Source organism: Mytilus edulis, chromosome 12 (genome assembly GCF_963676685.1).
Source record: "Mytilus edulis chromosome 12, xbMytEdul2.2, whole genome shotgun sequence".
NCBI classification, from domain to species: Eukaryota; Metazoa; Mollusca; class Bivalvia; order Mytilida; family Mytilidae; genus Mytilus; species Mytilus edulis.
The window spans coordinates 14,013,722-14,070,894 of record NC_092355.1 but is presented as its reverse complement, the minus strand read 5'-3'; the positions used below and the strand labels follow the sequence as shown (position 1 = coordinate 14,070,894).

General features: G+C 31.9%; 4 protein-coding genes across 4 annotated transcripts; 3 read left to right on the top strand and 1 right to left on the bottom strand.

Moving 5' to 3' along the window:
* Window positions 1–269: 269 nt before the first annotated feature.
* Window positions 270–7,046, bottom strand: LOC139497196 (DNA-directed RNA polymerase III subunit RPC10-like). Its single transcript, XM_071285290.1, has 3 exons — window positions 6,870–7,046; window positions 2,947–3,034; window positions 270–674 (listed from the first exon to the last, which is right to left on the bottom strand). The coding sequence occupies exons 1-3, from the start codon at window positions 7,029–7,031 to the stop codon at window positions 547–549; spliced, it is 378 nt and encodes a 125-aa protein (XP_071141391.1). The 5' UTR covers window positions 7,032–7,046; the 3' UTR covers window positions 270–546.
* Window positions 7,047–7,121: 75 nt separating this feature from the next.
* LOC139497195 (U11/U12 small nuclear ribonucleoprotein 25 kDa protein-like) lies at window positions 7,122–20,928 on the top strand. The gene is made up of 6 exons (XM_071285289.1): window positions 7,122–7,223; window positions 11,213–11,461; window positions 15,321–15,444; window positions 17,215–17,320; window positions 18,101–18,175; window positions 20,502–20,928. Exons 1-6 carry the CDS (start codon window positions 7,173–7,175, stop codon window positions 20,572–20,574), a joined length of 678 nt encoding a protein of 225 aa, XP_071141390.1. The 5' UTR covers window positions 7,122–7,172; the 3' UTR covers window positions 20,575–20,928.
* A 5,670-nt stretch (window positions 20,929–26,598) lies between these two features.
* Window positions 26,599–35,826, top strand: LOC139497194 (tropomyosin-like). Its single transcript, XM_071285288.1, has 6 exons — window positions 26,599–26,723; window positions 28,377–28,604; window positions 29,558–29,791; window positions 30,401–30,672; window positions 33,697–33,801; window positions 35,010–35,826. The coding sequence occupies exons 1-4, from the start codon at window positions 26,684–26,686 to the stop codon at window positions 30,625–30,627; spliced, it is 729 nt and encodes a 242-aa protein (XP_071141389.1). The 5' UTR covers window positions 26,599–26,683; the 3' UTR covers window positions 30,628–30,672; window positions 33,697–33,801; window positions 35,010–35,826.
* A 9,114-nt stretch (window positions 35,827–44,940) lies between these two features.
* On the top strand, window positions 44,941–49,896 carry LOC139499200 (C1q-related factor-like). The gene is made up of 4 exons (XM_071287877.1): window positions 44,941–45,060; window positions 45,885–46,178; window positions 48,920–49,024; window positions 49,568–49,896. Exons 1-4 carry the CDS (start codon window positions 44,949–44,951, stop codon window positions 49,864–49,866), a joined length of 810 nt encoding a protein of 269 aa, XP_071143978.1. The 5' UTR covers window positions 44,941–44,948; the 3' UTR covers window positions 49,867–49,896.
* Window positions 49,897–57,173: the final 7,277 nt, after the last annotated feature.

Below are 57,173 nucleotides of genomic sequence, written 5' to 3'. Positions count from 1 at the left end.
AGTACTGTAAATTCAGAAATTATTATGATGTTTTTATTATTGTGAAAAATGTGACAGGGTTATAATTGTAATAATTCAAACTCGCATTTTGAATTTTTTTTGTAAGAATTAAACAGGATTTTTCTCAATATCGCAAAAGTGAAAATATCATTTTTGTCTAAAATGACAAAATCGCAATAATAAATGCATGCAATAGTTTTTGAATTTACAGTACATGTAGTAGTTTAATTACAATTCAGATAATCAGCAATGAATTGACTAACTTGATAAATAGTCAGTATAATTTTAATAAATGTTCATGGAGATTGTCTTTATTAAAAAAACAATCATCTCATCACAACATAACATATACAATAGAATTAACAGTCAGAATCTATAACATCTCGTTATACATATTCATCAAGTCAGATGTCTCATTTTATATATGTCACTTTGAAAATACTGTGCTTTCACATGTGCATCTACAGCTACATGTAAATGGGCCATTTTGTTAAGTTGTCAATTTTTCAAACATCCTGAATTTGATCTTCAAAAATAAACAGAAGTTCAGTCTCTCCATTGATGTGAACAGGCCATACTACAACACTTATAGAATGTAGTCATTGGTTCATCAGCTGATCTTGTCTGTATCTGCATGAAAAAGGCTCTCTTGTTTTCACATTTTGGACATGTTACTGAAAATAAAATTTGAGTTTAACATGTTTAATATTGTATAGATAATAATAATAATAATAATAATAATATCTTTATTTAGAGAGAGTAACTCATTTGGATTACACCAATTTTCAATAAGGCTCTCTTAATACAATAATAATTACATTACAAATAAACAATGCATCAATAATAATAAATTAAATAAAGATTATGTACAATTTAAAATACAATAAACAATTATGATATGGCATTACAGTAAAAATATGATGGTAATGTTAAAAGTACATAGATTTGTATTTATGTTTAAATTCGGATACTGTATTTGATTTTTTTATTGAATTAGGAAGAGCATTCCACACTTTTGGTCCATTGTACGAGAAACTAGACTTATACAACTCTGTATTTGGTTTTGGAATAATAAAATTATCTGAGGATGAAAATCTCGTATTATATTTTTGGTTTGCAGAAGCTGATACAATAAGACTGGACATATATTCTGGAGCTAAGCCATGTTTTGCCTTATACATTAGTAATGATTTGTGATAAAGTATTCTTTGTGTGATTGGCACAATGTTACATTCGTGAAATAATTCTCTTGAAGGTTTGGTGTAATCATGTTCGTCTAAAATTATTCTTGCTGCCCTTTTTTGCAGTTTTAGTAAACTATCTAATAGAAAGTTATTAGATGGATTGATCATGTTAATCGGTCCACAAAAAAAATCATAAGGACCTAAGAGCTACGGTTCGGCAGCTAAGTATCAAATGGGTAGCTTCTTTGACAGCAATTTATGAATAATTTGTTGGGCCGTTCAAGGCCCCCTGCAGGTCCAGGGCAGAGCCATGGTAGTGGGTTCAGGAGGTCTTCGCCACCTACGGAAAACGGTTTTCAGCATTTTAGTTGCATAATTTTGTGTACAAAAATATCATATTTACTGGTTTTTATCATGATAATATTCATGAAGAAAAGTTCGAAGAATTATGAATAATGAATAATAACATTAACACCTGAATTAACGTAGTACAAACAAAAATCTGAAAAAATATTTACCATATGCCCATGGTAGATCAGATCAGTTTTAGATTAAGGCCCACCATGCCCACAGAGGGTCAAAGGAAAAGATTTTCAACTTTTTTGAACGAATATTTTAACTCAAATTTGGGCAAAAATTGGTTAAACAAATGTTATATTTCTGAACTTTTATGAATAACTTTCAGATACAGTTTCATACAAAAAGACAATGATATATTTACTCAAAGTCAAGTCAACGTTTTTTTTTCTGCCGATAAAATCAGTTATACTCGCATCAACATCAACATTGAGGTGTCGGTGGATATGAAGAAGAGATAGATTTGAAAGTCGCTCGTCTCCCATTGTCGATCTCAGGTAGGATTTGACGCGTCTCATCGCGGTGAAGGATCTTTCACTAGTTGCCGATGAAACAGGCATTGTCAATAAAATCCAAATAATCCTATACACTGAAGGGTACAGATCGGCGTTTGTTACGTTAAGGACACCAAAAAGTCTATCTGTTCTGTTGTCTTCAATACGGCAACGGGCTTTCTATCATGCTATCTCATCTTCAAATTGTTTTTTCACCTAAATCCGAATGGTACAAGTTGTAAATTTTGTCTGCTATTTTTGGAGTCAATTTTCCTAATTTGGCAATAATACGGGTTAGAATTAAAATGTTTATTTTTTTTTTTTCCAAAAGGGGTATAATCGGCAAATTTATGTATAGGCACTTGCCTAGTCGAGCCTTAGGTAGCTACGCCCCTGGTTTATAATATAAATACTTTTTTATCCATATATTTTGTTTATCATCAGCAACAATGCCCAAAAATACTGCTAAGAAAGTGTTTTGTAGATTACAAGAATAAAGTCAAAAGTCACATTCGTCAAATTTCATATAAATATAAAAAAACATATTGTGACACATAGTCAGTAGCAATTTGCTTTAAAATTTTATAAACTAGGTTGAAAAATTTTGTCCTGCATTTTTTTAAGTGGTTATATAATCTCTGTGCTGCCTTTATATTTTTCACTATATTCGTTCTTGCTTTTTTTCTTATTGTATCCCAACTTTTTTTTTACATTCATGGTCATCATCATGATAATGGTTATCCTGTGTTTTTTTTGTAATTTGCTTATCGATCATCCTGCCTTTATTTAACTGAAAACTCCTATCCTGCCTTTTTTTCAAATTTTATCCTAGTCCACCCCCCCTTTTTCCCCCATAAAATCAAATGGTTGCTCCCTAATTCAATCACATGGATCAACAGTATAGAACTCACCGTCTGTAGAATCCACATTCTCCCAGGCTGATGATCCACCTAATACATCATCCACTTCTTTTAATTTGGGATATTTTCTATTACCTATCTAAAATGTATAGAGGTAAAACATTGTAAAATTTAATGCAGACTGTCAAAAAGTTTAAATACAGTGCAACCTGTGTAAACCAACACTCTGGGGGGCCAGGAAAAAATAATGGATTAAGCAGGGTGTCAGAATATTCAGGTTTTTTCTGCAAGGATATGCATATTTTGAGACCATTAAAGTCATATGAAACCTCAAATTAAAAAAAAAGATGCATATGTTTTTTTATAACAAAATGGATAGTTTTCATTATTAAACTTATGTACACATACTTTTTTCTGAAGAAAATTCTTTAATTTGTCCACATTTAGAAGTATTTTTTTTTTTAATTTCTTGCTTCCAGGAAGCATTTCGCCAACACATTTTCCATATGCAAAGTGACCTTAGCGTGAACCTTCTCATAAAAATCTGGTGATCGCAATACGCATGGATCAGTCACTGAAATAAACTATTATCTGATTGTACATGTTAAACACGTGCTCAATATCCATGCTTTTTTGTTGATTGTTTACTATAAGATGACATTTGGTAAACTTGGGACTAAAAACACTGCATTTGATGAGCTGCCATATTTGTTAAATCATAACAGACAGAGAGAAAAAAATTGACTATTATACAATATATTTGCCTTAAAAATGATAAAATTGTGCACAGAAGACTTAAAGTTTGTGATATATTTTCAATGGTTCAAGAATTGGATAAACATTATTTTTCACCAGTCACTCATTTCATCATGTTCATATGACTTTAATGATTTGGCAATTTTACATTTGTGTTTCCATCGTCTCTTGTTCCAAAATTGGATTCAGAATTGTCGAATCGGGATGTTTGATTCTTTTGTCTTGTAGAATTGAGAATGGAAATGAGGACTATGTCAATCATATATCAGCCTGACCATTGCAAGGACCAGATAACTGCCGAAGGCCACCAATTGGTCTTCAACGTAGAGTAAAAATCCGGCATCTGGGGGTGGGCCTCAACTGGCCCTAAAAAAATGTGTACTAGTTCAGTGAAAATAAACGTCATACAAAACCGTAAAACAGATAAATGAAATAAAATTAAAAAAGAAACAAACGAGACTCACTGAAAGGCCAGAGGTTTCTGGCTTGGGACATGTGTCTGTTAAAGCACTAAAAGCAGGATGTTGGAATACTAAGGTGTCAGATTAGACAGGTATCAGGTTACACTGTTAAACTAGTACAAAAATGTAGTAATATGTCATGTCTGTAAGTGTCTGTCCAAAACAAAGAGCCTGTAATTCGATGGTTGTTGTTTGTTACTCTATTATCATAAATCAGTTTTCTTATTTAAATTGTTTTACATCATGTCATCATCATGGCATTTTAGAGCCTACTATCAGTAGGTTTTAAAGGAATTGGTGTTACTCATTGTTGAAGGACTGTACAGTAACCTATGGCCCACATGTAAATAGATGTTTCATGAGCAAATTTTATATCACATCTTCCAATTTTATTATCAAGAGGAGTGCAACCTAATAGCACTTATTGATTGGTCACTGCTAGTAGAGCAATAAATAAGACAAAACCTAATAGAAAATTAATCTTTCAGTTATTAAACATGCTAAAAGAAAAATACAAAAACATTTGGCACGATCAAGTATTTAAAGATTATCCTAACCTAAATCATGGAAATAAATTAAGGACATACATTGACATACAGAAAGTTTAAATCTAACTTTAGTTTTGAAAATTATTTATCTTGGGCATTGTTGGGGGGACTACAGAAAAAGAAAATTTTAACCAAATTTTGAATAAGTGCTCATGATCTGGAAATTGAAAAGGTAGACATTCTGGAATTAAATTAAATCAATGATTATGTAAATCATGCTCATTTTCTCCTTGTATGTCCTAAACTAGATATAATAAGAACTTCCCATTAATTTACAATTAATGTAAACTAAATAAGCTTAAAATTAAAAAAATTTGATCAACTAAAATGTGATGAAAAATTTATATGGTTTATTATTAAATGTCCTCTGAAGATCATTATATATATACATTAATATGCAACTTATTTAAGAATGAAAAGTTCAAATTGTTGAATACTTAGATTGAATCACTTTCATTTGTTCATGACTTTACTTGTCAATACAATGTAATATATATATTTCATTGTTACATGTACATGCATCTGTTTTTATGTTCCCTTCCATTTGCTATTTTATATCAATATTAATAACTTATATTGTACCATTCCTTATAGAATTTTGTGTTTTGTATAATTTGTGCTTGTATTGGAATATAAATTTCTGCTCCTTTGGGGCGCTCATTGCAAAATAAAATTATTTGTATTTGTATTTGTATTTGTATTTGTCATGTTTGTATTTAACTCAATCTAATGATATCAATGAATATCAAATGAAAATAAATGGGGAATGTGTCCATAGGACACCGATGATACCTGTAAAATGCTGCATTTTGTTTTTTTCAATACGATTGCAATATATGATAGTCCAAAGGCAGCGGCAACAAAATTGCGGTACTGAATAGACATATATGTCTTAGTGTATTAGCACACCATAAAAAAACAGACTGCAAATGTAGTCTTATATGAAAAAAGGGTAAATGCAATCCATACGCAAAAGTTCTCGATCTTGAATAACCATTTATTAAATATGCCCAAGAAACCCCCGCTTATATATCAAAACTGTTTAAGCCATAAGGGTTGATCTGATCAAAAAAGAAATGTGACACTTTTCCTCTATATACAATGATATATTCAACTAAAAAATGTAACATTTTATGTCTGACCATACATGCCATAAGAATTTTTGTCTGACATTTTGTCAGTCAGACACAGTTTGGGATACACTGCAGTTATAATTTAAGGGACATAACTGAAGAACAAAAGAAGTAATAAATTATGAGTGCCAATGACACAACTCTCCATCCTATAGATATAGGAAGATGTGGTATGAGTGCTAATGACACTTAAGCTACCCAAATTTATACTTGATTTGAGTTTTTGGTAAAAAGGCATTTGTATATAAGTTTTATAACATTTTGTTGAGACAAACTTAAATAAGAGACAAGAAACCAAAAATTCATCAATTTTTCCTTTTGTAAAGGGGCATAACTCTAAATTGGTTTAAATGACACCACCAAAAAAGCAATCGCAAAAAAAAAGATTTTTTTTTTCAAGAAATCATAGTGGGTTGTATTTGGGTCTAATTGTGATGTGGGATAGGCCGATTTAAAAAAAAAAAAGGTGAAAAAGTGACACGTATGTAGCCAATTTTTTTTTTTTAAGGTGGCAAGTGAAAGTCAAATAAATAAGGGTGAAACAGGAAACAAAGTCTGGAGGAGCATGGGACATTACATGCGCTATTATTGCAACAAGAAGGGAGATACCAGAGGCGGATTTAGGGGGGGGGGGGGCAGGCTCCCCCTTTTTGGGAACAAATTTGGTTGCTTATATAGGAAATCATTGGTGCGTGACTGTAGTGGGCCCCCTTTTAGGTCAGTCAGTGGGCCCCCACTTATGTAAATTTCTGGATCCATCACTGGATACGTTATTCTCTCTAAACAATAAGCGCAATCCAGGATCAGAACACCCCCCCCCCCCCCCCCCCCCCCCCCTCATAAGACCCCAATCAAATGACGACTATATGCTACATACCTCACACGATGTCATGACAATTTTCAGATGACAGTTATGTCCTCGACCAATACCTTATTTTTGACAAAGAGAAAATCATAGACAGACAAATTTTTTGTTCTACAGTATATTTTTATACATATCCAAGATTTTTTAACTTTACTAAAAATTTATATCATGAATCAGCCGAGATATATTTCTTATAACTTTATATGGTTACCTTTCTGTTGATATTTTGTATATAAGGGCATGTGTTACATGCGAATCTGTAGCAGTTCTGGCCTTCCTCAACCACCAGAATATTCGCACACGTTGGACAAAACAGCAACATAGTTGTGAAAGAACAAAGTGAAACCGGAAATGACCTCATTTCTACTTTCATTTTGTTCGGAGCACTATAATCAAATTTAATTTAATTTTCTTAGAAGTTACCATTATTCTTTTTATTTATTATTTGCTGCGTATGATTAGAATGTTTGAAATAAACACAAAAATTAGCAATCATATCACATGACTTTACAAAATGGCTGCGCCCATGGACCAGTCTGATTTACTTGATAGGTGCTTTGTTAAGGTAAATGTCTACCTTTAATATGCAATTTGAGAACAATTGCTTGGCTTTACTGTATAGTGTAGCAGCTTTCTTTCTTTTCTTCGTATAAGCTTCCTATTATAAGGAACACCCCTTAACGGGTAATAGCTCCAAGTGTATGTATGTATGTTCAAGTAATTAAAGTATCAATTAATTTCAGCAATTTATAGAAAACTTGTACCATGGAGTAATACCTATAATCAGACAGTCCTATAATCCAAAGAGATGGGAGAGGGATAATGAAATTCATCCTTCTGATGAATGAAATGTCTCGCACCCAGAGTCAGAATTGAACCTGTAACCTTCAGCACTGCAGCCATCAGTCTTATATCCACTATCTCATGATCAAATGTATCTGCTTTGTCTGCTGTGTATGAATAAGTACTGTCTTCACGTCATTGCCCATCTTCATTCCGTTCTTTTTTACGCGATTCTATGACTTGGAAGGCTAAGTACATGTAGATATAGGAAGATGTGTTATGAGTGCCAATGAGACAACTTTCCATCCAAGTCACAATTTATAAAAGTAAACCATTATAGGTCAAGGTATGGTCTTCAATACGAAGTCTTGGCTCACACCCAACAGCAAGCTATAAAGGGCCCAAAAAAATTACTAGTGTAAAACTATTCAAACAGGAAAACCAACGGTATAATCTACATGTATATGAAGAACGAGAAAGTCTATAATTATAATTTACATATAAGTGTTATCATTTATCAGCAAAAAGTTCAGGTTTTTGCAATTAAACCAGAAAAAGAATAGATAGTACAGCGATTTATAATATTGCAATACAAGAGCAGTGATAAAGCGGTCCAACGATTTACAGAAAAGAGCGACGATTTACAGAAAAGAACCGAAAAGGACCAAAAAGAACCGAAAAGGACCGAAAAGAGGATGCATATATATTTATTAAATAAAGTTAAAACCATGTATATATACACGGATTTTTTTTTATATTGTTAACAATTCTTCGTAATAATAAAATGGAATGCATAATTCAAAATTTAGATTGTGCATTTATAGGGGTATGTGAATTTACAAAAGAGAAACAATATAACTTGTTTTTTTTTAGTAATATTTTTTTAATATATGTATTTAATTATCATTTATTTTTCATCAAGGATTTTAATCTTATTATTTAAATATTTGTTTTTATAGATATAAGAAGGTGTGACAACTCACAATCAAAGTCATAATTTGTACAAGTAAACAATTATAGGTCAAAATAAAAATGAAAACGAGAAACAAGAAACACAAACCACATCAACAAACGACAACCATGCACTAAACATCAGGTTCCTAAATTAGGACAGGTGCAAATATAAATGCAGCAGGTTTAAACGTTTTACTGAATTAGCATACTACATGTTTTTAATAATACGCAGTAAAAAAAAATTGAAAAGCAAATATTATCGTACTACAAAAGTTTTTCCTTACATTTAAAAAAAATATATTTCGTTTGTTTATATTTAAGATGTCAGCATATTGCCCGGTGGCATTGGGTATGGTAATATAAAAAATATACATGTCAGCATCACCATTTCCTCTCGGATGTTAAATGTCAAATATACATTTGTTGCACGTGATTTAATCACGATAATCGTCACTTTGTCACTTCTTGTTCCCATGTATTTACATCTGGCAGATCTGGGGAATAAACTTCAACTGTCTTAAGGTCTTTAATGTATTTATTAGCTGCATCGTCATATGCAAGAACCATATCACAATCTTTATTTTGAAGATATTTCGTTAAACAATTCAAGTAGGACAGAACAAATTGCGTTACAAACAAAGCCACAATAAACTCTGGATTATCTAGGGGTCGCTTTATTACCTTCGATTACAAAAAAAAATCGATATCCTTTTCGGTTCTTTTTGGTCCTTTTCGGTTCTTTTTGGTCCTTTTCGGTCCTTTTCGGTTCTTTTCTGTAAATCGTCACTCTTTTCTGTAAGTCGTCGAACCCGTGATAAAGTATTATTTTGATGACAGAAAAAAAGATGTGACGCAATTTATTGAGATTACATTCCATGAACTATGAAACATCATCTGAAAGTGTTACTGCATGTGGAAAATTTGAGATACATGTAATGACACTTTTCCTATTTCATTAAAAGTTATTGATCTTTAAAGAACAAAAGAAATTACAGATACAAATTTTTTTATTTACTTCTTCATGTCATGCATGTGTATGTAATCCAATCCGATGTAGTCGTTTCGGGGCGAACGCCCTTCAGATATGAGAAGATTCCAATATTGCCACACATCTAATACATGTGACATACATGTATCACTTTCAACCACATTATATTTTACATGCAGGCACATGCACATGTACATGTATGTCAACAGATTTCTCGTTAACAACATCAACATGTTGAACAGGAATTGAATAGTATATTATATGTGTGTCGGACCATTAGACTGTTGGATTTACGGACTGTCAGATTGTCGAACTATTGGACTGTCAGACTACTGGACTGTTGGAATTTGAGGTTGTCTGATTGTAGCTATGCTGCCTGCACCATTGCAAACTCTTACCAATGTCAATTTTAACTCTTACCACTAATTATATAAACACAGACTTGTACTACAAACTCAGACAACTTCTTATTAGTACAAATGTATCATGTCCTGGGGAGAACACTGTCGTACCAATTAACTCATTTGAATGCCTCATTCTAAGTACATGTACGACCTACAACAGCTTTATTTATATTCAGTATTACACGTATATAAGTTACAAAGAAACAAAGAAAAAAAAAGCTCTATAGAGCTTTTAAAATACATACACACATACATTGTACAGTACAAGACATATGAAAATGATCATGATGATATGCACATGATACAAGGGCAATATAAAAAGTTTAGAAAAAGAAAGCATTTATAGTTCAAATAATCATGATGTCTTTAAAGACTATTTTTGTTGTTGCTTTGACACCTTACTGTGTTTTGGTAAGGCGTCAAATCCCAAAAATAAAATAGCTTTTAAACATGTTTTAAAAAACAGTCAAGGGTCTAACTTAAATAAGTTATTAGAGAAAAATAACATGCATGTTGTTATTGTGGGCTAAAATATCAAAAAACTGTGATAACATACATGTATGTATGTTACATGTTTCAAAGGGAAAATATACAACCTTTATTTTGTTAAATTTTTTTCCAATTCTATTGATAGTATAATTTACTTTATGTATACTAATCTTTGCAAAGATATAACAGCTCATAGTTTACAAATCATGCATAGTACACCTATTTTATAACAGAAAATATATGCCTGCAATAACAAAAGGGTGTTATTACAGATTCTCTATATATATATCTCTTTGAATGCTTTGCCCTGACATGCATAACAATTACTTTCAATTCATGGTAAGAAATGATGATCAGAGCTTGTAATGAGGCACTGCGCAAGATTTCAAGTGTCTCATTTACTCTCATACAGTTATTTACATGCTTGTAATAACTTAAGCCTTGTTATTACAGCTTACATGTAGTTTGCCCTTAAAGGCCTTGTCTCATTGATTTACCGTGGTTGATCAAAATGGTATTAATAGAATTAGAAAATTAGTTATCAAGGTAATATATTAAACTACTGCGCAAAGTTTTAAGAATTCCCTAGTGCCCATAAAGATAAAACATTTATGATATATTTAACCGATAACAAACATATATGTTATTACAGATTAAGGAAAAAAGAGTAGACAACTCATGAAAGTGTCTGTAATAACACATGCATGTTATTTTTCTCTGATAACTTATTTAAGTTAGACCCTTGACTGTTAAAGACGTCATAACTATTTGGACAAAGATCATAAAGAAAGCATTGTTTTATCATGAAAAGTTACAAATCTATAATTTTGTTTCAGACTGATGATTTTGTGCAGAGTTTCATAAATAGTCCTTGTGACTTAGAAAATTCACTCAAATAATCAATGCAATACTCACAAAATACTTGTTTAATTGTAGGTTGTCAAATCCCTGAGTGCTGATCAAAGTACACCAAAATCTTCTGACACGAATGTACACACACAAAATGTAAACAAAGACAGTACCCATAGTGATGACCTTGACAGCCGACCTGTTGATCAGATCACAGATAAGGTTGAATGTAAAGAAGGTGAAGAAGATGAAGAAGAGAACTGTAATGAGGATTTGGTTCTTAGTCATCAGGAAGTTATGATCAAGGTCCAGAGTACATTGTCGGATATAATAACTGTAAGTAGGAACCTGGGGGACACTTAAAGAGCCAAAAGGTACATATACAGTGTAACCTGTGTTATCTGACTCACTGGGGGATCAGAAAAAAATATCTGATTAAGCAGGGTGTCTGAATACTCAGATTATTTCTGTAATGATAGGCATGTTTTGAGACCATAAAAATATGTTGGTTAAACATGTTAAAGCAGGATGTTGGAATACTCAAGTATCAGATAAAGCAGATTACACTGTATATATGTAACACTCAGAAACGTGTCCTTCCCCCCAAACGTGTCCGATTCCCCCAAACATGTCTAGTTGAAACTGCGCCAAAGCGTGTCATTTGTATAAACGCCCAAACGTGTCCATTTCTCAATTAACCCCCAAACGTGTCCAATCCCCAAAATGTGTCCATATCAAGCGTTATTTGGTTATTGCTATTTCATTAACGTATACTAATGTTACCATTTCATTAAAAATATACATAAGCACGTTAGTACTTTTTCAAAACGGAAGAACTAAACTGGCTTAAAGTGGGGGCGTCATTTCGGCTATTTTGTTTGTAAATTGTAAGCAAACATGTTGAGTTAAACAGTACAGTTAACGGGTCAAAGTGTCTCTTTCTCTGCGCGTTAAAACTTTAATGTTCTCTCTAATTATGCATGAAATACTGACAACTGGACAATTCGCAATCAACAGTCTAAAGTTAATTTATTCAGTAGAACTGAAAAAAACATTAAAACTTGTATGTTTTCTCTAATCTGCATGAAATACTTGCAACTGGACAATATGCAACCAGCAGTCTAGAGTTTATCTTAACAAAAGAACAGTAAAAACATTAAAACATGTATGTTAAAATGGAAAAAAAACAAAAAAAAACAACAGGTAGCCTATGTTCTCTCTAAATAGAACTGCAAAAACATTAAAACTTGTATGTTCTCTCTAAATATGCATGACATACTTGCAACTGGACAAGACACGATCATCAGTTTAAAGTTTAGTTTAAAGTTAATGTGTACAGTACAACTGTAAAAACATTAAAACTTGCAAAACTATTGTGCGCTCTAAATATGAATAAAGTACTTGCAACTGGACAATACGTAATCAACATTTTAAAGTTTATTTATACACTACAAAATAAATTTGCATTTAAAACCGGCGTTGATCACATAACAGTAATATTCATAAAAAAAAGAATCTATAAAACTTATGCATGAAATATTTGGCACTGAACGTTATGTTTCTTATCGTGTGTCTTTAGTGATGGTGGAAACCTAAAATTTATTAAAAACCCGGATAACAAGTTTATAATTTGATGGGCTTTTGAAAAACCCACAAACTATTGATAAAAGTTAAAAAAAAAAATACTGTTAAAACCCCGGGCCCGCCATGCAATTTGGATAAATATAAAAGGCATCATCGGAGTTTATAAGTACAAAATAATTAACAAAGTTAACGATTAATTCAACTCCAGAACTATGTGTATGTTCGCTCTAAACGAATATGAAATACTTGCAACTGGACAATAAACAACTGCAGTCAAAGTTACTTAATAATAACAGATTAATTTTGCAATTATTATAATCATTAAAAACCTACATCGAACTAACTTAATCTGATAAATGACATCTTCATCACGTGTGTCTCCTATCATAGAATTGCCGTAAACGTTATCAGCGATTTTATTTTTAAAAGAGATACATGTAAAAGCGCTAAAAGACGTGTAACGTTTTGGCGTTAAATATTGGACACGTTTTGGCGAATAACAATTATCGGACACGTTTGGGGGTTATGAAATCGGACACGTTTGGGAAATATTGTACATTTCGGACACATTTAGGGAGAAAAGACACGTTTGGGAGAATCGGACACGTTTGGGGGGAAGGACACGTTTGGGAGTGTTACATATACATTTACAAATGTAGGTTAGTGTACAGTATAGTCGATAAAGTCTTCATTGATTGTACAAAAAAATATCTTTTACTGTAAAATAAGAGAGACAAAAGATACCAAAGGGATACTCAAACTGTCAATGCCATGGCGACATACCAAAGGGATACTCAAACTGTCAATGCCATGGCGACATACCAAAGGGATACTCAAACTGTCAATGCCATGGCGACATACCAAAGGGATACTCAAACTGTCAATGCCATGGCGACATACCAAAGGGATACTCAAACTGTCAATGCCATGGCGAAAAAAGGAAAGGCGAAGAAAAGACAAACAACAGTACACAAAATAAAACACAACATAAAAAACTAAAGATTGAACACGAACCACACTAAAAACTAGGAATGATCTCAGCTGCACATGAAGGGTGTAACGATATATATATATGTTTATGATGCGCCCCATAGATAAGCACTGATGCTGATGACGTGTACACTAAGATGATGTGACTGTTTACAATTATACTTGTGTGCTTATAAAACTAGTGTTGCTTCTTATTGCCCTCATATCCTAGAGGAATAACAATACAAAGGGTGAGCAGATTCTATGTAACTTTTAACTTTGTTTTTTAAAGAGGTCAAAATATAATTTTACAGATTCACAGCTTTAACTTTTTGTGGACTTGTACAGAAACAATGGGATTGATTGATTTTTCGGTTTTTGTTGTTTTAGGCCACTTTCAACCATTTTGACTATATCATGGAGTCTAGGTTCATTCATTAAACACTGTCAGTCAGGGGTACTACTTGTACAAGTTATTTTTAATTACTTTAAGAATTAATATTAAAATACTTATATAAGTAAATTAGTAGGATACTTTTACAAGTGAATTTTATTTACTTGTATGTAAAAAAAAAATTGGCTGAGTTATGTCCCTTAGACATTCAGATTTTTTTATTTATAGAAGTAAAAAAGTCATCCTATCTTCTTTTATTGAATTCTTATGATTTCTTTGCTCTAATAGAATTTTAAATTATCTGCCCTTTGCAGATGTCTTTACTAATCATTTAAGTGTAATTTCATGGACAATGAAAATCCCATTTGTCTGTTATCTTCAGAACACTGCTCATTTACAAGCCCCCAGTGAGCAATTTTTAAAGGCCTTGCGGAAATACTTAAGATCTTTGCCCAATCAGTTTCTTTATTGAATTAATGAGATGAAACGTTGAACTCTAATAAAAAAAAAGAAAGCAAACCTGGGAAAAATCATTAAAGGCATGAATTTACATCTCAAAACTTGAGGACTTTTGTGGGATTGTGAGAAAAATTTACTTATACAAGTAAATTTTTGAGAAAATTAAGGGAAGATTATTCAAACATTAATTAATTACTTAAATGTGTATATTCTCCATTTACTTCAAGTAAATAAAAATAACTTGTACAATTAGTACCCCTGACTGACTGTTAAAAGACAATTATTTCTGCAAAACATTATTCTCTGCTGTTTAAACTTTTAACAGTTTAAAAACTTAAATGAAGTAACCATGTAGCCTTGCATTAAATATTAGATTAAACAGCAGTATTTAAAGTTCATTGTTTAAATGAATTATATGAAAATGAAATAATTGTTTAGTCATTAGTGTAGTTCCAATATCTCCCACCTTACAACCCCTCCCCCCTAAAAAAACAGAAACAAAAACATTATTGCATTTTATAGGGGGTCTCATTGAGGGGTTCCGATCCCGGATCCCGCTTACTGTTTTGTCAGATTCCTGTATCCCGCTAACAATATGTACGTTAGCAATTCTCATTTTTTTTGTCATTTCCCGGGTCCCGCTAGACTTCATTTCCCGTTTTCACGACACAATAATTTGACTTTCACGTGTCCCGCTTACAAAAAATCGGCAATCCCGCGTCACGCTTAGACCCAAATGAGACCCACTTTATACAAATATGTATATATATAAACTTTGTTGGTATTCAGGCAGATCCACTGTTGTACGACCTGCCACCACAGGTGACGTTAGAAGAAATTAATTCCTACATTGCCTTAGAATATGGACAAGCAATGATCGTCAATGTCAGAAGAGCTGATGATGAAGTTTTACGTGAGTTGATAAATATTACAGTAACCAGCAGTTTTGTTGCAAATTAATTTTGAAAGCTTATTCCTAAATTCATCATACATAGATTATTTTCCCTATAACAAAAACATGGTTGAAATTTTGTGTATAACAAATCTATGCTTTATCTAGTGGTTATTATACCCCACGCAACGAAGTTGCGGAGGGTATAATGTTTTTGACCCGTTCGTCCGTCCGTCCGTCAGTCCGTCCGTCCGTCAGTCCGTCAGTCCGTCAGTCCTGTTTCTTGTCATCGCAAATCCTCTCAAACCACACAACAGAATTTCACGAAACCTTTTCAGATGAAAAGAACATACTATGTAGTTGTGCATATCGACAGGAAATTGCGATTCAATTTTTTTTACAAGAGTTACGCCCCCTTGAACTTATTTGCTTAATGTACTACTGCAACAGTTTGTCATCGCAACTCCTCTGAAACTACACAACAGAATTTCATGAAACCTTTTAAGATAATAAGGACATACTATGTAGATGTGCATATCGACAGGAAATTACGATTCAATTTTTTTTCTAGGAGTTACATCTCTTTGAACTTATTTGCTTTAAGGTACTACTTCAACAGTTTGTCATCTCAACTCCTCTGAAACCACACAACAGAATTTCATGAACATTTGTAGATAATAAGGACATACTATGTAGATGTGCATATCAACAGGAAATTACGATTCAATTTTATTTTCTAGGAGTTACCCCCCTTTGAACTTATTTGCTTCAATATACTTCTGCAACAGTTTGTCATCTCAACTCCTCTGAAACCACACATTCAACAGAATTTCATGAAATTTTGTAGATAATAAGGACATACTATGTTGATGTGCATATTGACAGGAAATTATTATTCAATATTTTTTCTTATACAATTTTTTTTTCTTAAACTTATTTAATTTCTCCAATGACAATGTGGGGACGTGGGGTATGTGAGCGTGCTCACTAAGGTTCTTTAATTATTATTATTTTTAGTACTTGATGAATTTTAATTAATTTTTGTACCAAACATTTAAATAGTTCCCCAAAATAAACATTTCTTACGGACTTGTCTCCCGAATTTGTCAAAACCACTAAATATATAGTCCTGATATTACATTCCTATAATTTAATTTTGGATGTAACAGGTCTTCTGATTGGCTGACGTTATTTCATAAAGAATCATGTTATCAGACCATAGACATAATTTAGTCATGTGACCATGACGTCATCAACGTTTTTTCAAGGTTTCTACGGTTTAAAATGGAATTTAGAATTAAATTATAAGAAATGACTATAATATTTTTTCTGTCTTTTCGAAATAACATAAAAAATGTGGTGCACACTGTTAAATAACCCGCTACACGCGTTATTCAGTGTGCACCACATTTTTTATGTTATTTCTTCATAGACAGAAAAAATATTACAGTCATTCCTTAAAAAAGATTTTTTTCTCATCTATATAAAATATGATGGATAAAAAATGATGGATTAAAAGCATGATGGATAAAAAAATTAGACAACTTTGACAATATCAGGCAATTTATTTTTACCAAAAATTTAGATTATTCCGTTAATAAAATTATGTGTACTTGAAATACTATCCTTGTCAGTTTAAAATAAAAAATGTAGAAAGAGTGAGATACATGTTTTACATAAATAGGTTGTTTGCTTAATAATGTATGCAATGTTATGTTTTAAGTTTACAAAGCACGATGAAAGCATTTTTCACTCTTCAGTGCTTACAATAATTTGAATTTTCTATTTCAGCGATTGTTGTTACCCAGAATGCAACTGTGTTAGATTTGAAGCATGCCATCAAGCGATATGTCAACCTAAAACAAGAACGAGCCAATGGAAAATTACATTTGAGCTGGTACAGTTAATTATGAGTTTACAATATAAAATTTAAATTAGGAGTAGGTTTAGAATGTGCAAACAAAACAAACTGTTTATAATGCTTAAGATTTCTATATACCCGGTATTGTGTCTAGCCATGTGCAAACAAGAACACTTGACTATTACTCTTAAGATTTCTATATATATTTGAAAAAAAGAAGATGTGATATGATTACCAATAAGACAACTCTCCACAAGAGACCAAATGACACAGGAACTATTAACTTTACTAAAGGTCATCATACCGCCTTCAACAATGAACAAAGCCCATACCGCATAATCATCTATAAAAGGACCTAATATGATAATGTAAAATCATTCAAACATGAAAACTAAAGGCCTAAATTATGTATATAATAATGCATGAAAAACAAATATGTTGCACAGCAACAATTAACAACCATTGATTCACAAACTCCAGTCATGGGACAGGCACATATAGAATATATTTTGATGTTCATATATATATGCTATGCTAGCTTTTCCCTGTTTTCCATACATAGTTGAATTATTTAAAAAAAATATATATATATTAAGTTGACATGTCAGATATTTAAGTTCACATGTTAGATATTTAAGTTTACATGTCAGACAATTATATACATGTACATGGTATCTGAAGAGTTGGAGCAGAAATATGCCACTCTAGATTACTATTCAGGTTTTCACTGAACATTATAACAGGAAAGTAATAAATAATCATTCATTTGGTTTTTAAAACTATTTTGTGACTGAGTATTGAAATTTATTATTTTAGGAGATATATATGGAAGCGGTTTTGGCTATACTTTGATGGAGAGAAACTAACAGATGACAAAAAATTACTTAAAGAGTAAGTAATGTTGTTTTGTAAAGATTACCTCTGATGGTCAATTAACTATAACGAAAGGTAATGATATTTTATTTTTTAAAATTGAGATGATTATAAATACTTGATGGATAAATACCCTGAAACGTTTGTCCGGTATCTATGTATGAAGTTTTTTCTGCTTTGTATCAATCTGATTACTTGTTTCAGCTGAAAGCTTGACACAGAGATAGTGACTCCTTAAAAAAGCTTTATATTTTAGAAGGTAGAAGACCTGGATGCTTCATACTTTGTATATAGATGTCTCATGTTACAAAGTTTCTGTCAGTCACATGTCCAATGTTCTTGACCTCATTTTCATGGGTCAGTGACTACTTGTAAAAAAGTTTAAGATTTTTTGTAATGTTAAATTCTCTCTTATTATAAGTAAAAGGATAACTATATTTGGTATGTGCGTACTTTGCAAGGTCCTAATCCCCATCAGACAGTTTTCACTTGACCTCAACCTCATTTCATGGATCAGTGTACACTGCAAGGTCAAGTTTTGGTGGTCAAGTCCATATCTCAGATACTATAAGCAATAGGTCTAGTATATATGTTCTGTGTATGGAAGGACTGTAAGGTGTACATGTCCAACTGGCAGGTGTCATATGACCTTCACCTCATTTTTATGGTTCAGTGGTTATAGTTAAGTTTTTGTGTTTCGGTCTGTTTTTCTTATACAGTATGCAATAGGTCTTCTATATTTGGGTATGGAATGATTGTAAGGTGTTCATGTCTAGCTGGCAGGTGTCATCTGACCTTGACCTCATTTTCATGGTTCAGTGGTCAAAGTTAAGTTTTTGAGTTTTGGTCTATTTTCTAATACTTTATGCAATAGGTCAACTATATTTGGTGTATTGAAATATTTTATGATCTATATGTCAGTCGCACCTGTTTTATTTGACCTTGATCTCATTTTCATGGTTCATTGCTCAGTGTTAAGATTTGTGTTTTGGTCTGTTTTTCTTTAACTATAAGCAAAAGGTTAAGTACTTTTGTTGAATGGAAGAATTGTTAGCTGTACATGTCTGCCTGGCATGGTTCATCTGTCCATGACCTCATTTTCATGGTTCATTGGTCAATGTTTAGTTTTCTTGGTTAATGTTAAGTTTATGTGACAGCTGTAATAAAGCATTATATTTAGGACAATCAACATAATATCAATGATTAGTAAAGAAGGCGACATTTCAGTGTGTGCACTCTTGTTATAGTTTGTTCTTGTTTTGTACTGTTACACCACTGTCCCAGGTTAGGAGAGGGTTGAGCTTTGACAAACATGTTAAACCCAGCCACATTCTTCATGTTGCCTGTCCAAGTCAGGAGCCTTTAGTTCATTGGTTGTCATTGGTTTATGTCTGACATATTTGTTTTTCATAGATTGTTTTGTTATAAATAAGACGTCAATTTTCTCAATTGAATTTTTTCCATATTTTTCATGTCTGAGCTTTTTATAGCTGACTATACAGTATGGTTTTTTTTTTTCATCAAGTTTTTATAATATGGAGTTTTCATCACTATGACAGTAATCAAACAATCCAAAAGTAAAGAGGTTCATAAACAATCTTGAACAATATATTGCAGTCAATAAACAACTATTGCTGTCATACAACTTTAATTTTACTAGAAAGCAGCTATATTGGAATAATTTGATTAAGCTGTGGGGGCCTTGATGGTCCAGTGGTCTAAGTAGTAACTGCTGTAATTACTAGCCAGTCAACACTGAGGTTGTGAGTTGGAACCCACTTGTGCGGGTGCACTCGACTCCAAATCTTAATTGACTAGGATTGTCAGTTTTTCTATCAAAGGTCAGTGGTTTTCTCCGGGCACTCCGGCTTTCTCCACCAATAAAAACTGAATGCCACGAAAGATGCCACTGCTGGTGGACGTTTCGTCCCCGAGGATATCACCAGCCCAGTAGTCAAGACTTCGGTGTTGACATGAATATCAATAATGTGGTCATTTTTATAAATTTCCTGTTTCCAAAACTTTGATTTTTTTCGAAAAACTAAGGATTTTCTTATCCCAGGCATAGATTACCTTAGCCGTATTTGGCACAACTTTTTGGAATTTTGGATCCTCAATGCTCTTCAACTTTGTACTTGTTTGGCTTTATAAATATTTTGATATGAGCGTCAGTGATGAGTCTTATGTAGACGAAACGCGCGTCTGGCTTACTAAATTATAATCCTGGTACCTTTGATAACTATATATAGCCTATAAGTGGCATTAAAACACCAAAAATGAAATCAAATCAATAAAGCTGTGTACCTTACCTGAACTTAGTAATATTAGAAATTTTCTATTACAGATATGGTATCAGAAATAAAGAAGAAGTTACCTTTGTCAAAAGACTAAAAGAAAAAGGGAAACACAGAAGATGAACTGTTGATGTTTTTTTACTTATATGTATGAACAAACTGTAAAATGCTAAAAAAGAAAGTGCTATTCAGGAGTAGATGGTGGTGATATGAAAAACGCAATGGAATGATAAGAAAACATTCTGCAAACAATATAGGATGGAAGAATATACTTACTCTTTACATGTATGTTTTGAGAGAAATTCTTATTGTCATGGGATCTTGAAATATTGCTAAGAATTTGATGACAAGGCTAAAGATTTGTGTTATTCTTGATTGTTGTACTTTTTATTTGATTAATGTTAACAGTATGTTGTTACAAATATATCATCTATTAAGTATGCACATATTTTTACTTTATAAAGCTTGTGTGCAATATTATTGTGTGAACATTTTTTTTGGCCTTTTAGATGTTCTTTATTCTCATTCTAACTATTGGTGCTGTGAATAAAAGGAGAAGTGGCATTATACTATGCAAAAAAAATGCAATGAGACAGTAATCAAAACACTCAAAATGTTCATTTTATGACAAACGTGCAGTCTTGAAAATACAGTATACCAATCTTTATGTAAAGGTAGAAAAGGGACTATAAAAGCATACAATATATTGATAAAGACAATTTGCAATAGTATCTTGATTTCATTACTTCATACTGCGGTACAACGTTTTTAAAAGTGCTTAGAAATCATGAAACTTATAACATATTATTTTCATTTTAAATCGATAAAGAGAGCATAAGGGAAACACAAAAATTTCATTAGGTAGTTTTCATCTTTTAGAGGTTAAAATACAGTTCATTAATAGTCAGAGGTGCTGTTCTATATACCGAAGCATCAATCACCTTCTCGACCTTCAATTTTGTACAAAAATAAACTGACAAAGCAGTTCAAAACTAAAAATGAAGGATCAACATGATCAAACAAAACAATTCCACAAAACACTGCATAGAAAACTGAAAACATACCCTACCAAACAATTGTTTTTATATAAGATTGAACATTTTAAAGACAAGACAAAAATTACTACAGGTAAAAAGAAAAAAAAACAATGACAAGTTAACAACACTTGCATTTGGGTTAAATATTAAGTTAGCACTTCAAAGTTGGTTGACCTTCATGGAACAACTATTTTACAGACAAGGAAAGATATCTTTCATTTAATGTAACCACAATCATGTTTTCTTAACCTTGAAATTGACCTACAAAATGAGAATAACCCCATAGTTTTATATTTACATGAGTAGCACAATAGGTGTCATATTTGGAGGAGGATATGCTTATCCTCCAGGAGCAAACAAGAGATCACCTCCGTACCTTGGTAGGGTGTCTGTTGCTCAGTCTCTTGTTTTCTATGTAAAATAAGAAGATGTTTATGATTGCCCAATATGCAACTCACCACCAGTTGTGTTTTGCATATAGCCGTTTGTCTTTTGATGGTTTTTCGTTTTTATGCCATGGAGTTGTCAGTTTGTTTATGACTTATGTTTTGAATATCCCTTTGATATCTGTTGTGTTTGTTTTACAAAACACTACATAGAAAACTAAAGACTGTGCAATAACAATCCCGCCAAAAACTAGGGTGTTATAATTTGGCATCTGTAGGTTGCATTTCTGTAAATATTGACAATGCAATTTCCCATAGGAACTCCTTTTATGGCTAAAACTGTACCACTTTTACTATGAAGTTTTGAAAAAAATCTTATCCTAGAATTGAAAGTTCATATGCACCACAATTTTTTTCAAAGGTCAAAATATAGGGCTGTGCGGCATATTTTCAACGTTTATATGCCCTGAACTTCTCAGAGTTTAAACTTACACTAATTTTCTTAACTACCCCTACCTCGAATGAAAGGTTACCACAGATTTCAATGTAAACAATATGCACGTGTTTATTTACTGGTAACATTCCCAAGTTCTGTCTCTGCGATATGGAACACAGAGAGCACAACTGGGAACCAGTGTGTAAACAAAATGAATTTTCTATGAATATTCAATTACTCACCAAAAGAGGCGTGTTTTGAGAAACAGCTGTATTTACAAAGTGCAACCTGTACAATTGGTTGGGTTTATTCTAATTATCGTATATACTTGATTTTATGTCTGTTAATAAACGTTAACAAATTGTTATCAGTGCGTCCACCATTGCAAATTCAGCTGTTTTGTTGACTGTACAAATTGCATACCATTTCCAGACAGATGTAAGATAAAACTGTCACCAGGAATATGTCTTCACATCTTTTCCTTATATGGCGATAAAGGTTATTTATGTAAAAAATAAACCAAATGAGATGGTTCTTTATAATTTCTGGTCATGATAATACATTACATGCATTTTTCACATTTTTACAAAAGCATTTAAATATGCAAACATGTTTTTGTCAGTCATGTATGTTTCAAATGCACCCAATGACAAAACATTTCACAAGAATTGGATAGGTAATAGCATGAAGTATTTGTCTCTCCAATAGCGGTCTTGTTAAGGATTTAGATTTGCTACATTTAAATAAATGAATGTGAACATGTATCAGGTGTATGAGCATGCACCAATTGCGCCCATTTAATACTAAAATTGGGAATGGAAATGGGGAATCTGTCAAAGAGACAACAATCCGACCGTAGAACAGATAACAACAGAAGGTAACCAATATGTCTTCAATGCAGCTAGAAACTCCCACACCTAGAGGCGTCCTTCAGCTGGCCCCTAAACATATATCTATACTTGTACAGGGACAGGCGCAAAAATGCGGCGGGGTTAAACATGTTTATTGAGATCTCAACCCTCCCCCTATACCTCTAGCCAATGTAAAAAAGTAAACGCATAACTAGACTTGTTCATGTGTTGTTATGACTCCTAGTTTTTGGCCGAACTCCGTAAAGTATCCATGTAAGTTTCCTTTTATTGACAATTTTATAAACGGTTACTGTTAGCTTGAGTTAATGTTTGCTTTCAATAACAAAGAGCTAGTTTTCTAATTTACTAGGGTAATTTATTCAGTGGAACTTACTTTAAATGAATAGTACACACACACTTATTGTTCTTTTCTAGAATTGGATATTTGAGTTTAAACAAGAAACTACATTCTTTAAAACCATTATCATAGATACACAAATGTGGTTAGGAAGTTTGGTTGTATTTGTAGATTTAATATTAAAAATGGGATACCATATTATAATTTCTACAGTAATGTTGCTTATAGAGCCCATAAACTAAAATACGATCCATGTAAACGCGTTAATCATTTAAATAAACTTATTCATACAAGAATTTCAAATAAGCAGGTTATTGAAAAAAATTAAATCACAAAACAACTGAACTCCGAGGAAAATTCAAAACGGAAAGTCCCTATTCAAAGGGCAAAATCAAATGATATAACGAATGGACAACAACTGTCTTATTGTTATTATGTCGAGTCCTTTTATAGCCGACTATACAGTATGTTTTTGTTTGATTATCGAAAGACGCAACTTATGGATAGTTGTCGTATCACATCTGATCATTTTTGTCTTGCTTGACGAAGTCAAAAAGCGATACATAGATATGTTGTTTCGGCGTCGGCGGCGACGGCGTTGGCGTCAACAATGTATTGGTTTGTGATTAGGTCTAGTTTATGGTGAACCACTAGTAGTAAGTCAAAAATATTTGGTATGCAGTTATATTAGAATTGGCACATCTCATTACCATAGAGATTTTTGCCCCTTCAGTTATGGTCAATTGACTTTGACTCTTTTGCTTAGTTTTCAGTTTTTGATTAGATCAGTTTATAGGGAACCACTAGTTTAAAGTTAATGTGAGTGGTATTCAGTTGTTTAAGCATTGGCATATCTCATTTCCATGGATATTATTGGGCCCCATCTTCTTAGTCATGGTCAATTGACTTTGAATCTTTTGCTTAGTTTTCATGTATTAATTTGTGATTAGGTCGGTTTCTGGGGAACCACTAGTGAAAGGTAAAAACTATTTGGTATGCAGTTGTATAAGCATTGACAAGTCTCATTATTATGGAGATTAAATGACCATGCCCCCTCAGTTATGGTTTCTTGACTTTGAAATTTTGTTTAGTTTCCTAATTCTATCTTATTCATTCTAATGTGACGTCATTTTTCATTTTTTTATGATCTGTTTTACAGATTCAAATGACGTCATTTTTTCGTCATTTTTCACAGTTTCAAATAGGACGTTACTTGGCGTTTAGGTTTAAACTTATTCGGATATGTCTACTTTTGTGTTTCAAATGTCTGGTTATGTAAATGTATTTCAGTTGTTTCCTGTAATTAATTAATACTTCAGTTTTATCATGTACATCTTTTGAGTAGTCATTTTATAAAATTTACTGTTTGCAAAAGTATAAATTATTCTAAATAATAGGGATGTTCTGGTAACTAACAGAAAACCCTTGCCGTTTTTGGCACAACTTTTTTTTTATCTTTTAGTCCTCGATGCTGTTCAACTTTGTACTTGTTTTGGCTTTCAAACTTTGAATCTGGGCGTCACACGTAGGTCTTGTGTGGACAAAATGCACTTCTGGCGTATTAAAATTTTGAACTCGTTGCCTTTTGTTGGCTGTTGTTCGTGTGATTCTTTGTCAATTGTGTTCTCCAATTTATTTATATTGTAGTCCTGTGTTGTCATTTTTATGTTATATTTCACATGGCCATAAAAGTGCGAGGTTTGGCATGCCACAAAACCAGGTTCAACCCACAATTATTTCCTTTAAAAATGCCCTGTACCAAGTCAGGAATATGGCCATTGTTATATTATAGTTCGTTTCTGTGTGTATTACATTATAACGTTGTGTCGTTTGTTTTCTCTTATTTTTGAGTGTAAATTCACATTGCGATAAGACGTGTCACGGAACTTGTCTATCCCAAATTTATGTATTTGGTTTTGATGTTATATATATGTTATATTTGTTATTCTCGTGGGATTTTGTCTATGTGTGTTACATTTTAGTGTAATGTCGTTGTTCTCCTCTTATATTTAATGCGTTTCCCTCGGTTTTAGTTTGGTACCCCGATTTAAATTTTTGGCCATGGATATATGAGTTTTGAACAGCGGTATACTACTGTTGCCTTTATTTACATGTATTATTTTGTGTTTAGGTTTGTTTAAAGGGAATCACATATTAAGATAAGTCAATGGTATTAGGTATGCAGTTGTATTCGTATAGGCACATCTCATTTCCATGGAGATTGTTTAGCCATGTACCTTCAGTCATGGTTCATTGACCTCGAATATTTGCAAAACTTACATGTTAAAGTTTTGCTATTTTAATTTCAACATTTGCATTATCAAAATTCAAAAAAGCGAGACATATCTCTGTGATAACAGTTTATTTAACTAACTGATTTGTATGGTGTAGCTAGAACAATGATTTAAAACATTCTACTATTCTCCGTTTCTGCAATATTTCTATTTTCTTTGTGAAATTATGAATTCAACAATTATTACAAGATAACATTTAGTAATCGTGTCCCCTTTGAAAATCTACTGACATGCATATAATATGAAAAAACAACTTACCAGGAACTAAATTCAACAAAATTTTAATCTTTCTTATGATGTTTTGTTACAAAAAAAAAAATCGATGAATTCTAAGTGCTAAAACAACAAATAAAAAATCTAGAGGTGGTTCTTTATTTCTGAAATGTCATTTTTTATACAAAATACTTCTTTTTGCAGTGCAATTTACTGATTTTGTGTCATGGATAGCCCATATCCTTTATTTTTTTGTTCTATTAATACAGATACCATTTCAAACAACACTGCAAGTGTACCAATATTTTTGGTTTTGTAGCACTTTAAGCACGTATTACGTGAATTGATTTAAAAGTACCTAAGTTAAATGTGTACTTAGGCGTTTGATTAAAATTTCGTGGCATTAAACGTCTGAGAAACCTTGTCAAATAGCCTTTACACTAGCCTATGTTAATCTGTTTAAATATAATTTTAAGGATTAAAAAAATATATTTTTGAGTACATGTTTTGGTAAAAAGAATTATTTATTAACAATCCATTTGTTATTCTTCGTTTTACACCAGTAGAGAATATCAAGCGATGTGACGTCACAAATAGCAATTCAGCGATTCCCACAACATATTAAATCAAGACTCGGTGTATGAAAACATACTGAAAATGTCGACTCCAACAAGTGACAATCCAGACAATTCACATGGTAGGCTTTAGTTCACATTTCATCTACTATATAAGTATTATTTGTATACACAAAATATGAAATTAAACAAAAACTACAACGTATAATTAATGTAACTTCAAATAATAACAAATATGGACGTGTTTACAGCACCATATTCTCTATATGACAAGACAAACTAAAACACCTGGAACATATTTTGTCATTGGTAAATAGTACTTATATACATTATGTATTTTACAAGGTTTAATTTCTCATAATGTTAACAAGTTATATCAAATAAATAAACAGCGGAATTCCATTGATAAATTCCACTCAGGTACACTATAGATGGTATACACATATGATATGGTTTTAAATGGCCTATTGTTGTGTAGGTATGTATTGTTCTTATAATTTTCATGCCAATCAATATAGTTCAAATAGTTAAAGTTTCAATTAAATCTGACCTTCAGTTTTTGTTAGGTTAACATATATTATATAACTAAAATTACACATAAAAGGGGCCATGTTCAGTGATCTTTCAGCATTCTATCAAATCTTTTCTGTTAATAGTTTGGGGATATTTTACTATATGATATTCAAAAAATTGTCGGTTAAACAGCGAAAGGTGTTCGAATATAGACGTTAATTCTTTGTTCCAACAAATTAATTCAAGACATATTTCTTTACTCATGCATAAACCTTATTGTTAACATTTCTAAACTTAGGAAAACAGTAAGATTTAATGTGGAGATAGATGTCGTTTTAACTCATCAAACTATTCATTTGACATAAAAAAAAAAAAGTTTGACTATCCCTCTGGTATCTTTCGCCCCTCTTTTTAATGATCTTATCAGGGGAACGTTATTTAAACACAAAGGCATTCCAATTAAATTTTAAAAGATAAGTACAGGAATAGAAAAATATTTTAATATTTAGCATTCTACATCAACACAACAAAACAGATATTTAAATTATGTAATTATTTTCCTTCACACTGATTTAAATATCAAAAATGCATATATTTTTTTAAAGATTGTTTCGTTTATGCTGTATTGGGTTCATGTAACAAGGAGAACAACAACCATAGTGCTGTATTAAACACATACCGCATTTACTAAGATATGCGTCATTCCACTTTGTCCTTATTATCTAAACTAAATTTGAAAATAATATTTGATTAATTGATTGTTATAAAACGCCACTTTCAACACTATTTTGCTCTTTCGTGGCTGTAAGTTTTTTTTACTGGTGGAGGCAGCCAAATTATATCCGTTTATAATTCTATGGAACTATTATTCAAGTGAGATATTTTGTTATCTTTAAAAACATGGTTTAATATACAAATTTTTTCATAAGGAAATACATGTACCAGGTCAGAAATATGACAGTTGTTTTCAAATTTTTGATGTATTTTTGCTTTTGACTTTCCGTTTTTGAATTTTATTTATGTAACGGTTCTATGGAAGGTAGAAACAAAAGTCACTTATTAATAAGTTGTTAAATATGATAATTTGTATGGATAAAATTGAATATGCACATAAATACGCTAAAGAGTCCGTTGTGTTTTCCCACAGATAAACCTTCTATTAGACACTGTAGTTTCAAAGAAACTTGATTTTTTACCGATGTAACTGTAGATAATAATCAATTGAAATCATGGAATAAACTAATAGTTCACTTGATAATTAGATTTAGATGAATTGACAAGACTGTCTTCATTAATGGATCGTTTGACAAATAGAGTCGACAATCTGGAGATCGAAAACCAGCGTTTGAGTGAAGAGAATACACGTTTGAATGAAGAAATTAGAGAGTTGAAAACAACGACCACTAAACTTGAGACACTAAACATAGTATTCGTTCAAGAACAAAAGAAAGCTCAGGAGTTAATTGGATCAAATTTTAGAATTGGAGCAGGTAACATTCAATATTTGTGCGAACACATGATTAATAATAATGACAGTTAGCACCATATTACGTATTTATCTTAATTTCCTTACATTATGAGTAGAAAAAACCCATCATAAATTACAAAGAAAGAACAACAAAAACAAAGCTTACTTTTTATTTTAAAACAATTTCTTGCCTTGTTCAACTGACACGGCAGGTTCATTTTCTCCGGCCATTTTACAAAACGTTTGATATGCCGAAGTTTGAAGGGATTTTGTGCTGTCAATGAACGTTATCTGTGCCTAATTGATAATCAATGAGTCAGAGATTTTCTGTTAACAACTTGCATAAAAGGTTTGGTAAATTGTTTTTATACATTTTTCGTTTTTATATAGATTATACCGTTGGTTTTCCCGTTTGAATGATTTTACACTAGTAATGTCTGGACCCTTATTAGCTTGCTGTTATATGTGAACAAAAGCTACGTGTTAAAGGCTGAACTGACCTATAATGGTTTACGTTAATAAATTGTTACTTTGATGGAGACGTGTCTCATTGACACTCATACCACATCTTCCTATATCTATGTATATATTCCTTTTTAGGATTTTTGAGAAGTTTGAATATTTAGTATAAAGAAGTGAGATTCTCATCAGTCTATTTTTATTTAATCTACTTTTTTGTGAATATTATGTTATTGCTGTATGATTTCCATGAAAGCTACACAACCAACACTGTCACATCACAAAAGTTATCCAATATAACTCATATAAATATGCAGTGCACTGACGCAAAAATGAATACGCAATTGTCGTTTCAACATACACCTATTCATATTGCTCCTTTCCATAGAACCTGGCAATCAGACATAATACGTTAATTTCTATCAGTTTTACATAACTGTAAATGTAGATGGTATCATTTAAATTATGAAATGAAAAAAATATATATATTCACAAGAACATTATTAAAAATTTCAGATGAAGTGGAAAGACTATCATCATTTATGGAAAGTGAAAAAACGCGATTGGAAGATGAAAATGCGCAGTTTAAAAGCAGGATATCCAATCTTGAAGAAAAACTGAAAGAGAAATCTTTAAAACTGGATGACGTGTATGAAAAATCTGTCAGACTGGACAGGTCAAATACAGAACGCGCCCAAGAAGCAAATAGAATAAAAGAATTACTTGAATCGGGGTCGGTAGTTGGGGGAGGTAAAGTTTCCATATTTCAACGAAAACACGATCCAAACATAAATTTACACCATGATATTGAATTTTGTAATTGTTCTATACAATATGCATTATGAAGAAAAAACGTTCCCTTGAAAACCATGTCTTCCTTTTTTATTTTTTTTCTATTCACATGCCCATTGCTCTGTTGATTGTTTCCACTGTTCAACATGAAACGAGTTGAACATATCCTTTTAAAATTTTTAATAGTTATTTTTTAGGAAAGTTCCAATCTATTTGAATTGGTGTGTTTGTAGCCTGTATGCAAGTATGCAAATTTTGCCCTAAACATTTTCAGTTCTATGGTAGGAGCACAACCAAAAAAGTCATAAAAATTGTACAATATGATAAACTGCATTGTCTATGAATATGCCATGCAATACTATGTACACAATAGCTATTTTAAGATACACTTCATGGCGTTGTCAGTTTGGTTTAGATTTATGAGTTTGACTGTCCCTTTGGTATCTTTCGTCCCTCTTTCATATGTTTCTTTCCTAGAGAACATTGAAAGAGTACACCGCTAGTATTTGTCAGATGTAAATGTAAATGATAATCGATTTATATTATGACCACTATTAAAAATTTCAGATGAGGTGATGACATATTTTACAAACAGTTTAGAACATCTTGAAACAGATAAAAAGCGTTTGGAGGATGAGTTGAAAACAAGAACATATATTCTGGATGAAAAAGTGAAAGATGAATCTGTCAAGCTGGATGACAAATTTTCAAGACTGGCAGAAAAATGTGTCAGACTTGTGGATGAAAAATCTGAGAGTCTGGAAAATCAAACAACGAACTCGCGCAAGAAGTAAATCAAATTAGAGAATTAATTGCATCGCAGTCGGCAGTTGAAGGAGGTAATTGTCCATGATACTAGTAGTACATTCTAAATGTTTAGTCTTTCTCTGTATAATATGAGAAAACAAAAATATTCCCATAAAAACCAAGGTTTCCTTTTTTTTTTTTTTATATATATACACATATTACGATGCTATATACATGATATACGGATTAAACATATAGATAAAGGTCGTCCTCTTATGTGGGTATACCTTTGAGTATTCACGAAGAAAACTCCGAATCAATTCAAGTATAGAAAGTTCAAAGTAATAAAGCAATTATTTGTGAAGTGAGAAAAAATGATGCCATTCCATGAATATGTAGGTTAATAATGATTTTATATTAACAGTTTTGTTGCATGAATTGTTTACATTTTTCATGCCTTTTATATCTGATTATCCGGTATTGGTTTTAAACTCACCTGGCCCAAAGGGGAAATCGAGCTTTTCCCATCACTTGGCATCCGTCGTCCGTCGCCGTCGTCGTCCGTCGTCGTTAACTTTTACAAAAATGTTCTCCTCTGAAACTACTTGGCCAAATTTAACCAAACTTGGCCACAATCATCATTAGGGTATCTAGTTTAAAAAATGTGTCCGATCACCCGGCCAACCAACCAAAATGGCCGACATGACTAAAAATAGTACATAGGGTAAAATGCAGTTTTTGGTTCATATCTCGGATACCAAAGCATTTAGAGCAAATCTTCTGTGAATAAAATTCTTCATTAGGGTAAGATCCATCTGCTCTGAAATTATCAGACCAATCGTGCAAATTGTTGTTGGGTTGCTGCCCCTAAATTGGTAATTTTAAGAAAATTTTGCAGCTTTTGGTTATTATCTTGATTTATTCATATAGATAGAGATAAACTGTAAACAGTGATAATGTCAATGAAAGTAAGAGCTACAAATAAGTCAGAATGGCCAAAGTGGTCAATTGACCCCTTATGGAGTTATTGCTCCTTATAGTCAATTTTTAACTATTTTCATAATTTTTAAAAATTTTTGTAAATCTTTACACAATATTTTCCACTGTCAAATCTGGGCCAGGTTCATTATAGGTAAGGATAATTGTAAGCAGCAAGATTGTTCAGTAAAGTAAGATCTACAAACACATCACCAACATCAAAACACAATTTTGTCATAAATCCTTCTGTGTCCTTTGTTTAATATGCACATAGACCAAGGCGAGCGACACGGGCTCTTTAGAGCCTCTAGTTGTCATTGCTAAAAACCTTAAAGTGAGCTAACATTGCTCTTATCTTTGTCATTTGAACTCTGTTGAATAGTTGGCATATCTTTTTATTTTCATACTACTTGTTAACATTTTTCGACCAAGCAAAGCAGTATAGTTTTATTGTTTTATTCGTTTTTACATTCGATAGACGAATGGTATATAGTTGCGAAATTCAACTACCGGTATACCTAGCTTGCAAATAAAAACATTGTAGGTTCGATCATTTACATACTAGCAAGGTGCACTTGAATCTGATCTTATTTGACTATGTCTGCCACTTTTTCTGCCATATTATAGTGGACTGCAGAATGTGGAGGGGTTATTTTTTTTCTATGCCTGTACCACGTCAGGAATATGACAGTTCTTGTCCATTCGTTTTTGAAGTGTTTTGTTATTTGATTTTTGCCGTGTGATTATGAACTTTCCGATTAGATTTTCCTTTAAGTTCAGTATTTTTGTGATTTTACTTTTTTAAATTGTTTCATATAGCTATAGATACGTATTGTGTGATTGGTATTTGCTGTTTTATAATGTTTGAATCATTCAAAATTAAGCAATATATTTCATGTACATGTTTGGCTTTATCTCGATTTGAGCGTCACTGATGAGCCTTATGTAGACGAAACGCGCGTCTGGCGTACTAAATTATAATCCTGGTACTTTTGATAACTAATTTCACTCAAATCAAGCTCTGAAATCTCCTCCTGATGGCTATACTATAGGTTTTTTAGTTTTAATTAGCTCTTTGATACTTTTATTAGGTTCTGCATTCTCAAAAGGTTTCTGTTAGGAATCATGGAGTTCAATCCTTAGTGTGTTGTTTGTGTTCCTGGTTTTCCTTCTCATTTTTGCCATCATCTCGTTGTATGATTTTAAATTTACACGTTATTGTTTCAACTTCTAATTCTTCAAAAGACTGAATTATTAAATAAAGATTCCAAATTTTGTATTCCTAAGATTCTTAGCAAAAGTCATCCATCTTTCGCATAGGCTTAATCCATGATGAAAAATGTTTGAAAACTCATACAGTATGACTTTTTGTATTTATAATTTCTTTCACTCTGCTCTATTTGTTGTGATGTGAGATATCTGAAAAAAATTAGGTGATTACAAGTTTACTGATATTTAGGTATCAAATGAAAACTTACCCTTCAAATGTTTCACGATATGTTACTGTGGACCACCAAAAATGTAATTCAGTAAACTGCGAGAAATTTCAATCATATACTTTACTCGACTTCGTTCCGACTTTTTTCTTTGTTTACAGACCTGATTGTGAACTTTTAACAAATAAGCAAACATTCAAATTATTTTTCTGGTTGAGGTGAGGGATGTGTGTGCGTAAGTGTGTGTGCGGTGTGTGTTTCTATATGGGTGTGATGGTGCATCACTCGAAATAATGAATTGATTATATACAGTGAAACCTTTTTTAAGAGACCACTTAAGGGAGAACGAAAAAGTGATCTATTAAGACAGGTGGTCTTTTGATACAGGTTCAAACTAAATGAAATGTACTACGTTTACAGAGTGATTTTACATCTATTTTCTTATAATATTTTTTTTTGCTTAATATACGTGGTCTTTGGAGCAGGTTTGACTGTATATACATACAATATCATCTGACGATGATTGCTATGAGATGTTTCAGATCTTACAATAAGGAAATGAATGACACACAGTGAAAAAATCTGGTGTTAATCAGATCGCTTACGACAGATAAAAATATGTGGCTTTAAATATATTATTCATTTGATCTCTTCGAGTTGTATAATCATGATAATATAAACTAAGTTAATTTCAAATTACAGCTACAAATACCATATCTCAGGTTGGATTCACTGCCATTTTGACAAAACCTGCGACCCTTGGACCACACCAGACAATTATATATGACAAGGCGATAACAAACATAGGTAAGGGTTTTCAAAAGTACATTGACGTTCTATTTGAAATATTTACATAACCTGCATAGAGTTATATTTAGATTTATTTTAATGGTAAATGACAGAAGAATCTTTGTTCAAAATTGTCTTTAATGACCAGTCATGGTTTTTTTTAAGTTTATATAAAATAGATATTGATTCCTATACCAGCAATATAACTAAACTACTATTTGTTATTTTTAGCTAACCAGGCAATGACCCTACAAATGTTTGACAGAAAAATGTTCTATATTTATACATAAAATCATATTTGTTCATGTTGCTAAGTCTTAGTTTTCTATGTCTATTTTTTTATACTCTTTTTTTAAATTAGATATGTGCCATGCTATTGTCATTTTGTTTTCAACTTGCGAGTTTGAATGTTCCTTGAGTTTCGTTCGCCTCTTTTGTTGCTATCTTATAATACAGTATTCTATATAAACAATATAAACAAGATACTTACAGTATTTCGCAATAAAATGTTAAAAGGATGAAAAAAAAAAAACCTTTTTATAATTGCTAAAATTGTAACGGTCATTTATATATTTTTTTGAACAGAGTGAATTTTTTTTTTTTTTTATTAAATGGTTATTTTTTTTGCCATCATCTCGTCGTATGATTTTAGACTCTTACGTAATCGTTTTATTTTTGTATACTAGTATAATTTTTTTTATAGATCAACAAAGATATTTTGATTTTGGAGCGTTCTTTTTCCACAATAAACAATATTTTTAACTGACACTAACACGCGCGCGTTTATTATCTTTCTAAGCTTTTTGGGCATATCCAAAGTAGGTTATTGCGGAAATTCATGATGAACATTTACAAAACATATCATTAGACCGTTGGTTTTCCCGTTTGAATGGTTTTTACACGTCTAGAAATTTTGGGGCCCTTTATAGCTTGTTATTCAGTGTGAGCCAAGGCTCCGTGTTGAAGGCCGTACTTTGACCTATAATAGTTTACTTTTAAAAATTGTTATTTGGATGGAGAGTTGTCTCATTGACACTCATACCACATCTTCCTATATCTATATAAATATATAGGAAAAGTATTTCTTGAATGTCCATTTACTTGTTTTGTAGCATTGTTTCTCCTACGTTTGAAGAAGCGTGTACCTTTATTATTTACCTTTGACATGCGTTGAAACACCATTTCTTAATTTGTATATCATGAATTATGCATTTGTCTTTTTAAAGGAGAAGGGTATGACATCAGACATGGACATTTTTCAGCTCCTGTAAGGGGACTATACCTAATATCAGCAACAGTACTTAGTGGTGGCAAAGGAGACATAAGGACAGAAATCATAAGAGAAAATGAACAGCTTGCTGCAATGTATGGTAAAATTTTGGATATGGGCAGTCATACTGTAATAGTTTTTCTGAAACAAAAGGAGCAGGTTTGGGTACGTCATTTTAATGAACCTATATCTAATACAGCTCATTCAGGAAAGGACCGATATTACTCTTCTTTTTCCGGTGTTCTGATAGCAGCGTCATGATATGTGGATATTCTGTACCTGACACACATATTGACTAATACAATAGTTGATTGAATCAATGTAGATTAGTTCCTTATAGACAATAAGACAAAAACTCATTGTTAATGAAAAGTTATAAAAGTATTGTTTTTATATTATAGTGTTGTGCGATATTCATGGTCATTTCTGATTCCGATGGTATAATTGTATCAACAGAAAACTAATCACTTAACTAAGGATACATTATCAGGACTTAAGAGAGAGTAGATAAATTAATATTCCGGGAGAGGACAAACTATCTCACAGCTGTAGAATATGATATCATTTTTTGTTTATTATATAACAAAACAAAAGAAAATTAAGATAATTTTTATTTTAATGAAATACAAAATATTAACTTGAACCCAATGTTACGACATTACTGAACTATGGGCATGATAATCTTGATGTGATCTGTATATGTATTGTCAACTGATAATTATATATTTGCCGTTATTTCTAATTACACACTAGGCACATAGTTTTACGCCATATTTGGAATATTATATTTCATAATACATCTTTTAAACCGTTAAGAATTCGAACAAACAGACATTGAACTAGTATTAAATCCGGACCGAAATTTCTATGTTTAATATATTTCTATTATAGTGTGTGATAACATTGTGTGAGGGAATTCGACGTTTGATGTACCACTGTTCACTCCAGTGCAATTTATGACAATACCACTGCATCAATCAGAATTATTTTTTGCAGTGTTTTAAGAAATGATTTTGCTTTGTTGTCGCGTATTATTTGTGAAACATTCAATGTTTTAAAAAGGCGAATTTTCTTTATAAAGTCAATGATTATGTTGACTTTTGAAGGCCAAACTTTCTACAGCCTTAAATACGCTAATGAAAGATCCAAAAACTATACCAATACATAACGACATGTTTATGAAATTATAACAAATCTATTGGTTAACAAATTTTTACTCGTTATTGCAAAATAATGAACTTAATATATCTGACATTTTCTCCCTACCCAGTTTACCCCTATACATTTTTATGATGTGGACTGGTCATTGTTATTGAATCGTAGGCAATTTGATTGGATTAAGTTGTTATTAGTTTACCTTCAAACTTGTTAATGCTTTTCATACATGACTATTGATTAATTAGAACGTGCATGAATGTGTACGGTAACTAAAATGACCTTCAAACTGGACACTGGACGAGTCAATATTATGTTTTATCAATGAAAGTTAAGGTATGAAAGGTAAGAATTGCCACTTATTCGATTTTCACAAAATTTTCGGAATATACAGTTGAAAGGTTATGTTTTAAAAGCCTATTGTGAAGAGCAAAGAGAAAGTTTACAAATAATACGTTTTGTTCCATTAAACAAGTCATTTTCGTAAGAGAAATACCGAAATATATTTTACGCACGACTACGGCAGGTAAAATTATTATTTATCATAATAAAAAAAAAGCATTTTTCAGTCTCATTGGAATATGTTGATTACAATTAATCCCAAACTTAAGAAGTAAGTAACTAAAGTCAAAATATGTCCGATCTGCCTATTTCTGCACATCAAAAGTCAATACGATCGTTTTAAAGTCAATTTCGTCTACCTCACAAAATCTTGTTAGGCACTATAATCAAAAGAGAAGAAAAGACTTTTGGTCCTCAATGCTCTTCATTTAACTTCGTACTTTATTTGGGCTTTTAAACATTTTTTTATTCGAGCGTCACTGATGAGTCTTTTTTGAAACGCGCGTCTGGCGTAAATATAAAATTGTAATCCTGGTATCTATGATGAGTTTATTATTTTGGTTGATTTAAAAAAAAGGTATTTGAATGACAGGTAACTATGAAACAGTGCATTTTCTGAAGGAATTTACATGGAATTTTCCCATTTTGTATTATAGCCGAAAGAAAACCATACAATGACCCTAGCTTTTCTATTGACATTCTCAAAGCCTTGTCTAAAAGCTATATTTTCGTGTTTTATTTTTTACTTTCATCATTTAGTTAAGTTTCTATTAACAAAATAGTTTATTTTCCTGTATACTCCATACAAAATTAGCCATTACCTTGAGAAAATGCATGGTGACCTATCAATTTTATTATATTTTCAAACATATATCAATATTTTCTACGTTTTGGCAAAGAATGAACAAATTCTATCATTTTTGTTTAAGACTCCCATACCACCTTTAAGGAAATTTTCGGTTGTGAGCGACACGTCTGCATATATTTATAAACTTATTCTTAATGGTCATCAAATATACAAAAGTAGTCTTTTGATAGTAGATAATATTTATCATATTCTATTGAACATATTATGTTTGGAATGGACAATCAAAAATAACTGGTGATACCCATAACAAAGAGATAGACAGTTTTGAAGAAGAAAAAAAAATTATATTTTCAAACCTTTAATTTTAAGCTGATCACTTCATGTAAAGGAGTAGGTCCGGTAAGGGCCTATTTTTCCTCCAATTTCAGGTTCATCTGTCGAAAGATTTTGACAACTTTTTAAACACTTAAAAGAGGGACGAAAAATACCAAAGGGACAGTCAAACTCATTAATCTAAAACAAACTGACAACGCCATGGCTAAAAATGAAAAAGACAAACAGAAAAACAATAGTACACATGACACAACATAGAAAACTAAAGAATAAACAACACAAACCCCACCAAAAACTAGGGGTGATCTCAGGTGCTCTATTAACTGTCTATTTCATTTAATTCAATTAGTTTATGTGAAATATTTTAACTGATTTAATCATTAAAAACGCTCCGATTCAAGCTTCAATATGACAAATCTATCAAATAGGCAAAAAAACGTCACTTTTCAGATGGTTTTTGTCAAAAATGAAAGTGGCCGCATCCGTGTTCATCCTCAACCTTTATATATGTTATGTATTATCATCAAATACAACTTACATTTCAATCTTAAGGATGAACACAAATGCGGCCACTTCCGTTTTACACGGAAACCGTCTAAAATTTAACTAAAATGCTAGAATTGTGAAGATTTCAGTAATTTAGCATGACTTAATGGTGCTAGTACCCGATATATGTGCATTGTATTGTCAAAAACAGCCCATATTTATGAAGCAGAAGCATTCTACTGTCCAATAAATAACTAAAGGTTTACATTTTAACAATTTTGTAAAACTGCTATATTTTGGGGCCAAAAAGGGGTCTTACTGGACCTACTCCTTTAAACATGCGAATAGATGATTATCATAACTGGAACGGGGACCCAATTATTTGCCCCATTGGAACGCATTGAAAATCATAGTAAATGCATAGGGTCATGTTTATTAAATATGGGACTTCTGCTTCATGTAAGGCATTCGTTTTGAAGTGTCTAAGCACAATCTCAGTGCCTCATGACCGGCATTCCATTGCAAAAATTTGTTTTTATTGACAACAGGGTCAGTCTGTCTACTTATAAGTATAAGAATAAAGGCTAGAATTTAGGCAATTTACTCTATGTACTGACGCCAGATTACATTTAAATCAATCAAAATCTTTACAGAAATTCAAACTAGAAAGCCTACCTTTTCAAATAAATCTACATTCAATTACAAAACTATTGAAATAATAACACTACACAATTTATAACAAAAGTTATATATTTTTTTTTAAGAACTACATTCGTGGGTACCGTACTGGTTGCCCTAACGCGGAACCTATTCCTGTCAGACTTTATTTTTCCCCCCAGACTTAAAACTGCACTTTTAAAATTAAGATATACAGCTCAGTAGTTATTGTGCAAAGTTTCAAAAAATTTGATCAAACAGTTACAGAATTATTGATCCTTATCTATAACATCTAAAATACCAGAAAATAGATCGGAGAAAATGTTAAATTCATGAAGAAAATATGCTAAAAACCAGCGAAACATTTTTATTTCAAGAGATATTTACATTCTGTAAATTGCATAAGGTAGATAAATTTATTCCTGGTATGGAAATCTAGTTGCAACCAAAATTTGTTTAAAAATAAATAAAAAATCAACTTTTTTCAATTAAAAAAAAATCTTCTTTTTTAAAGAATTACAATATGCAAAACAAGCATACCCCATAACAAGGGTATAAAATATGACACAAAGTCTTCAAATAGTCTGCTAAGTTCATTTAAAATACAATATTAGAAGCTAGATGCAGAGAAGTTCCCACTTGTAGCTAAAACCAGTCAAGATGGCACCTCCTATAGTTTAACAGATGTGGAAGGAAATCAGAAAATCCTTGATCTTACTGATCGCTTAATGCTACAGTGCGTTGTTGTACTTTTGACTGTTCTCAATGTCCTGCTAGATCATACGGGTGTTCTCGTGTACACTGAAACTGTTGGTGGCTGAGATCCATGTACTTCAGTCCAAACAAGTTCACCAACCTGAATATAGACAACAAAGACAAGTTAATAATGCAGGAAGTTTTAAAAATGAAACTTAGGAAAGCATTAATGAAAATGAAATTCAAACAGTGAAAATGTTAAAAGAGCACTAAGTGTTTCCTTAACCAGAAGCTGATCTTCAAAAGTTCCAAAACCAAGGACAATATAGCTCCATTCATTTACTGCTGAAATAGATACAGACAAAATTAAAGGTCTTTTTAAGAACCATCAAAATCTTTAAAAGGGAGTCTAAAATTGTTGTATATTTACTTTAAATTGCTTTTATCAGCTATATTATAGCCCTACCCCTTAAATATCTTCCAAAAAATGTAAAATTAGAGCGCCCCTGGCAAATGTTTCTGAGTTTACTCAATATTATGTGGTTATTTGTGTGATGCGGCTCTAAGTAAATGTGAGCTGGATTCGCACACAACTTTCATAACTGAACGGTGGCACTGAAATGATTTCTTTATTAGTCACGATTTATCAAAAACTTATTAAAAAACCTAAAACTGAAACTATGGGTTTCTTTTCTTTTCCAAGGTCCCAGAAATAAGATACTGGAAAGAAATAAGCCCATATTTTCAATCTTTCACTGTCCCCTAATCCCATATAACACATTTATTATTTCTTGCCCTGTGGCTGTTTCTAATACTGTTTGCTTATATTTTTAAAAAATCCCTCCATTTTAACTTACAAGTGTATGAGTACATATTGCAGACAAAATGACCTTTCTGTGACCCCCTTTTAAACTTTAAATTGAAAAACAAACTTTTTTAAATTTCATAAATTTAAATTTGAATTTAATTTAAAAAGTTTAATTCAAATTTTAAAATGATTACACCATTGTTTTCCTTATTGAATTTTGAAGCCTGTAGCCAAATATCATCCATAAAACTTCGAAAATAAGCTTACAATTGCAGATTGAAGTGTTCAAAACATGCTCTCTGACAGGAACGGGGACCCAATTATTTGCCCCATTGGAACGCATTGAAAATCATAATAAATACATAGGGTCCTGTTCAATAAATAATTGTGATAGCCACCTTGGGACTTCTGGTTCATGTGAGGCATTCATTTTGAAGTGTATAAGCACTATCTCAGTGCTTCATGACCGGCATTCCGTTGCAAAAATTAGTTTTTATTGACAACAGGGTCAGTCTGTCTACTTCCGGGGAAGAATTAAGGCTAGCATTTAGGCAATTTACTCTATGTACTGACGCCAGATTACATTTAAATCAATAATAATTTTTACAGAAATTCAAATTTGAAAGTCTATCCTTTCAAATAAATCTACATTCAGTTACAGAACTAGTGAAATAATAACACTACACAATTTATAACAAAAGTTATATATTTTTTTAAGAACTACATTCGTGGGTACCGGACTGGTTGCCCTAACTGGGATCCTATTCCAACTGACAAAATGTAATAATTTTGTGTACCACTACAATTCCAAAGCTAAATCGAAACATTTATCCCATCTCGACATTTCAAATCGTCAAAAAAATCACATTTAATTAATATTTACAGTGGCAAGCTGTTGATTTGTGATTCACCACAAGAAGGTATATTTCTACTACATGATTTGCAATAATAAATAACTGTTGCCATTAGCATTCAATGTTTACAAAGAGAACAGTTCAGACAAAATGTGCATTAGGAGATAGTCACTATTGAATGACGCTGACATGATCCAATGCGTGAACTTAATTTGTGCAATGTTGTAACATTCAACAGGCCATAAGTCGTCTTTTGTCCAATTCAATTGAAATTGCTTTTAAAATGTTTTCAATTGTCATTTTGAGTTACAGGACCATTTTGATATATCTGTGTTACAGATTGCCACGATCGTATTTCAGTCGAAGTTGTCTATATATACATACATGCTATTCTTTCCGTCTTAGTTGGCATTACTTGGATTGTAACATGAAATACGATCAATAACAGGTTAAACCAATGGCCCATGATTTGCTTATTGCAAAGTTATTGAATACACCAGCTTTGGCTCTTTCAGATATTTTGTTTGTTGTTTTTCATCTTTTTACTTCGGGCTTTGTGATATCCGTCTTTTAGAAAATATATTTTTTGTATTGCCTTCTTGTATATTCTCCTGTTTTTATCAATACACTTTGCAAATATATTCTTGTACAAATATATTTACTAACTTATAAGTTTAGTTGATTTTTAGCCATGGCGTTGTCAGTTTATTTTCGATTTATGAGTTTGACTGTCCTTTTTGTATCTTTCGTCCCTCTTTTAAAACTATCTTGAAACCTGTTTGAACAATACTGTATGCAAGCCTGAGCAATATATAATCAATACAAAGTGTATAAACTTTATTAATAATCTATATTGAACATTTTATTCTACGCTAGTACGCACTATCCTGAACTTATTTCACAAATACTTAAAACCACTTTTTCACCCGAAGTGATAAAAAGGTTGCGTGATTTTTTTATTTGTAATATTTATTGAACAATTTATTATTTTATATACTACATATGTTGCTTTAGTTGCACACAATATGTGCCTGAGTGTATATTAATAAACTTGTTTCTTGGCCATTACACTTATCAAAAAGAAATGATTAAAAAATCGCGAACACTTAAAACATAGGATTTTTATTACTTACATGTATCTTTAAATATGTGGACTATATTCAACTATATCCCATAGTTTTAAAGGTTACTTTTCTGTCGTCATACTAGTTTTAATATGACTTCACCATAAAATAAGACGATATTAACAATTACTGGTTGCCTTAAATTCATGATACCCGTCTTTTTCGAATATATTGTGTATTGCCCCCTTGTATAATCTCCTGTTTTTATCAATACACTTTGCAAATATGGTCGTGTACAAATGTATTCATTAACTTATAAGGATAGTTTATTTTCATTCCAAGCCTTTATGTAGTTCAATGTATGGTTGAAATGTTGCAGGTAAAACACAATAGATTCGAAATGAAAATTACAAAATGACATTTTCTGACTGATTTGGTGTTCTAAGGGAAATATTTTGAGGAGTGCTTGTCTTTTCTTCTAATTTCTTTTCGACATAATCATGACCGTTTTTAATTTCACATAGTGGTTATGATGTCATTTTACATGTTATCTCAAAACCTTTCCTGTTTGTTAGAAAAAATCATAGTACAAACTGTAAAGTTTTGTCATCTTTATGAAGACAACATAAAGGAATCTAAAACGTTGAGCCTTGACAAAGGTGTGTTCTATTAGAAAAAAAAAAACATTATTTTGTTTTCGGTTTCTTTGGAGCTTTATAATACACCTTATTGCTATTTATTCAATTTTGGAGACGTTGTAAAAATACACAACTCTTTGATAAGGGTTTGGTATTACGATCAATTTTCAATTGTGTTCTCATACTACGAACAATATTATTTTTGAGAAAAAACAAATATATCCGTACTCTAGATCTCAGCAACCAAATTATTACATTTATAGATTCCTGTGTACGTTATTTTATTAAACGCCATTTTTTTGTAATTTGTTTATTTTTGACATAAAGACAGAAAACAATCAAGCAGGATTACACACGCCATTTGATCCAAGGTTATAACTGTCTTTTTGCAATTGTGTCATAGATCAATTTTATTAGTTCAGTGTATGTTTACTTAACTTTCTATGTTGTAATGTTATACTTCTGGTTCCGGTTATGTTGAATGTTGGCTCCTGTTTAGACGTCTTAACCCCGCTATCCAAAGTCAATAACCTGTTGTTAATTAGTTGTCGTTTGTTGATTTTGTTTATAAGTGTTTCTTGTTTTTTGTCTTTGATATAAATTAGACCGTTTCTCTTTCTGTTTAGTCATTTAGTGGACCTTTATTGCTTGTTTTTCGGTGTGAACCAAGACTCTGTGTTGAAGGCCATAATTTGACTTTTAATGTTTAACTTTTTTAAGTAAATATTTTCGTTCAAAGAAAAAAATAATATATACTCAGGAACAATTATTGAAAAGATGGCCTTCATCCGTGTGTGAACAATTTATTTTGCTAAAATTTCCAGATAACATGTGTTTCTGTAATAAAAGGCATGCCAACCATGAACTGTGAATGGAGGCAAAAGATTTCCTTTAATTTTGACATAGAATGAAAAAAGGCAAGATTGTAGTCTATGATTATAAAAATCATACATAAAACTTCGAGGCTAGCCAAGCAATATTTAAACATTTGTTAAAGGGAAGCTTTTTTTTTTGCTGTTTTGGCCAAATAACAGAAATTATTATTTTGACAAAATATAAACGGAATTTAATAACGAACAAATAAAGAACAGAGTTCTTTTTGAGACCACAATTCACAATTAGCAGAACTGAATGATATATCTATGAAGTATACAATAGACCGCTTCCTGTTTGAATGTTATTCAGTTTAAAATATTTGACAGTTATAATTAATTTATTCATGAAAAGTCAGTCAAGAATCTAATAATTAGACTCACTTCTCCTGAGAAATGCGAAAAACAAAACTTTTAGGCAAGCATATTTTCTGCTTTCTTACAGAATTGTTTGGCGATCTTTGTTCTAATTACAAAATGAGCTGAAATGTCGAAGGAATGGTTATTTTTTTGAATGAATTTGCAATTCTAACAACGATACCATAATCAAAATATGTCAATTTAGAGAATTTATTATGTCTGTTATATTTGTTATTCTCATCGGATGTTGTCTTATGCTTAGTTCGTTTTTGTGTGTGTTACATTTTACATTCTCCTCTTATATTTAGTGCGTTTCCTTCAGTTTGGGTTTGTGACCCGGATTTGTTTTGTTTTTTTATCAATTTATGAGTTTTGAACATCGGCATACTACTGTCGCCTTTATTTAACACTTAATTGATTACACGGCTTTAATGATTTATGATAGTTTCTTCAGTGTCAACGTACCTGAATGTATGTTCCGACAATCACAAACTGGCAAACATATGTAAAGGGAGAACTTGTTCATGGGATAAAAGGGACGAATGTACTGCAATTGTATAAAGATGGTATATAAAGTCAAGGTAATCATATTTCTGATCATCATTCAACACTCAGGTAAAAACTGAAAAATGATTCTTATTGAAATAAAAGTTTAAAGTCATACAACACGTAATAGTAGAACGACTTTGTAGAGTAAACGATAAGACACAGGTACACTTTCTCTGTTCTAATGCTTGTTATCTTACACGTTCCTACACTTGCACACTAAATACATATTAACCTGATTAAGCTCCTACTTATCTGCCAACATACGTTACCAATATGGCGAATCATGTAGTATTTTTCGTTGTCTTCTTTTGCTCTTTTCATTTAGTTAGTACAGTGGTATCAGCCATTAGCTATACAGAAACAACAGATAGAAACCCGACAACAAGTTTGTGTTTTCAAATTATTATTTATGATTCATTTTGTTTGAAATGTTTGTTTTGTGTTCAATTTTGTATCTCTCATAAAAGCAATTCGGTACATTAACTTGATATATCAACTACCACGAATTATTAAGCTGTTAAGCTATCGTTATTAACTTCATAATGCTCAAGGTAGTTGACTTTTTATATTTAGAAAAATTATATTTCGTTAAGTATATAGAATAAAAGAAATATCAGAATAGTTCTACAGTATGTTAGTAACTTTTGCTGACATCAATATATATATACGAAACAATTGATCCAGTGCACCACACAGCTTGCAACATGCATATTTGGTATTTACAACTGTTACAGTATGGATTTTGAAATTGAAGCCGAACTAATTCTTTCTGAATTATTTACGTATATATATTTATAGATTATTGTTGATCATGTCAACGGGATTGATTTTCTTACTTGAGCCGGTACGGCAGTATAAAAGTTCGACAACTTAGACGTCCCAATCCAATATAAAAATTATGGTAGTGCTTGATCTATAAATACGCAGGTTTTTCCGAAAATCAATATAGGTTCCCTCACATAGGTTCAATCCGACCATTGTATTGTTTTAATAATCCAAACAACAATTTGTCTTTGGATACACATGTGCATCCTATCTTATTAATCCTCTTTTTCAAGTAACCGTCATATTGTTTTCATATAATTAATATAAAAAGTCTATAAAAAACGCAGTTATATTCAATTAAAATAATACATTCGAAACAAATATTCTAACATGCTTGCAAAACACTTGATCATGAAATTATATCTACTGATTTATGACTTAAAGGTGTATATGCAGAGCAAACGCTATCATTAAATTTTGAGTTGGTGCTAAAGAGATTAGAAAATCTAGAGAAAGAAAATCAGCTTTTGAAGGTTGCAAATGTAGAATTGAGTACAAAGACATTGAGACTGGAAGAAAAATCGGACCAACTGGAGGAATCTAACATAGTTCTTGTTGAAGAAGTAAAGAAAATAAAGGAGTCACTAGAAACCAAAACGAATTTGAATCCTGAAATAGCCGAAAATGAAAAAAATGATGATAGATCAAAATCAAAGAAGAGCATTTTAGTTGGAGGAGGTAATTTGTTTTGATAATGCAAAAATACAAAAGTCTTGATATATCTATTTTGAGTAAAATGCCATGTTTTTTTATATTCCTATCATTATTTTTTTTCTCTAAATCCAGTAAAGCCAGAATTGATGAGATATTGAAGTCTCAAAAGTGTGGACTAGACATTACAAAACACGACAAACCACACAGAAGTTTCAAAATATGAAAATCTTACTTGTCCAAAAGTTCTAGTTGATCATGTTCAATGTTTGACCTTCGCTGTGTTTCTTATGGGAAGAGCTCTGTTTTGTGCATTTCGTTGGAATATGTAGATTTCAATTTTCTTTAACCTCGATTATGGTTTGGCTTTCAAGTGGCACTGATAAGTCTTATGACGACGAATCACGACTGCTGGTATATGTACAAATCATAACTACAAGCCATGTACCTTTGATAACTATATACTAAGCATATCGTCTATATTTTCACTGATATACACGAATACTAAATCAAAAGTATATAATAAAGGATAGCGTTTTATTGCACTTGCTTTTTTTTATGAAAGATTGAGTTGATTATACAATGACGTTTAAAAGTACAACAACAGTAATATAACTTGTTTTTAAAGCAACAGAACCTATAGAATATCAATTATGAAAGAAATTCATGTTACCTATGAAATGAAAAATGATGTTTTAATGATGATGGAGTATCGAGTACGCAATGAATTCTTATCGTGGATTTATATAATAATTGAGATGTATGCACTGACAAATATTCAATGGCATGTTTTATCTGAGCGTCACTGATGATTCTTATGTAGACGAAACGAGCGTCTGGCGTGTTAAATTATAATCCTGGTACCTTTGATATCGTTTTACAAAATTTATCAGAATTTATTCAAGCTAAAATGTAGATCAAATTGACCGAAACATAATCAGTCACTCAAGGTCTTTTCCCTGTAACTATCGAAAAAACATTTATAAATGAAGTCTCATAGTACACAGGGAAGGTGCACTCGAATCAAGTCGCAATCAATCGATCAATCATGTGCATATGGAATATAGTATGTAAAATACTCCTGGTATAGACAAAACACGAAACCTCAAGCAAAGGTTTTGGTTACGTGTATGTTTGTATATGTCTAAACTGTATATACAAAATAGTGAAAAAATAGTGAAGTGTTATTAAAACGATATAGGATGAAGTTTGAATAAATCAAATAGTTGGAAAATGAAATTATAAAAAAAAAGTTTATTCAAGTCGTTTAAAATATTAATAAATTAACAAATTAATATGCAGAAAGGTCATATGTGGTGTCATATCCATTTTGAATTTTTAAGTCTTTTTTTTTTAAATAGCAATTTCACGCATACTGATATTATTAGTTACATAGCGTGCTAGTGACCTAATACTGTATATATGGGGTCAGTAAATATACCGTATTACGTCACTAGCACACTATGTAACGAATTCATCTTACCAACTATCTTAACGTGTGAAATTTAGACAGGGACCTACAAAAATAAGCAAGTCTTAAATACTGGTAGCATTAAGAAACTACTTCCATTGATCCTACAAAAACAGATGCTAACAATAACAACTTGGTAGGTTTAAATGTGTTTTATGAATTTATTTCAATCTTTATCTTCAATTTCGTCGTCTGTTGAAACAGTTAAGATTTTTTCTCAGTACCGTTTTGTTTTTTAAAAATGGATGCAAGACCACTACTTAGCGTGTATGAAATAACCCCCGCCTCCCGTCTACCCTAATATGGAATATAAAGGGACGTAACACCACTACTAACCGTGTATGAAATAAGCACCGTCTCCCTACTAACCTAATATGAAATATAAAGGGACGAAACACCACTACTTACCGTGTAAGAAATAAGCCCCGCCTCCTTACTAACCTAATATGGAATATAAAGGTACGAAACACCACTACTAAACGTGTTTGAAATAAGCCCCGCCTCCCTTCTCACCTAATATGTAATATAATGGGACGTAACTCCACTATTAACCGTGTATGAAATAACCCCTCCTCCCATCTTACCTAATATTGAATATAATAGTACGAAACACCACAACTAATCGTGTGTGAAATAAGCCCCGCCTCCTTACTAACCTAATATGGAATATAAAGGGACGTAACTCCACTATTAACCGTGTATGAAATAAGTCCCGCCTCCATTCTAACCTTATATGGAATATAAAGGGACGAAACACCACTACTAACCGTGTATGAAATAAGCCCCGTCTCCTTACTAACCTAATATGAAATATACACAGGCACCACGCAAACGCGTTTTACCAATTATATTCCTAGAAATGTATAGGAGGTAAGATGAAGAAATATACAAGAGTAGTAAAGTAAGCCCGAACAGTTAACATGGGGACGGCCTAATGACTTAATCGAAGCCTATGCACTAATGTGTATGCAATATGTATGCTATATGTGTTGTAGACACAAACCTGCAACATTTTTACTTTTATATTGTTGTTTGTCCAAGTTCGTGTTCATAATGGTATTAGGAGCTCTGGTGAATTCAAATTTATAAGTTCTGTTGTCACTATTTTAATGATTTTTTTCTTTCCGAGATATTTTATAATACCAAACAACATCTGTTGATATATGTAAAAAACAAATAAAGAATTGGTACAACTCTATGTAACAAAGAGTGTTGCAAATATCATTTACATTCTTTTATATATTTTTTAATTGCTATAGAATGTATAGTGTAAACATAGTTAGTTCTCAATTTACAGGAAAAAATGCTACAACTCCGGTCGGATTCACTGCCGTTTTGACCCATGATGTCACACTCGGGCCACATCAAACACTAGAATATGACAAGGTTTTAACAAATATAGGTGAAGTATTTCATAATTTACATGAACGTAAAACTTGAACTATTTACGAACCGGACAAAGAGTTATTTTTAGATTTTTGACGGTTCGAAAGATACAGTTGTTAACTTTTTTTAAATTAGTTTTTAAAATCAAGGTTGTTTTTAAAGATGTATATTATTGATTCACAGGATTTTAATTTCGTTTCATCTCTTGATTGATTACTAGATGAATAATTAAAATAAATAAATATAAAGAATTACCTAGATTTACATGAATAATAACCATGATAACATGTGTAATGATGCGCCAATAAAATGATAAAAACCCTAACTAATATGATACGTCTTTTTATAGCAAGGAAAGGTTTAATTAGCAGCATTCGCTATCTTTCAAAGCATTTCACCGATCTGTGGTTACTCAAACAAGTCTTTCAATTAATCTATTCCGCATTTGTTTAAGGTTATTCTTGGTTTTTATATTTCGTCTTTACATCTGCATGGTTTCGATATACATTTATTCATCTGTATCAATAAATATTTTAGTGAACATTCTATTGTTTTATAGGGAACGGATATGACGTTAGACATGGATATTTTACAGTTCCTATAAGTGGACTATACATTGTTTCAGCAACAACCTGCAGCGGTGCAAATGAAGGGATATGGACAGAAATCGTTCGAAATGGTATACAGCTTGTCGCACTGTACGGTGATGACTACGATTTTGGTAGCCATACGATTGTGGTGTCTCTGGAACAGAATGACGAAGTATGGGTACGAAATTATGCAAGCTCGGGTACAGTTCATTCAATAGGAACCCGATACTATTCGTCCTTCTCCGGTGTACTGATTGCAGCTGCTTAAAATAAAAGCCTTTAAAGTGTTCAATCTTAATATTAAGTGTGGTTTTGATTTACTTATAACAAAATCAATATCTATACCTATATAAACACAGTACTCAATGCTCTTACTACAGCGTTCAATAGGTAAACCAAATTTGCAAACCTATTTTTTGTATCTATGGAAGAATCAACGTTTTGTAATTAAATCCCTGACTTAATTATTTGCCAGTAATATATAGATTGAGGTCATAAAAATCCAAACGTTACTAAATACACGAACTCATATTAGAGCTTTCTCACAAATTTACGAAAGGTACGTACGATTGACGAATCATAAGTAAGAATCGTTTTAGTGATCCTTTATTTTGACATATTTAAATAATAGCCATCGATTTTCGTACCATTACACTTATTAAATAGGATTTTTCTTGAGATATATAGAATTTCGGGACGATTGGCTACAGGCTGCAATATAACATCACCAGGTGGAAGGAGATAACTTTACAAAATATCCTAAATATAGGGTAGTCAGAAGAAGAAAAATGCCCATCAAATTAAAAAATAAATAAAACAAAATTGCATTGTTTAACTTATCAAAAAATCAAAGCAAATACAAAGTTGTCTTCCACCCTTACAGAAAAAAAACCAAAAAAAAAAAAAAAATAGTGCCTTGAATAAATATTTGCAATGCCCAAAATAATAGAATAAAGAAAAAACGGATCTTCATACTATGCATATGCTGGTGCTCGTTTAATAACTTGTAAATCGTCGCCTCTCCCTGGGTAATATTTATTGGCCCCCCATAATGTGACGATATGATACACCGGAGTTAGGGTCTCCTATGGAACCGTTATTTTTAGAGTATAATTGCGTATTGCCTACAGTCCTAAAAATTTAAGAAATATAAGCCACTGGACGTTGAGTGACAACTTCACGTCTATCTTTCAAGCATGTGTATTGTCAAATCGTCATTATAATCCACAATATATATGATGCAAAATTGTAGATGTATTTTCTTCATATACACTTAGGGGTTTAAATGTGTATCTAAATGAACAAAGCAATCTACATGTATGTAATCAGCTGATCTACATTGTATAAGTAAAGTTTTGCCGTTTTTTGTTATTATCTTGAATACTAATATGAGGCAGGCATAACCTGGGAATGGGGACGAAGTCTGTATGTATTATTTTTTTAATTCAATCACGTTGAGTAAACGAAACCGAAATACCGTACGTAACGTTCCCGATTTTGATTCTGTTGTTAGGGAATTAGCTGTGACGTTCTTTAAGTTATGACGTCATATTCGATGTAAACAAAAGAAACGCTTTCATCAGGTAACGTTTTTTCATATCAAACAGTTATTAAAATTGAATTTGTATTGAGATCCAATCTTATATTTTACTAGACTGATAAATATAAATTTTTTCATAGTCTCATGCAAACAAGACAGATATCTGCGCAAAAGCGGAGAAAACAGGAACAGGAAGTAGATCTGAAAAAAAAGTTAACGATTTTGAGTTCATTAGTAGAATGAAAAATTCGGGAAATTTTCCCGATTTTTTTTTTTTTTTTTTTTTTATTTATTTTTCTACCGTAATTGGAGACTTCGTCCCCCATATAATAGATAGAGATTAACTGTAAACAGCAATAATGTTCAGCAAAGTAAAATCTAAAATTCAGTTAACATGCCTTTTATTGTCATTTTTTAACAATTTTCATAAGTTTGGTAAATTTTTACAAAATATTTTGCTCTGTATCTAAAGGGCCAAGTTTATTATAGATAAGAGAAAATTGTAAGTAGCAAGAATATTCAGTAAAGTAAGATCTACAAACACATCACTATCACCAAAACACAATGTTGTCATGAATCCATCTGTGTCCTTTTTTAATATGCACATAGACTAAGGTGAGCGACACAGGCTCTTTAGAGCCTTTAATTTATTGGAATACTCAATTATGCATTTTAGCTAATAAATTTGCTGGGGTTTGATTGTAGTACTTTCAAGACTTGACACTAAAGTGTGAAAAAAAAAAAAATTTCTTAATGAATCAATGAATTAAAAATAGCAATCTGTAGATAATTTTGGAATTGTAAGTGGGTTTGTTTTCAAAGCACTAAAATATTATACACAGTAAGCCATGAATATTGATTGTCTATGTTACAAAGGGAGATAATCATGTAAAAATGCATTTAAAAAAATCTTATAAGTACATTATTTGTTAACTGACCGACACTAGATCTATTAAACATATAAACACATCTCTATTATGTGGTAGAGTCAATAGCATATACGATTGTTGACTCTTGTTTCTCCTCGGAAAATGTCTAAATTTAAAATTTCTCTAAAAGAATCAATGACTTTTAAATATCAGTCTGTCGATAATTTGAGATATGTAAATGTTGATTAAAGCATTTTTATATTTATCAAATAAATAATGAATAAGCAGTCTGTCATCACGACGGGTAGTTGGTTTATTGTGGTATTCTGGACCTTATGCTATCATTTACAGATATTAACATGACGTTGTCAAAGGTTGACAATGACGATGTAATAACATTGAAATGGTTACCTATGCTGATAGTGCTCCTACCGGCATTTGACATGGCAATTGCTTGCCAACGTTCCTCCACAGATGCCTTGCGCCTTGCCATATTACACAATGACTTGATGAAGGTCAAATTTCCCCTGTACGTGGGAAGATGATTTTAAAGGTATCAAAACATAGTATTTGTGAAATTGCAGATGGCTTTTAATAAAAAAAAGTTGATTTCAATCTTTTTGGTCGTCGTAATGAATTTTCTTAGGGTATGGTAAAGGCAATTGATAACAACAAACATAAATATTTTTGACGCAATAGTAAAAGATATTGCCAGTTATATTCAAGTGGTGCTTAATTTTTGGCGGACTGTATAGATAAAGATAAACTATAAACAACAAAAATGTTCAGCAAATAAGATATACAAATAAGTTTACATGACCAAAGTTGTCAATTGACCCCGAACGGATTATTGTCCTTTTAAGACAAGTTTTTCACAATTTGTTCATCTAGTTTGCTTACTTTAAGAAATATTCTATTTTGACACTGCTGAATGAGTTTTAGAGTATCTAGACTAAGTATTATTTTTTTATGTTATTTCTTTGTACATCAAGAAATACTACTACTAAAGCTAAAATTGAACATAGGAGTAAAATGCAATTGTTTGCTTTTGAAGAAAATATGACAGATACAAGGAACATTTAAATAGCATTTTTAAGCCACTCATTGATGTATATTTAAAAGCAAAAATATTCATTAATGAAAGATTTAAGCAAAACATTACAGGTGAACGACTCAATGTCCATATAAAAACCACTAAAAACATGTTAATTAACAATAAGGAAAAACAGAATGAAAATTACACTTTATAATTGCATGCGCCCGAAGGGCTTTTTCTTAAATTGTCTTCATCAGTAATCATTAAAGCCAAATAATAGAAAGCCATGGATGTGAACAAGTAGAACATGTAAAGCGAGGCTTGTGACATAAATGGTTATAATGTTGAAGCACATGCAGAAGCGTGGTATATGGTCTTTGCAGTATTATTTATGGTGAAGTATCAATAATAATGCGGAACTTAAGAAGATAATATAAGTCGTCTTTTCTGATATTTACCTATTTGACTTTCTTGTAATTACTATTTTAATGTAATTAACATGATTAACATGGATGATAGTCTTACCTTCATTCATGTAGGTGTCTGAAGGGGACACCAATATTTAATAATCTGTAACCGTAGAGCATGTATCTACTCTTCTAATGTATATCGTCACCACCGGGATTCGAACCCCGGTCGCCTGCGTAACAGTCAGTGCGTTAACCCACTGAGCCAAATAATCGATTCCCTAGCTCAGTTCATTAATACTTTCTTTATATGTTCTACCTGTACTAAGGAGGAGAAGCAACTCCGTTACAAATCAGCCTTTACCAAACTGATAACATAATTTGTTTTCTAGAATTTGTATTAATCGAAAAAAGATTGTTGTATATTTCCTGTATATCAATTTGACGATTACTCAGGTAAATTAACCTTTAGATTAAGTGTGGCTATTATTTGTATATCATCTTTGGCCATACGGCTTCCCAACGGTTTCGGATCTTATATCTCCCTGTCTTTCAAATATTCGCATTTATGCCTTCACGATGAAGGTTAATCTAAGATAGCGCTTCGCGCGTATGAAATGTATAAAGTGTTTAAGTTTTCACGTTAAAATTGCTTATCCCCCGAAGTACGATATTTTTTTTATTTAGATGAACGGACGAGAATAAAGCTATCATGAAGTGTATCTTTACTTTCAGGCATTCTAGAAGTTCGAGTTAACAACATACCTTCGAACACTACATTACTGAAGATATCCAATCATATAGGAAATAGCGGCATGCAACTTGGAATAGAACTGGAATTGCAGAGCGCTGAGATTCAAGAAATTCTGCAGGATTACAAGGATAAACTGTTACACCAGAATAAAGAAATATTACGAGTTTGGTCGCAGAAAAAAATCCCTAAGCCAACGGTTAAAGAACTGATTAAAACTTTACAGAGGATTGGCAAAAGTGGTTGCCTGAGGGAAATATCCTTTTAAACAGTTAAAGTTGAAGAGAAAAAAACATGGCAACAACTGTGAAATGTATTGCACTTGGCCATGCTGTGTATGACTTTTTCGCACTTCATCCGTCATGGGTGTGATAAATGAAACTTCCGTCTTGAAAAGTTTGCCATTATCATCAGTTAAACATTGGCTTTGTCTAGCTATCAATAGATGATCGGTACTTTATGTACTTTTGTTTAATTTGCTTGTTTTAATATATTCATCTTTTGGAACAAGTCCAGTTTGGCAAATATCTTAATTGTAACCCATCGGTTTTTTTTAAACACTTTTCCTCAATATTGACACAGATGTACGACTTTACAATTTATGATAAACGAGATGATTTCAACTTCCAAATGATCATTTCCCCATTTCTCAGCAGTGACATACCCCCTGCTCCGTCATATAGTGTTTACATATCTCAATTTGATATGTTATGCCCATGCATGTTCACACTATACTGAGTGTGCTCCTTACGCTCTTTTTCGCGTTTTTTTTTATTGTTGTTTAACATCTATGTCGTCTGCCTTTCTTGGTGTGCTTTGTTGACAGTTTTTGGAGTTAACTCACCTTGAATATTCAATATAAGTGGTTTGGTTGGATAACTACTTAACCCTATATGCTATGGACCTGGGGTTTTCTATATAAGCTCCATGACATGTGACCTTGAGATAGAGGTCAAGTTACCTAGATTTGAATTTCCAGATTTTGACCATTACATCGATTTAAATACGAGAACGAAGATCTTTAAAACAGAAGACAAATCAATAGAGAAATAAAATCAGTATACAAACCAATGTACTAATGAATTGATTTCTAACGTCCGCATTTGCGCCTAAATGCGTCCCGGTATCTTTTTAGCTCACCTGGCTCAAAGTGCCAAGTGAGCTTTTCTCATCACTTGGCGTCCGTCGTCTGTCGTCGTACGTCGTCGTCGTCGTCCGTCGTCGTTAACTTTTACAAAAGTCTTCTCCTCTGAAACTTCTGGGCAAAATTTAACCAAACTTGACCACAATCATCATTTGGGTATCTAGTTTTAAAAATGTGTGCGGTGACCCGATCAAATAACCAATATGGCCGCCATGACTAAAAATAGAGCATAGGGGTAAAATGTATATTTTGGCTTATAACTCTGAAACCAAAGCATTTAGAGCAAATCTGACAGTGGAAATATTGTTTATCAGGTCAAGATCTATCTGCCCTGAAATTTTCAGATGAATATCGGACAACCCGTTGTTGGGTTGCTGCTCCTGAATTGGTAATTTTAAGAAAATTTTGCGGTGTTTGGTTATTGTCTTGAATATTATTATTGATAGAGATAAACTGTTAACAGCATTATATTCAGCAAAGTAAAATCTACAAATAAGTCAACATGACTAAAATGATCAGTTGACCCCTTAAGGAGTTATTATCCTTTATTGTATTTTTTTTTTACAGTTTTCATTAATTTGGTAATTTTACAAATTATTTTCCTCTATAACTCAAAGGCCAAGTTTATTATAGATAGAGACAATTGTAAGTAGGAAGAATGTTCAGTAAAGTAAGATCTACGAACACATCACCATCACCCAAACATAATTTTGTCATGAATCCATCTGTGTTCGTTGTTTAATATGCACATAGATCAAGGAGAGCGACACAGGCTCTTAAGAGCCTCTAGTTTCTCTTAATTTGGCGAAAAACATCATAAAGAGGAAAACGGTTTCCAGCATATATCTATCTGATTAACGTTAGGGTACACAGATTGCACCTATTTTGGCAGTTTTTGACATACGTTTATGTATGCTCCAGCATTATGTGTTTATTTTGTAGATGTATCATTATTTACTATATGGTTTCGAATCATTGAATCATAAAAAAATTGGTCTGAACTGACCTTCAAACGATCCATAATTCTGGAAAGAGGAGTACACAAATTGCACATGCTTAAACTCGCATCATCAAAAGTGGAATAACAGAGCTTTTGTTTAATTTCTTCAAATATTTAAAACAATTTGACATTAGTCCATGCTTACTATTCATTTTTTAAGAAATGGATGCTTGTATTTGCTAATTTTAAAAAGATGACGTTTTGATGACGTCGCATGGCGGCTGTTTTGTACATTTTACTTTTTCAGTAAACACTCCATCTGTAGAAAAGTATTGTTAACGTTTTGTGTATATCTAAATTTATTTATCTATGTTGAAAGATATGCATAGTATCAAATCATTACGATACAAATAGTTTAGTCTCTAAGAAATCTTTTAAGATTTTTGCAGCCACTTTTGTGAATTAAGTGCAATTTGGATACCGTGACGTTATATCCTAAAAGCGCATACGAATTGCAGCAATTTTGTATATTAAACTACTAACACACGCCTACGTTTCTTTTCTCTACGATTTCATGTAGTAATAATTATAAACATAATTTGATGATACCGATTCTGAAATTCCGGTTTGGCATGTCACAAAACCAGGTTCAACCCACCATTTTTAAAAAATGTCCTGTACCAAGCCAGGAAAATGGCCATTGCTATATTATAGTTCGTTTCTGTGTGTGTAACATTTTAACGTTGTGTTTCCGTTGTGTCGTTTGTTTTCTCTTATATTTGAGTGTGAATTCACATTACTATAAGACATGTCAAAGTACTTTTCTATCCCAAATTCATATATTTGGTTTTGATGTTATATTTGTTATTCTCATCGGATTTTGTCTAA

What these genes read in the sequence shown, in the direction of transcription:
- LOC139497196 (XM_071285290.1), bottom strand. Translation starts at nt 7,031, where the DNA reads ATGAAAGTAGAAATGAGGTCATTTCCGGTTTCACTTTGTTCTTTCACA. An exon ending in TACAAAATATCAACAGAAAG is followed by an intron (nt 3,035 to 6,869) that starts GTAACCATATAA and finishes TATACATTTTAG; the next exon opens with ATAGGTAATAGAAAATATCC. An exon ending in GAATGTGGATTCTACAGACG is followed by an intron (nt 675 to 2,946) that starts GTGAGTTCTATA and finishes TTTTATTTTCAG; the next exon opens with TAACATGTCCAAAATGTGAA.
- LOC139499200 (XM_071287877.1), top strand. Translation starts at nt 44,949, where the DNA reads ATGGCGAATCATGTAGTATTTTTCGTTGTCTTCTTTTGCTCTTTTCAT. An exon ending in AGATAGAAACCCGACAACAA is followed by an intron (nt 45,061 to 45,884) that starts GTTTGTGTTTTC and finishes TATGACTTAAAG; the next exon opens with GTGTATATGCAGAGCAAACG. An exon ending in CAAGGTTTTAACAAATATAG is followed by an intron (nt 49,025 to 49,567) that starts GTGAAGTATTTC and finishes ATTGTTTTATAG; the next exon opens with GGAACGGATATGACGTTAGA.
- LOC139497194 (XM_071285288.1), top strand. Translation starts at nt 26,684, where the DNA reads ATGTCGACTCCAACAAGTGACAATCCAGACAATTCACATG. An exon ending in CAATCCAGACAATTCACATG is followed by an intron (nt 26,724 to 28,376) that starts GTAGGCTTTAGT and finishes CTTGATAATTAG; the next exon opens with ATTTAGATGAATTGACAAGA. An exon ending in AAATTTTAGAATTGGAGCAG is followed by an intron (nt 28,605 to 29,557) that starts GTAACATTCAAT and finishes TAAAAATTTCAG; the next exon opens with ATGAAGTGGAAAGACTATCA.
- LOC139497195 (XM_071285289.1), top strand. Translation starts at nt 7,173, where the DNA reads ATGGCTGCGCCCATGGACCAGTCTGATTTACTTGATAGGTGCTTTGTT. An exon ending in CATTGTCGGATATAATAACT is followed by an intron (nt 11,462 to 15,320) that starts GTAAGTAGGAAC and finishes GTTGGTATTCAG; the next exon opens with GCAGATCCACTGTTGTACGA. An exon ending in GGAAAATTACATTTGAGCTG is followed by an intron (nt 17,321 to 18,100) that starts GTACAGTTAATT and finishes TTATTATTTTAG; the next exon opens with GAGATATATATGGAAGCGGT.